The sequence below is a fragment of the Tetrao urogallus genome, assembly GCF_951394365.1.
Source record: "Tetrao urogallus genome assembly, chromosome: 1".
NCBI classification, from domain to species: domain Eukaryota; kingdom Metazoa; phylum Chordata; class Aves; order Galliformes; family Phasianidae; genus Tetrao; species Tetrao urogallus.
The window spans coordinates 116,802,289-116,874,377 of record NC_136813.1 but is presented as its reverse complement, the minus strand read 5'-3'; the positions used below and the strand labels follow the sequence as shown (position 1 = coordinate 116,874,377).

Genomic DNA, 72,089 nt, shown 5'->3' with positions numbered 1-72,089 from the left:
AGATTTTCTTCCTTGTTTGCATCACTCTCCTCACAGCCTGGGGAATCTGACCTTTCTTTGCCATCTCTTTGATCCACCCCCCGATCTGTCTTGTCTGGTGATTAGTGCAGCAAAAAATAAGAGAGGGAGAAAAAAAAAATATTATCCTGAATTACCGTTTTCCTTACTTTTGTGCTCCAGTCAGCAATGCCACAACTGTTGTCAAGATGACAGTTTCTGCATAAGCTGTTAGCTTTTATAGCTTTTTAAAAAACTCATCTGAAAGCTCTTCTGCACAAACTAATACAAACACCAGCGATTGCTGAACGTGCTCAGCATAATGTGATGGCTAGTCTATATGCTGGTTGAGAACTATAATTTTAGTTGCTAAGGTCTAACTCCAAGAAAATAGTGACCAAATGCTTCACTTTCAAAATTCTGACTACAATACCACTTACTTCAACCAAAATCATTGTACATGCAATGAAAAAATAATTTCATCCCAAACACTAGAGAGAGAGATCTATAGTACATGGAGATCTAGTTTAGTACCTGGAGAATATTTAACATCCTTTCCAGGATTCAATAGCATGTACTGTGATGATTCTAGATAGCCTCAATTTGTTGTTTAAACAGTAAAGATTTTCCATTGTAATCTACACTAATAAAAGTGGCAGTAACACTGACAGTCCAGCTATGCTGCAATAAAAATAAACCTATTTTACAGGCTTTCTACATAATTTTGCCCTTCTGTTCTTCTACTATATGATAAAAATTTACTATTCTACTTCCTAACAGCATGGACAAGATTCTGGTTTTAGGAAGCCCAAGTATTCTCTTCAGTGGCCTTCCTTTTATGATGGCAGTAGGTCTCTGTTGCTATGTTGTGCCTAAGAAATGTACTCGGATTTCTAATCCTTCAACAGGTAGCAGAATTGGTTGCATACTGTAACTATGTACAGGAGATGGACAGTTCATAAGGTAACAAGATGGGTTCTTCTCCTCAGAAATGAAAGCAACAGTGGGAGGAATGTGATTGTCTAACAGGTCACATGTATCCTATGATTCCATAATATAGTTCAAAATTTAACGAGCACTCCCATTATGTTCCTTCTTCCTCTCTTAAAGGTAGGAATGGATTGTTTTTCCATTTTTAACCACTCTTTTTCCCCTTTTGCCTTTTATTACACTTCTCCAAACCCTTTCAGTTCTCTGTCATGTTAAAACTTTAGACTACTCTTCACATTGTATGTTACTTCAAATAAGATGCATGTAATTTTATAGTCAAGGTACATTATTCAGATTGTCATAGCATATCAAGTCAAAGCTTTTTTGATTAAAGATTCAGAATTAGATGTCTTCCTCATGTATTTGTCTTCAAACACCATCCCTGTCAACAATGTAACTAAAAACGTAAAGCATTAACCTTGTCAAGATATTACTTTGCATATTCAAGCTCTAATTTGTATCAATAACTACTATCCAAGTCGACAGAATTTCCCTGAAGCTCCTAGACCTTCTTTTCTCAATCAATTTTAATAACTGTTAACTGCACATTTGTCAGTATTTACAGCAGTTCTTCTCTTTGCAGAATCAGCTCCTATATTAAACACGGATGCTAAATGGCTTTTAAAGCCCATTTTATGTCATGGTGAAATCTGACAAGCTGTCTTTTCCCACTGCTTTCTGTCACTGTTGGCTTTTGATCTTTGACTTTAAGTGGACTACTTCAATTCTTTAGCAGACCCATGCCAAAGGTCCATTGGAAATGAAGTAGACCACATAAATTCTTCACATCTAAAGATTTAAAAAATTTAAAACGTGTCAATTATAGAGAAAAGACAAGGCTTATTACATAAACAGTGAAAAAGAGTAACCTATGCACTTAACTTTGGCTGGTTCCAGCTAACTTGCATGGTTACATAGAGACACTGACTACAAACCTAAAGTTGTCTACACCACTTATACAGCCTTTTAAATACATACATATCTAAAAAGTAGTAATGGCTAACCTTAGAACACCAGTATGAAAAGGTACACATTTTTATTGACTGCTCAAGTTGATTCATAACTTGCATTCTGTTTTAACTACTAATTAAGCATTATAAGCCAGATTAAAAAGGAATATTTAGTTAAAGGAAGATTTTTTTTTTTCCCCTTTAAGATGTTCAAGTCTCAGACTTTTGCCTGTTTAATATCCCACTTCTACAGCATCCTGCATAGCAAGTTTCTCACTCTTTCCCTCCTGAAACCGTCATGGAAAGAAAAGGACAAACACAGATGTTAACTTGAACAGACACATTATGGTAACATTACAGTCAGATAAACCTTGTTACCTAATTAGGTCAGCAGTCAATTCAGGCTTATTAAACTCATTTTCATGCTGTTACTAGTCCGCACTTTTGTATTTGTTGAAGAATATTTAAAGGTTCAATAACATAAGGAATATAAACACATTAAATTCATACTGGTAAAGATGCATACTACAGTATTCCCAAATGCATAAAGGATCAAATATTTGTGGCACCCACAATGCTTTACGTAGACTTTACATTTTTTGCTGTGTTAGGATTAAACATGAGTAGGTAACAGGTGAATGAAACATGCTCTTGGTTATAGGTCAAACTATAAACCAGCTAAAATTGGGAAAAAAAGAGGAAACAAATGTAAGGAACAAAAGAAAAGTAGGGGAAAAAGGATACATGCTAGAAAACAGAACTTCTCTATCACGAAAGAAAAAAACCCAAAAGCTATCCAAGACACAACTTGTCTTTGGAGTACTCCTAGTTTCACAGTTATCTGTGAAAGTCCATATGAAGGAAGAAATTTGGTCATTTGTATATCTGAAGGGTAGGTTGTTATAGATAGTGTTTTGTTATAATAGGAGAAAAAATGAACATCAGAATTAGGAAGAAAATGATAGGAACACATAGATTGGAAAAATAACAATTTATGAGAATTAAATGAGTTTGATAGTTGCTTGTGAAAAAGGTTTAAAATAGGAGACTGATTAAAGAAAAGGAAACAAAGAACAAATAGCAGCTAACTCTGATAGTTCAGGAGACACCAAAAGAAACAACATATCCAAGATCAAGGGACAGACACGGACTCAGGCAAGACTTGAATACTAGCGTACTGCTTCATGCTGTGCTATAATTTGATGCACCATAAGCCCCTTTCCCTCTATTGCAGGTACAACAAGAGGAAGTCTTAATATATGAGTTACATAACTCATCTATTAAATAACTCATATATAATAATTCATATATAATATATATGAATATATAAAGCTTTACGTCTCTGAGGTGCTCTGTGGTCTGCAAGTCAATGTACACACTTCATGCAGAACAGAAGACACTTACAGAGCAACAGATGCAGTGGCAGCAGCAGGGCAGAGGGAGGTGAATATGGATCCCACTTACACCTGAGAGAAGCAAAGAGGAGAGTTGACAGCAAGTTGAATGTGAGGGCGTGTACGTGTGTAAAATGTGCCTTAATGGGATGACAAATCACAGCTTCTAGTATTTAGGCACTCACCTCCCCGGCAGGCCTGAATAAAGAACATTTTGGGCTTATTCTGGAGATTGGGGCAGTTTGCATTATCAAAGAGCCTGAAAGCCTCCTGCAACTGAGAGAAGAAAAAAAACAATCCAAATATTCTTTACAGCAGACCTCTGTTAGCCAATCCCTTTGCTTCCTCATATTTTGGTTATTACCTCACTACTCTTTCTCCTTTATCTCCAAACTCATTACATCACAAACATCCTCCCACCTCCCCACTCTGGGCTCCTGTTAGTTTGAGTTCACATGCTCTACCTGATATGTGCATGTGAAGAGAGAAAGGAGTAACAACTTCTCATCTAACAAATATTTATGTCATTCCTTATCTTACAGACTTCTCATAGCTATCACTATCATTTTCTTTAGACAAGCTCTTACTTTTGCTTTTTGTTTAAAAAGAGTAAATCCTCAGTCTCCCCATTCCCTTCTGTTTTTTTTCCCTCTTTCCATTTTCACTTTCCAAGATGTAACCTACAACACACCAGGACAGAGTAAATATACCTGTAGGAGTTTGCCATCAGTGCCATAAACCCCACCCTCTACACCGTGGGAAAGTAAAGCTACAATACAGGAATCCACATCCTGATGGTCTGGCAGCTTAGAAAATCTCTCCAATGCACTCTCCATTTCCTGTAAGAGAGAGAAATTATTTCACGCTTCCCAGAATTACATGGGGAAAATGGGTTAATGTCCAGGGAAAAATATTGAATGGCTTAGGTTTTCCTAAGCTATGGCTCTCCTATTACAGAATAAACCCTACATACATACTCAGGACAAAAGATTTCTGTTCCATAATATAGAAAAAAATATCCTTACTCTTTTACGTATCATTCAGTCTTAAGTATAACACTGTTTACAGGAATCACTTGGACGTAGCTGCACTGATACCTACTGTTCACAGAAAAAGAAGGACTGATGACAGATGTAGAGATAAGGAGCTGTCTTGGGCAGAGCAACCACAAAATGGTTGCTTGGTGAAGTCAGGAGGGGGGCCAGCAAACTGCTACCTTGGAATTCTAGAAGGTGGACTTTGAACTACTCAGGGCACTGCTAGGGAGAGTCCTTTGGGATTCAGTCTTGAAGGATAAAACGGCCCAGGAAGGCTTGACACCCCTCAAGAAAGAAGTCTTAGAGATGCAGGAGCAGGCTGTCTTCCATGCCCTAAGATGAGCTGGTGGGGAAGAAGACCAGTGTGGATGAACAGGGAACTTTTTTTTGAGGCTCCAGGAGAAAAAGAGTCTACCTCTTTTGGAAGAAGAGACAGACAGATTAGGGAAGAGTACAAAGAAGCTGTTACGATATATAGGGAGAAAATCAGAAATACAAAACCCCAGCTTGAATTCAACCTGGCCATAGTAAAAGAGAACAAAAAACTTTTTTTTTTAACAAATAGATTAACAGTAAGAGGAGAGCTAAGGACAATCTCCATCCTTTATTGAATGAGGAAGTGAACATGACCATAAGGAAAAGGTTGAGGTTCTCAATGCCTTCTTTACACGTCTTTAAAAGTCAGACTGATTAGATTTGGGGAACTTTACTCCCTGACCAGGAAGTCTGGGATGGGGAGCAGTATTAAACCCCTCAATTCAGGTGGAAACATTTAAAGACCTGCTACTCCACCTGGACTGTCACAAGTCCATGGGGCCAGATAGGATTCACCCAAAGGTGCTGAAGGAGCTGATGGTTGAGATTGCCATGCCGCTTTCCATCATCTATCAGCATTCCTGGTCAACCAGAAAGGTCCCAGAGATTGGAAGCTTGCCAATGTGACTCCCCTCTACAAGAAGGGTCATAAAGAGGATCCAGGAAACTACAGACCTTTCAACCTGACGTTGGTGCCAGGGAAGGTTACAGAGAGATCATCTTGAATGAGATCACATGGCACGTGCCATGTGAAATCAGGTCCAGCCAGCATGGGTTCACAAAAGGCAGGTCCTGCTTGATCAACCTGATCTCCTTCTACAATCTTGTGACCTGCCTTGTGGGCGAGGGAACGGCTTTTGACATCATCTACTTAGACTTCAGCAAAGCTTTTGATGCTGTTTCCCACAGTTTTGTCCTGGAGAAGCTGGCAACCCACGGCTTGGACAAGTACACTTTTTGCTGGGTGAAGAACTGACTGCATGGCCAGGCCAGGTGGTGAATGGAGTTAAATCTAGCTGGTGACTCGTTGGTCACAAGTGGTGCTCTTCAGAGGTTAGTACTGGAGTCTGTACTGCTAATGTCTTTATTGATGACCTAGATGAGGGGATTGAGTGCACCCTCAGTAAGGCTGCAGATGACACTAATTGAGAGGAAGTGTTGATCTGACTGGGGATATGAAGGCCCTACAGAGTGATCTGGACAGGCTGGATAGCTGGGCTGAGGCCATTGGGATGAACTTCAACAAGACAAAGTGCTAGATCCTGCACTTTGGCCATAATAACCCCAAGAGGCCCGGGGCAGAATGGCTGGGAGACTGTGTGGGAGAACTGGGCGTGAGGGTGTTGGTCAGTGCTCAGCTAATCACGAGCCAGCAGCGTAGCACGAGCCAGATAGCTAAGAAGGCCAATGGCATCCTAACTTTTATCAGAAATAGTGCTGCCAGCAGGAGCAGGGAAGTGATTGTTCCTGGGTACGAAGCTCTGTTGCAGTTGTACTGTGTTCAGTTTTGGGCCCCTTACTACAAGAAAGACACCGAGGCCCAAGTGCATGTCCAGAAAAGAGCAATGAAGCTGGTGAGGGGTCTGGAGCACAAGTCTTCTGATGAGTGGCTGAGGAAACTGGGACTGTTTACTCTGAAAGACACTTGGGGAAGACCCTACAGCTCTCTCCTGGAAAGGAGGTTGTGGTGAAGTAAGGATTGGGCAAATTCTCCCCTGAAACTAGCAATAGGACAAGAGGCAATGGACTCAAGTTGTGCCAGGGAAGTTCAGGTTGGATATTAGGAAAAATTTCTTCTTGAAAGAGCAGTTAGGCACTGGAATGGGCTGTCCAGGGAGCTGGTGGAGTCACCACACCTGGAGATGTTTAGATATTGTACTAAGGAACATGGTTTAGTGGAGAAACATTGGTGGTAGGCGGACAGATGATGATCTTGATGATCTTGGAGGTCTCTTCCAACCTTGTTGATTGTATGATTCTGTGACATCTTCCATATTGGTTAATGGTGGGGGATACAGCAAATATTGGTGTTGGTATATACGGATTTAACAAAGGAGACAGCAACTGCTGCTTTACAGAGGTTTTATGCTAACACTGGAGTCTGGCTGGGGTATTGAAGCACTTTAACAGATGCTTACACTGGCAAGCATCGCAGCTATGAACTCAGCCATATTGGTTCTAAAGTAGTAGTAGTATCTCCCTTACCTTTGCACTTTGGTCATGAAAGACAGTCACTTGATATCCAAGATGCTTGAAAAGCAGCTCTAGGGAAGCACAGTCCACATCTCCACCTGAACGATATTCCAAGTCCTTTTCACTGCTGAAATGGATATTGCTGAGAATAAGTGCTAAGCCTCGGGGCTCTGATATCAGTTTGTATGCCTGAGAAGAAGATTTAAAATTGGTATATTTAGACTATGCAAGGAAATAATAGAGTCTGTGTGTATAACACCAGTCCCCATACACCAACTTAATTACTAATGATATGTAGGATTTCTTGTTTGAGAAGGCACAAAAACAGTAGAGGTAAAATAAGTTTGTTTTTTTTTTTTTTTTTAATATAGCAAATATTTATATTGCAAAAGGTCTCAAAGGCAACTGTTTCTGTGCAAACTTCCACAACTAATGATCCTACAATATTAATAAGATGTTGTAATAGCTTGCCTTATTTCCTGTTTTATAAGGAAAGCAGATTAAGCATTTCAAATTGTGAGTTAGCTCTTGCTAATGCTTTTCGCCTTCCACAAATACCCCCACAGGGCCAAACAAGTTTTGGTCATACTCACCAAAGGCCCTAGGAAAACATTAAGCAAAATTTAGCTTGTTTCCTAATTGTGGTTGGGAACAAGAAGAGATGTAAAACAGCCTGTGAGTGAGTGCAACTGTAGCAGCAGGCAGCAATAAATCACTGATCTTCAAAGTAGTGCAGATGACAAGAAAAGTTAATAGGAAAAAAACTAATTTAAGAAGGGTGTCTTCAAAACCACCTTGCCCCTTCCACTCTACCAACAAGAAACTAATAATAAATTGGTAATAACATCCCTGTGAATTGGAAGTGAAATGTAATACTGAAGAAGCATATCAAATACGGTGTAACCAGACACAGATATAAAAAGAAATTAAGCCAGACTCATGCTGATGTTGGCAAATTAGGTCTCTCCAACAGTTGCAAAAAAAAAAAAAAAAAAAAAAAAAAAAAAAAAAAAAAAAAAAAGCCCATGAAAAATGTTTTATTGAACAGAGAGCCTGTTACAGAAGAGTTAAGTGTTAAGAATTAAGTTGTAGTGTAATCCTACTAATGTGTCTGCACTATCACATTTGTTTTCCTTAAGCTTACACCACCACAACCTATACTTTACAAATGGAACAAACAGAAAAATAATTATGACTGTCTATATAAAATTCCAAAGATAAATAAAAGGATTAGAAATTCAGGTTCTTCTGCTCTCTACTGCACAGAATCCTGATCTTATTTCTGCACCTAAGGAGACTTTTCCTGATACAGCAGAAAATTAAAAGAGCCACGACTGTGACTGTGAGCTGAAAAATAGTTCTAATATTGTACAGTTATTTGCAGTCACACATAAACACACCATAACACTAACATGTACCCATAATGAAGTGTTTTTACTCTGTTGTAAGTAGCACGTATCAGCTGATATATCTAAATATTTCACCTTTGAAGGAGATTTTCTCTATCAACAACTTACTAAGTGCTGGTGATCATGATAGAATTCTGGAGTGCAGTGCTTCACTGGAGGAATCGAAGGACCATCTCCACTGTCCAAAGAATGTTCCACTGGTTTTGAGAAAAAGAAAAATATAAATAATAATAAAAATTCTAGCTATAAACCCTCTGTATTAAGGTAGTAATTTGCAAATTCAGAAGTATGTGGTCTAAGGCATATTCATGTCTTATACAACTCATATGTCTGAACATTCTGCTTGATCAAGGACATCACATATACAGTGAAAAAACAAATATAAAAAATACACCTTTCCAATATACTTCTAATTGGCAACAGATTTTATATTCTGCCTTTTTGTAGATTAACCAAAGGACTAGCAAATTTAGTTTTACTGAGTACAGGAACAGAATTTATATTGAAAATTAGAGCAGTGCTTTTCTGTCTTTTTGCACAGTATCTCATCCATTCTCCAGTTAAGCTGATGAACTACTACTAGAAACATTCAAATAGAGTAGTGCTTATCCTTTCATAAAAGATTTCCATTCTCACTGGATACAATTGGAGATCTCATTTTATGCTCAACTGGTTCATTAGTGATGAAACTAGCTAGTTTTAACTTCTGTAAAGTGCAGTGCTCTTTTTGTGTTGTTTATCTGTCTCTGGACAACTCCTGTGTCCAGTCAGCAGCAGACAAGGGGAATGAGAATCAGTTAATTAACATTAAGAGATGCTCAACCCCTTTTCCTGAAGCAAGTGAGTTAATAGTTCAGTTAAAAAGTTCATGGTCTCTTTTGAAATACTTTTTTAGCATTTTGAGCATTTCTCCCAGCTGGAGAAACACACGCTCTCTAAAAAACCTATAACTTTCATACCTAAAACAACAGCCAACAAACCAACAATCAAAAAGGATTTCAAACCTATACATTTGATCTTTAATATCAGACAGAGCTCCTAGTAGTAAGCAGCACAACACCAAAGTTGTGGTTAAGGTAAATTTGTACTGTCCAGATGTTATCAGAGGTAACGTGAAATCTATCAAGGAGACTCATTCCAACAACCAGCTCCTAACCTAAATCACAAATGCCTGCTGAAGTAAAGTTGATTTGCTGAATTCAATGGAAGATACAGCTATCCATTTCTGCTGACATTACATAGATGATGCCTCGTATTTGAAATCATTTGTTAAAAAAAAAATTAAGTTGGAATACTGCCAATTATCAGTATCCTCCCACAGTTCTAGTTCACTTGCACTCTATTGTACACCTTAAACAAAGAAGAAATTCTTTGGATGTCTAAAATTTTACAGCTGGCCCATTCTATTTAAGCAATGAAAGCTCCTACATGAATAAATAAAGCTAACTAACTAGGTTTTCTCTTCCACTAGGCTACTTAAATGTCATTTTCCAGACTAATTCTGCCTCTTATATCTGATCATATCAGATATATCATGTCAGATAGATATCAGATAGATCATGTCAGTTCATTTTCATGTTTGTATTCTTAGAATGAGCTAAGTGGTGTCAAGCTTATTTCTGAAATTGAGATAACAGAGCATTAGGAAATTAGAGGCAACCAACCAGACAGTTGATAATCAAGTTCTCATGATGTATTGTGTGACTCACCAATCAAGCGTGGTCTCTTTGAATTACATGATTCACTCAGAGGAAGTGGAAGATCTGATCCATAACGCTGTTCAAGGTACAAGACATGCAATAAATCCATAAAAAACTGGCAAAAGATACCTATTTTTTTTCTCTATAGAACAAGGCTGTAGGTATCATGGACAATGACACAGATATTTGCATACAATACATGACATGCTGTAATACGTAGGTCACTCCAAAAGTAATGCCTCCTATTTGTTTCCATGGAAATGACAAAAGATACAAAGAGCACAAAAACACTTCTTGATAAACTCTCAACTACAAAACACTACTTTTCAACACAGCCACCACCACTAGCTATGCACTTTCACCAATGATGAAAAAGAGCTTGCATGCTGTGATTCCAAAATTCTGCACCAGTGGAGCTGACCCACTGTTTTACAGTGCTATGATTGTGTTGTTGCTGAAATGCACCACCCATCGTCTCACTGTGCTCACATTTACTGTTCTGGTCTCCATAAACATTCAGCAAGTGCTGATGAATGTCAATGGGTGCCATTTTTTCCACACTGAGGAATTCAATTCTTCAATGCTTCATACAGCATTTTGTCATACTGCCGCTCTGCTTCCATCTGTCGCACGCCAAAAAAAATGCAACGGAATATTGGTGGGAAGGCTCAGCCTCTACTGCCATACCATCATCAGCCCCTGCCAGTGTGGGACACCATAATAAAAGAGGAGGAATTATTTTTACAGCAACCCTCGTATATTCTTTATATATTATATGCAATTTGATGCAAAACATGACACTATGGCTTAAATCCAAATCAAAGAGTTCATGATATGATAACAGCAATTCCCATTAATGACAGTTTCCTTCCTTCATTTACTCATCCCTACCTTCACTCAAATCCCTTGCTGGGACACCCTAGGATGAGGTATCACATCCTCCTATTTTTAGTCAAGACTTGTTTCATTCAATAACTCCTCCTTCTGGTTGCTTTAAAAATTTCTTTTTTTTTTTTTTTAGTATAATAATTTCTACATTTTAATATGGTAATAACTCTGCTCAAAAATATCATTCTAGTCTTTCTTCCTTAGTATAAAATGTTTACTAAACTTCCCATCTTTTACAGTGCACTGAGAATACTGAATTTTCATTAAATTCTTCCTTCTATCTAATGTTAACAACTGCAGATACTAAGTAGCTTTCTACTCAGAGAACACTAAGTTAAAAGATTTTAGAAAAAATACATATTTATGCAGCTTTTACATTCTTGATGGTAAGTCGGTGTGTTAGATGTAGGAATGCCCACAGACATCACGGAATTCAACAAGAAGTGCAAAACACTGCATGTGGGGAGGAATAATCTCATTTGCTGGGAGCTGACTGTCTGGAAAGCAGCTTTGAAGAGAATGTCTTAGGGACCCTGGTAGATACCAAATCGAACGTGTGCCTGCAATGTGCCTTTTGTGGCAAAGAAAGCAAATGGTATCCCAGGCTGCATTATGAGCCTTGCCAGCAGATTAGATCAAATGAGGTGAATCTTCCCTTCTATTTAGATCCAGTGAGGGTACACCTGAAGTACGGTATCTAGTTAAGGGCTTCCCAGTAAAAGGGAGTGACAACCTGGAAAGAGCCTAAAAAAAGGCTTCAAATATGACTAAGATAGTTGAGTACCTCTCATACGAGAAAATGCTGAGAAAAGTGGGACTGCTTAGCCTGGAATACAGAAATCTTGGGGACCTTACCAATGAGCACAAACACTGAAGGGAGACGCTCCTTTCAGTGATGCCCAGTGTCACAGTTTTACAACTTTTGTCAGTGGTATTCCACACCATAACAGCATGTAGAGCACTGGGAGTTGAAGAGTTAATGCTCCAGCTCCTTTCTGGGTTCCTGGTTCTCAGAAAAGAACAACTACATTTCCCTAGAGGACTCTGCAATTCTGTTTTCCACTCCGAGGGAAAAACTGCTTGCAAGTCACGAGACTACTCTCCCTTTTACTGCCTGTCTCAGCAATGCATGCTCTCTAGCCATCTCACCTTCAGCATTAGAGTAGGGCCTTTGGTTTTGGACACCCTCTCTCTCATTTATTTTGGTTTATTAGCTTCAATCCCAATTAACTTGTATTTCCACTATTATAATTAGTAAATCAACTTCCCTCCTAAGATCGTTGCCTCCCATCTCCCTTTTTTGGCCAGTGGGCCTGCAGTCTTCCTGTTCTGGCCACAGATAGATCTAGAAATAACTCAGTAATACTCACGCATGAGAAGAGGTAATGCACACAAACTAGAACACAAGAGACTTTGTCTGAACACCTGGACACAATTGTGTGGGTAACTGAGTGCTGGCAAAGGTTGCCTACAGAGGCTGTAGAGTCCCCACCCTTAGAAATAATTAAAAAAAAGAGCCTGGACATGGTTCTGGGAAACCTGTTCAAAATGGCCCTGCTTGAGAAAGGGGTTGGACCAGATGACTTCCAGAGGTCCCCTGCCAACCTTAAGCATTCTCCACTTCTCTGTAAAACTTCTCTTCATCCCAAATTCATTTTGTTCTTTTACCCTAAAGCTACTGCAGGTTTCAACTTGCGACTAAATGCCATCCTTTCCTTTCTAATAATTTCTTTTTCTAAGCGTATGAAAAACATGTTCCCAAACCCAATCCCTAATGCAGTCCATGTTTTATTTTTAAAAAAATGTTATACCCTTGCAATTCCATGTCTCAAGCTGGATTCTGTCTTCAAGATTGTTTCCGCCAGGTGCTGCTGTTTGGTTTCTTGTAGAGCTTCACAGAAGGCTGAAAAGGCAGCAGGGCCTCTCTTGGGCAACAAATTAAGGAATTCCACATTTTGGCTGAAGCTTCCGGACTTGGCCTAGATATAAAGAAGAAACAAAATTCACACTTTAAGTATTACCCCAACGCAATTTATTTTCAGTTAAGCTTCAGAACAACTCAATCTTTTTCCTGCATGTAAATGTTCCATTACCATATTTAGCTGTGTTAGATCACATTTAAATGGCTTTTTCTAGTTGATTTCACTGCCACCCTTCTGTTCTTACCAGCTCAAGGGAGAGAGTATATTACAACACAGCAAGCCAACAATTCACACATTACCATAGACAGTAATACTCTTCTCTCTAATCTCCTACTTCTGGTTACTATCTGAATAGTACCCATTTACCCTCACCAGACACACAAAGACCAGAATCCATTTTCACTACTGCTCAATGTATTAAGTGTCTCATGTACTAATACACAAAGTCCTTGGAAAGTGTCATGGAAAACACTTATTTCCTGTAGTGAATTCCAAAAAGATGCCATGTATGTATAATGCGTTTCATTTATGCCAGAGAAGCCTAGCAATATATTAGAAAAGGAAACAACTAAAAACCAAATTTTTGTTTCTGTAAAACAGGCATAGGACATTTGCAAACAAACAGTCTAACTTGTAAAAGCCCTCCCTGTTAAGAAAACTGAAACATCACATACTAAAATATTAGGTACTGAAAATAGGTCTTACAAGACCCATGGAATTCATTTTACTTTTTTTGAATTGCCACTTCAATCCCAGATTTCTTCTATGAAACGGTTGGTGAGTTGCACAGAACAAAGTACTAACACTACTTTAGCAATCACAAGGGAAAAATAGCCTTAAGTTGCACATATATATAGTCTGCTACAGAAGATTTTCACACCATCATGTTTCCATTTATAAAATTAATCCTGTTTGTTCTTAAAAGTACTTTGGCTTTTGTCTCATGTTTGTCTCTCTGTTTGGAATGAGAATGCAAATCTTTTTGATCCAATGCTTACGAACCTATTCTGAAATTTCAAGCTATGTTCATTCATGATTGGCTAATAGCATTTAGTTTTCTATCAACAAAGTCCCTTGGCTTCAGATTCCTGTCATTTTTCTTATTTAATAAAATTGTTACTAAAATCTACATTTGCTGAAGTAAAAATGTCATTCTCATTTAGCCTCCTCTTGTAAATATCTTATTTCTTCTGACGATGCAAGCGCCCTTTCCAGATCTCACAGAAACTACACCTTTCTGAATATAATTTTAATAGAAATGCATACACTAATCCCTCCTGTGCCTTTCAGGTATGAAAATACTTGTCCCTCTACCCTAGTAACAGTTCTCCATCATTCTGCAGAAGATAACCAGTTGCATTCATGCACGTTTTGAAGCAAGCCCAATGAATTTTATTTTACCTATTAAGGTAAATTGACTGCTGATATTCTAAAGTCCCTATTGTTTTTTTCCTTTTAGCAGACCTGCAGCAGTTTAGGACAAGCTCAAGACGATTAATTTTCTTCATCTTATGTCTTCATGGTTTATGATCTTGAGGCATATATCATGAATAAGAACACAAGCATCCTAACTAAAGTGATATCTTCACTGCTGTGTAGTGATCAACCTAAAGCCTTTAAGTATCTCTAACTGCAGTGTTCAAACTGCAGCTGTGGGCTGCATGCAGGCTGGATCAGTTCATTCTGTGGCAGCCACCTGCCCTGTGCCATCATGGCAGTGGCTCTTCCCTGCCAAGCAGCCCAGCCCCAGGCGCACATCCATTGCTCAGCAACAGCCAAATATCAGTGTGCAACTGCCACTGACTGGGTTGAAACCAGGGCATGGGAACCAGGGCACACTGCAGTGCTAACTCAAATTATGGCAAGTAACTATGTGTAGTTTGGAACACAAATCAAACGGTACCATAAACAGAGAAAAATATAAAGCCCTGCTTTCAATTTTGATAAAGGAAAAGGTTCCAAGATTACAGAAAAAAATCATTATTTTTAAAATATACTTGCAACTCTCTTTTCAGTTGGCACAAATACATTACCTGTGAATTTACAAATGGAATATATAGTGTTGCAATCAGACATTCAACTCAAAAATTTGATCATATCTGTTAACAAGATTTTTATTAGCCCTATCTCACAAGACAAAAATATCTCTCACTTCACAATCATACCTTATTCATGCCATTGCTTTTTGGGGGTACACATTTGTGAACAAGTATTTTCAAGGGTGAAGAGTAAAATTTCAAGAAAAATCTCTGATAAACGTCTTGAGAACTCACTAGGAACTGCAACCACTGCCATCAAATCAGACACTCATGCATTAGTTTCACAAAAACAAGGTCAACTACCCTACTAATTTTATGTTTTGTTGCTTTGTTAATGTTTTACTAATAAATAAATAAGTTTTGTTAATTACATAAATTAACTATATCTTTTATATATGGTCCAAGGCAGTTCCTCTTCACTCAATACAGCCAAGGCAAAATATTGGCCACCCATGATCTCCATGATCTTCTAGTTTGCAGTTATAGTACAGTACAAAGTGTTCAACTTGTTTAAAAGCAAAACAAAGCCCTAGCTATCGTATCTGTAATTTTGAAGGTCTATATTGGAGCTCTGGAGGAACATCTGATGCTCTGTCAAGAAGGTATTAAAGAAGGATTCCAGATTTAATTTTAAAAACAGCAGTTTACACCTCATGTCACCTTTAGTATCTTTCAGAATGAACTAATTAAATTCCAGTCAGTTTTTTAATTTCTCTTCTTTGGTCATCAAAGAAAGCTGCTCCTGTTTATTAATTCTTCTCCATTGTTTAACTATGGACTCTCTGCTTACTCTTCACATTCCATGCGAACACTTCATCTGTCTCTCAAACATCTCTTCCTAAAACATACTACATTCCCATCTTTCTCTTTATTATTACAAATAAGTTTCAGGACTGGTCTAGCACCTCACACTCCTGTGGCTGGAGTATTAGAACGGAAGGATACATTCTTTAGGAAGTACAGGCAGGGAAGATGAGAGGGAGCGTTGCTCTCTATGTCAGAGTCCAGATGCAGTGCATGATGTTTGGCCTTGGGATGGATGAGAAGCCAAATGAAAGTTTATGGCTCAGGATTAAAAGGAAGGCAGGGATAGGTGATATCATAGTTGGGGGATGGTACAAACAACCTGACCAGGAAGAACAAGTGCCCTCTATGGATAGACAGGAGCAGTCTCAAATTCACAAGCCCTAGTCCTCACAGGGGACTTCCACCATCCTGATATCTTTTGAAAGGACAACATAGCAAGGCATTAGCAATCCTCCTGGGATACACTGATGATAACTTCCTTCTCCAAGTGATAGAGGAGCCAAGGAGGACAGGTGCACACTGGACCTTGTTCTCACCAACAAGGAGGAGGTGGGGAACATGAAGTTCAAGGGCAGCCTTGGCTGCAATCACCATGAAATGCTGAAGTTCAAGATCCTTAGGAAAGTGAGGAGGCTACACAGCAAACTTGAAACTCTGGACTTCAGGAGAGAAGATTTTGGTCTCTAAGGGACTTCCTTTGTAGAAAATCATAGGATACAGCCCTTCAGGGAAGAGAGGCTCAAGAAAGCTAGATAATATTTAAGGATTACCTTCTCCAAACTCAAGAGTGAGTTGTCTCTAAATTGGAGAGACATGGATTTAACTGATAGGTCACTTAGTAGTCAAGGAATTAGTTGGAAAGTCACATTCAAGTGCCCACAGGTAGACTGTATTCATCAGGGGATGATATTGGGACTGGCATTATTTAACATCCTTGTTGGTGACAAAAACAGTGGGATTGAGTGCACCCACAGAAAGCCTGTGGATGACACCAAGCTGAGTTGTACAGTTGGTTCTCTAGAGAGAAGGAGATGCCATTTAGAGAGATTTTGACAGACTTGAGTGGCGAACCCACAAAAACCTCATGAAGTTCAACAAGACCAAACGCAGGGTTCTGCATTGGGGCCAAGGCAATCCTGAACATGAATACAGGCTGAAAAATGTCTGGATTGAGAGCTGCCCTGCAAAGAAGGATTTAAGTGTACTGCTGGATGAAAAACCAAATACAAGCTTGCAATGTGTGTTCGCAACCCAGATAGTTAATCATACCCTGGGCTTTATTGAAAGAAATGTACCTAGCAGGCTGAGGGAGGTGATTCTCCTCCTCTACTCCACTCTCATGAGATCCCACCTGGAATACCGCGTTCAGCTCTGGGGAGCCCAACATAAGAAAGACATGGACCTGTTAGTGTGGGCCTGGGGGAGAGCCACAAAGATCAGAGGACTAGCGCACCTCTAGTATGAAGACAAGCTGAGAGTTGATTTGGTCAGCTTGAAGAAGGCCCTAGGGAAACTCTACAGAGGCCTTCCACTACCTAAAGGGGACCTACAGGAATAACGTGGGGAGGGACTCTTTATCAGGGGGAGTAGAGTTTGGACAAGAGGCAATGGTTTTAAAACAGAAATATGGAGATTTAGATTATAACTTAGGAAGAAATTTTTTGCTCTGAGGGTAGTGAGGCACTGGAACTGGCTGCCCAAAGAAACTGTGGCAGCCCCATTCCTGGATGTGTCCAAAGCCTGGCCAGATAGGGCTTCAAACAACCTGGTCTAGTGGTAGATGTCCCTACAGAGGGTTAGAACTAGACTGTCTTTAAGGTCACTTCCAACCTTTGATTCTAAATCCCATGCCTTCTTCATCTCCTCAGGCCCCTTGTTTTATTTCAATTCATTTAGATTACAAAAGTCTGTTTAAGTGATGTACCCTACTACAGAACCAATTTGTTTACTCTTTCATTTAATTTCAAATAACAATTGCACTAGTCGTGTGTGGGTTTTTATTGATTTTAAACATACTTCTTTATGCAGATCTTTTTCATTCTTTGAGTGGCTGGAAAGGGATACACAGAAACCAGACAATTTCTGTTTCAGACATTTTCAGACAACCCAGGAAAACCTATGCTCTATCATCAGACACAAGGGCATTTCTCTCCTGGTACTTCCACTAAGTTACAAAATTGTCAGTATTACATTTTCAAGAATCATAGAATGGCTTGGGTTGGAAGGGACTTTAAAGATTACCTAATTTGAATCCACTTGCCATGCGCAGGATTAGCACCCACTAAATTAGGCTACCCAGGGTCCCATCCAACCTGGTCTTGAAACCTCCAGGAATGAAGCACCCACAGCTTCTCTGGGCATCCTGTTCCAATACTTCACAACCCTCTGAGTGAAAAACGTCCTCTTAATATCTAATCCAAATCTCCTTTATTTTAGTTTAAAACCATTCCCCTTTGTTCTACCACTATCAGACAGTGTAAAAAGTCAGTCTCCCTCCTGTTTATAAGCTCCCTTTAAGTACTGGAAGACCACAGTGAGGTCTCCCTAGAGCTTTCTCTTCTCTGAGCTGAAGAAGTCCAGCTCCTTCAGCCTTTCTTCATAGAAAAGGTTCTCCACCTGTCTGATCATTTCTTTAGCTCTCCTCTGGACCCACTCCAACATCTTTGTTGTGTTGAAGTCTCCTAATCTGGATGTGGTAATCCAGATGGGGCCTCATGAGGGTAGAGCAGAAGGGGATAATCACCTCCTTCCCACTGCTGACAATCTCTCTTTTGGTGCAGTTCAGGGTACAGCTGGCCTTCTGGGCTGCAAATGCACGCTGTTGACTTTTATCAAACTTTTTGTCCCCTAGATCCCTTTAAGTCATTTGCTGCAGGGCTGCTCTCAATGAATTCTTCCCTAAGTCTGTGTACACATCTGAGATCTCCCTGACTCAAGTGCAACACCTTGCACTTGGCCTTGTTGAATCTCATTAAGTTCGTCTGGGCTTTTCAAGCTTGTCCAGACCACTCTGGATGGCATCCCTTCCTTCTGTTATGACAACTGCACCATCCAACATACTGTCATCAACAAACTTGCTGAGGGTATGCTCAATCTCACTGTCTATGTGACTGATAAAGATACTTAAGAGCACTAGAGAAGTCTACTTAAGAGTGTACTTAAGTCCTTTACTTACATTTGTGCCAGAGAGAAGAACACTATTGCGAATTCACAGAAGTAGATGTGCTTATTGACTTAAAAGATCTTTTATTTTAATGAATGTTACTTTTTATCTATTGTATTACTATTGCTATTATTCTGCAAGCATATTCTGCACTCCCCTCATTTCTACATTTCTAGTACAACACATATTCTACAGTACTATTGGTTTCGCTTGTGAATACATTCCTCATGTCCTTTTCACATTTCTGTTTTCACTGTAATTTCCAACTTCATATCCTGAAACAGTAGTTCAAGATACTTGGTTCTCTTGCTCAGGTTGCTACTTCTATTCACAGCTAAGCTCTCACATTTGCTTAGAAAGTGTACTATTTATCTGACTTTTATAATTTCCTCATTAGAAATTCTAATTCTGATTTCCTTCTTGTTGATTATCCATTAATAAGTATTGCTGCAGCTTCTTTTACTCAGATAAATCCGTAAGGGAAGACTCCCTCCTCTCAGTCTCAGTTTAAGATTTGTTTGATACAGTGGTATTTTCTAACAGATTACTGTATTTGGTATTAACCTACCTTTGGGAAAAATTTATTATTTTTTTCCCTTTCCTCTCCTTCTACCTCCAGGTCAGCAACTGAATATTTCTACTTACCGCTCATACTTCATTAGTACTTGCATCACTCTCCACTTTCACACTTATTATCTTTGCTCTCTTTCAGTAGGGATTGGAGATACTTAAGACAAGAACGCCTGCATCTGTCATGACTTGGCATGTTATCTTTTGACACACACTCAGTCAAAAATTGTCAAAAAGTTATTTTTTCATTCCTTTCAAAAACTTGTTACTGTCAGATTCATGCCATCTGCTCTTGAATCAACCAAAAAATTCTGATTCTATTTTTTAGAATCTGTTTTTCAGACAAGACCCTCAATCTTACATTACAAATAGTGTATCAAGTGCTTACATTAGCCTTAAGGTGAATGCCTTCAGTCATTTCTTATACAGTTTGCTTTCTCTATAAAGACCTATTGCTCCAGCCTGCACCATTTTCAGTGCATAACAGTATGTCTATGGCCAATCCAAAACTTTTTCCAATTACCTCTCTGCCTTACAGAGAGAGCTTGACAAACTCAAGAGCTGGACATGAAGTTTAAGAAGAGCAAGTGCTGGATTCAGTACTGGAACAAGACAATTGCAGATTTACATACAGACTGCAGGATGGAAGGCTGGAGCACAGTCCTCCAGAGAAGCATCTGGAAGTTCTGCCTGATGGCAAGTTGAATCTGTGCCAGCATTGTGCCCTGACAGCCAGAAGGCCAAACAAATCCTGGGGTGCATCAGGCCCAGCACTGTCAGCTGGACAAGGGAAGAGACTGTCCCACTCTGTTCTGCATGGCCTCACCTCCAGCACTGCGTGCCATAATATAAGAAGGACACAGTAGTATTAGAGAATCCAAAGGAGGATTGCCAAGATGGTGAAGGGTCTGGAGGGCAAGATGTATGAGGAATGGCTGAGTCCCTTGGTTTGTTTAGCCTTCAGAGAAGAGGAGGCCAAGGGGAGGCCTCATGGCAGCCTACAACTCCACACAAGGGAAGACGAGGGACAGGCACTGATCTTTGTTCTCTGGTGACAGCAGCAGGAACCAAGAGAACAGCATGGAGCTGCATCAGGGATAAGCAGTATAGAGTTTAGGAAAAGGTTCTTCACCAGAGGGTAGTAGGGCCCTGAAATAGGCTCCCCAGGGCTGTGGGGTATGGTCCCCAAGTTGCTGGAGTTCAATAATTGTTTGGACACTCAAACACAGGATTTGAATTTTGGGTGTTCCTCTGTGGACACAGAAGTTGAACTTCACGATCCTTGAGGGCCCCTTTCAACTATGATTCTAGTACGTGCTGCTCAGAATAAGTAAGAAAAGCTTGTGAGAAATATTTGTCATTAGATAGTCTTAGATCATACAACTTACAAAAACACATGAAATACAAATTCTATAAGCGAAAGATGCACAGTGCCAAAGCCAGCTAGTTTATAACACATTCATTTATACATTCCCACAGAATTCTCTGGGAAATTGTTTTGGGTTTTTTTTTTCTGCTTTCACAAATGGAAAAAAGAGAGACAAGTTATCACCCAGTGAGAAGAACTCACCTGGCTCACAAAAAGCAGCCTGTCATAGCTACAGGCCAGCATATAAGGCAGTGATTTACTAAATCAGACAAAACCCATATGGCCAAAAGCAGCTTCCAGTTCTCCTGCAAGCTGCAAAAAAGACCCATACTGTCGCATGTGTTGTCCAAACACATTGACACACGGGTAAGAAATACAAGAATTTAACTATACCGCCAGTGCCAAGAATGACACTGAGCTTAGGCAGAAATAAAGCTAACACTGCAGTCGAATTTAATTGGCATACCTGTATCATTTCCACCATCTCAATGGTGATGATGTCCTTCTCTATCAGGTGTTCCATCAACTCTTTCAAAACCAGCTCTCTCGCCAGCATCACCCGGTTCTTCTTTAGAGCTTCCTGGTGGTATCGCTGCATGCCGCACGCTCCCAGCATCCTGGTAAAAGAGTGGGGACCAAAACCCAACTCCGTGACAAGAGCCGACCTTAATCGGCCCAGCTTTCTGCTCGGGGGGAAAGAGACCGCCGGATAACAGGCGGACAAGACCCTCCACCGTTGATTCCCAAGGCCGCATGGGACACGACAACTGGCCCCCGGCTCCCGCTGGCACCAAGCACCGCGTTCTTCTGCTACCACCGCCGGACGGAAAGCCGCCGCTCCCTCACTCACCTCCCGAACCGTCTTCCCCGCGGCCCTGCGGCTTCCGCCTTTACGCGCATGCTCAGCGTGGAACTCCGGGACTGATAGGCGCGCAGAGCGACATGGCTCCCCGCCCTTTCCCGCCTTCGGCGTGGCGGCGGGGAGAGAGGGCGGTTCGACCTTTAGAGGTGGAAGGTGGGTTTTTCCGTTTCACACGCGGAAGCTTTATAGAAGCTGGAAAGCTTTAATCGCCATTATGGATTAAGAAAACAAAACCTTAGCGACTGTAACCAGTGGCATTTTTTTGGTCTGTCTTCTGGCTAGTTTTTGTGTGTGTTGGTCACCTGAAATTCTTTCTGACTCCTAGCAGTTTGAGGAAAGTCCTGGGCCACTCAGTTTAGGCCATGAAAGTCTCCATTCCCGTGTAGTACAGCTGTGGATGGAAAATTGAACGTGAGCCAGCAGCGTGCTCTTGCAGCTTGTAAAGCAAATGGTATCTTGGGCTCCATCAGAAGGGGGGGGGGGGCAGCGGGGAGTGGGAGGTGTCTGCCCCTCTCTGCCCTTTGTGAGGCCTCATCTGGAGTACTGTGTCCAGGTCTGGGGCCCCCAGTACGAGAAAGACAGGGAGCTGTTAGAGATGGTCCATAAACACAGTGACACCAGGCACACAGGTAAGAAATACAAGAATTTAACTATGCTGCCTGTGCCAAGAATGACACCGAGCTTAGGCAGAAATAAAGCCTAGAAATAGAGAGGTCGGTCACAAAGGTGAATAGAGGGCTGGAGCACCTCCCCTGCAAAGACAAGCTGAGGGAGCTGGGCTTGTTCAACCTGGAGAAGAGAACCTCCTTGCAGCCTTCAGTACCTCAAGGGAGCCTATGAACAGGAGGGGAGTCAACTCTTTACAAGGTAGATAACAGCAGGACAAGGGGAAGTGGTTTTAAGTTGAAGGAGGGAAGATGTAGGTGGGATGTCAGGAGGAAATTCTTTACTATGAGAGCAGTATGGTGCTGGAACAGGCTGCCCAGAGAGGTTGTGGATGCCCCGTCCCTGGAGGTGTTCATGGCCAGACTGGATGGGGCCCTGGGCAGCCTGGCCTAGTATTAAATGTGGAGGTTGGTCGCCCTGCATGTGGCAGGGGGGTTGGAGATTCGTGATCCTTGAGGTCCCTTCCAATCCAGGCCACTCTACAATTATGTGATGACCCATCAGTAAACATGCAAGAAATGGTAGGCTGTATAAAAAAGTCACCACATCTCTACCAGCGAACTTGCCTCTCATACTACTGTTACAATATAGGTATCGTAGCTGCTTCATCTCTGCTCGTAATGAAGTGACTTGTCTGAAGGTTTAGAATTGCAACTCCTCTTTTTCTAAGCCAGTGTTATTAAATAAGCGTAATGGTGACACCATATGATGGTCTACCAGGGAACTCTCTAAGATTCAAAGTGGAGTCTTAGAAAGCAGACATTCTTTAATAGTAGTGTTGGATCCATGGGGGGTAATTCTCCTATCATACATAGGTTGCAAAAAAGATCTTCAGCTTATATACATAACTGGTGTTACATATGCAGAAATATTTCAAGATGTGTACATATGCAGAAGTTTCTCAGTCGTGTTATGTATGCTGAAGTTTCCCAGAAGTGTGTTACATGTTCAGGGACTGATTCCAAGCAGGATCTCCTATTTCCTCATTACAGAGACTCAGCAGAGCTTCCTTATCTCCTTGGTTCAGAGACACAGCTCTGTTCCCTAAACAAATTGCAAGGCAGGGGTATCCACCAACAAACAGGAGCAAGCTTAATAATATTGTTACAATTAGTGTCAATGCCAATAAATATTTCTGATGTATTCCTGTTTATTTATAAACAACATACAACTTCTTTTTTTTTCCTTTCAACTATAAAGAATCAAGCAATAAGAAATAATTTATTTGCTTTTAGCTTATGAAATGAGTGAAAAATGTTGTAGTCATAGGAAACAATGCTGTGATGATGGTTATTCTCAATCATAAGGAGATTTGGATGACCATTTTTCTCTGTTTCTGAAAAACTGTGACATTCATCAGATCTCAGTGTCTCTTTGCATACTGCAAACCACTTCAGCGCTGCACATCCTAATAGTTTAACTGGCCCATTTCAAAACACTGTTTAGCACCGCTAATTGGGAGAGCTCAAACCTGGCTCAAAAGGAGAGCTGTCTTGATGAAGGCCATCTCTGCTTTGTGGCTCCTATTTGCAAGTGCTCTCTGCTGCAGTCACAGCCTTGACACAGAGGCTGGTCCTTTCCAGGTTCCAGAAAGAAACCTCCACGCACAGGGTTGTTACAATGAACTCTAGTTGTTGACCTTTTTACACTGATGTGTGCCATGATGACTATGAGGTATCTTGAGCAGTCTGTTTGAGCCTGCACTGTAGCATAAATAAACTCTCCTGTAGAACTGTAAAAATTGGTGCTCCAGACAGAGGGTATGTATACGTTCTATGAGAAAAAGATGCTATTTTCTTCCTCCAGTCAACAATCTGGAGACTACATAGAACATTCTGAACAGCATGTGTAATATTATAATCCCATTCCTGCTGTGAGCTTTTCAACCTCAAGCTGGTTAGCGGTGAAGTGGTAGGTAGTAGGTGGTGCTAGCTTTCAAATGAGCACAGCCACCCTCTTCTTAGTCACAGCACAACTAAAGCAGTGGTGGGAGTGCAGCAGAGGGGTGGCAACAAACAGCGCAGAAAGTAAATGTGTGTTGTACCAACACTTTTATAATCATGGAACTGCAGTCTCAATCTCTTAGTAAGAAATGTAAGGTGGTTGATGATCACAGTGCTCTGTGATGCTGGTGTTTGTAATGCTTCTGTTCCTCTCCTTTCTGATGCAGGTTGTCTTTCTTTACGATTCACTTTCTTCCCCACAAAAGGTGCATCTCCAGTTTGAGTTGCTGCTGTATATCACAATGTTCTTTTCTGTGTCTTTGTTTATCTTGTGCCAAGATGAGGCACTGTGGTATTGCAGTGAGTTATATTTTGTGCAAAAGGGCTCTAGTGAATTAGGTGCTAGTTCAGCTTTGCTTCAAAGAATGGAAAGACAATATATTAAGGTGAATGTTTGGTCCTGCATTCATAGAAAGTGGAATTAATCTAATATGGAGGGCTGGAAAACGTCTTCAAAGACCTCATCATAGATGGCACTCTCATAAGCAGGTGGTGGAGTGAGTGGTTCCAGCGGCTCATACCTATCTGCATTACCTTTCATTTCATTGGTGTCTGAAATAAAGCGCTGCTGGCTTCGGGGCAGAACCAGTTGCAAGTGTATCCTGGAGTTCCTGTCTGGCTCAGAGGTGCTCCTCGTGTCTGATGCCACTGAGACCCCAGGAATTACCACCGCAGTCTCTCCTTGGGCAGTTGATTCAATAACGACGTTATAAGGGGGAGGTTCGCTCAGTGGTGAGGGCACTGAGCCTGGATTGGATGCTATTGTCCATATTGCTGGCGCTGACATAGTCATCACCTCCTCGTATGTAGGTGCTTCATAGGCGGCATTTATCCTGTGCACAGAAGCAGAATGTCAGTTACTGTGGTCATTCATTTTAATTTTAATGCAGAGGCATGTAGTTGGATAACACAGAAATGGAACTGTGCTTCAATCAGTAGGTAGGACTGGGGCAGGATATCTCCTGTGGTATTAATGTATGTGATATTCTGTTACTGCACTTGCTCACTTGTCCAGCCAGCTTAATGTCTTGCCTCCTGGTCTATTTGGCTCATTTGACCATTTTCCCACTGTTACCAGAAAAATTTAAAAAAAAAACCCAACACTGTTCAGTTCAGTATATTAGGCTTATCTTGATATACACTTATTTAAAATGTATTACTAAGAATTGTTAATTAATAATTATTTATCTGAATAAAACAGAGCCATGTTTTGTGTTTGTTTTTTTTTTTTTTAATCTCTGTTGTAATACATTAGCTCAGTGTTCATAAATATTTAAGAACATAAGTTCTTAAATAAGTTAAGAGAAACATAAGTATTTTCACTTAATTGAAGCAAGGTCTGAAGAAAAATGTCTGCAGAGAAAAGTGCTACTTTAGAAACTTTTTATCTTTTAGGTCGTATTTTTAAATAAGTAGGTAGCAGTTTTCTTCTACTATGTTTTAAAGTTGGCAAAGCCAAAGTTTCTTTCTCATATGCTTTCTAAAAATAAATATGTAAGAACATTCCTGCACTCCTACAATACCCTGTGTCTGATAACTGTAAGCAACTTATGGAGCTGGATAATGATTGTCTGGATTATATGGCCAAGGAAGCAAATATACAGATAAACTCTTCAGCCACAGTAGGTGAATTGGAATATAAACTCTTCAGCCACAGTAGGTGAATTGGAATAAAATTAATCATACTGAGTAACCTGCAAAAGAAGCCAAAAAGATCTGGAAATATTTAGAGCCTCTCAAAGTCTGGGCCTACTAGTGTCAAATGTTTTTTTTAAGACTGGAAACACACCCAGTTACAGGTTCTTTTTTAAAAGTTTACCAAGGAACAGTTGCTCTAGAGATAAGGTTGAGAGAACTAAATCCACCTGAGATTCAGTATTACCTTGGCTTTTTTTTCTTTTTCCTTGTCTGACTCATTGTTTGGCAGGACTCAATTACTCAATGGAAGGTAAAACCAAGCCTGGTTTTTTAACCTTTGTAACTTTGGAAATGGTTTGTAGGTCATTGTGAAGGGGGATGAAAATAATATTGGACAAGATAAAAGAGATACATGGCACAGGTACTTGCAACCTGTGCCATATTAATACAGGAAAACCCTTTTGTCTTTTGGAATGGTTTTTGTGTCTATCTTCCTAGGGGAAGGCTGGCAAAACAATACATAAAATGGCCGTGCTTGAGGAGAGAGAGTTAAAGTAAGAAGAAATAGTGCTTACCCCTCTTGGCTTTGACTGTTTGGAGGTATCTCATTGGTGTCATGTCGATGCTTCAGGTAACACTCAATAAGCACACTCAGCAAATAGCCAATCAGGCACACTCCACCTACCCCTAGGAAGAAGTAGCCTACTGGATTAATGTTGGAGGAAATGGCTAGCATGGTCACCCCAATGAGAAGAGCAGCAGTGAAAAGAAGCAGCAGGGCTTGACGGATGTTCTTCCAGTGCACTTCTAACCACATGGTATAGTGGATGGTGGTAGCAGATATTTGAGAACAGATTAGGAGTTAAGGGGATAGACATCTGTGGAAGATTTTAAAAAGATAAGAATAAGCCATAAGTCTTTTTCAGCTTGAGACACGAGTGTGCAAATGTGTTATCAGTATCATGACCATAATACCATATATACGCAAGTTCAGTCCATCATGAGAACGTGCAGCTAGAGATATGCATAGTAAGACTGGGAGATCTATGCATAAATACACACAGTGTAAATGTACTAGAGTATTTTATGAGAATGCTTCTTGAACTAATAGGAATGCTTGGACTTGCAGTTGCAAGACATAAAAGGCATAAATATGCCATCAGCACTTACTGGCAGGCTTATCTAAAAAGTTACAGTTACCTATTCCAGAAGTCTAGGATGAAAACTTGAGGCTACACACTTCACGTAAAAGTTGATAGACAAGTTTTATTCTAGTACGTTAGTCAACATTCAGATACTACATCAGATCATGGTAAAAAATGTAGCCATATTAATGGAGCTCTGCCTCAGTAAATTGTTTTCTATGTAGCATTATAAACTTCTGTGTAGCATTTTAGAATAATATCACATTAGGTTCTAGGTGTAGCTGCAGTATGTCTGTTTTTGCAAAATGCAGACATTTTAGTATAAGCCTGTCTCTTCGATTCTTTTCTTTGATGTGCTTTGTTGCACCACTCTATTCCCAAACACCAGTGCCCTTCCTGTCCTTAGTTCCAAACCCTGTTTCTCTGAAAAATAAAGCAGTTGCTCTGTACAGTCAGTGTGGAGCGAATGCCAGGAACGTATGGTGTTCAAAAAATATTATGATTAATAAGTCATCTTGCATGTGTTTACACTAACATATATCCTACATATAAGCATATAGACAGATTACTTTTTTGCTACCTTTTCTACTGTCGACTTTGAGAACACACTTACCTGAGGGAGGATTTGGTAGGTTGTAGCAGTCATGTTTTAACTTCTCTCTTCATCACAAGGGAATATATGCAAGCTCTTCTGTCCCTGTTCCTTCCCCTTCTGTCCTTAGGACAGAACAGCAATAAAAACTCTCCCTTCCTCCTTCTGAGTTTTCCTTTAGGGAGATGAAGAAGATTTATATTGAAAGAAAAAGCTGGAAGCTGGTGGGTATTGGAAGGTACATATCATAGGAACATTGTACAAGTATAGGAAAATAGAACCTCGCTTTTCCAGATACTGGCTCAAAAACAATTTCTAGCCGATCACGTACCTTCTACTCTTTTCCAGCCCTTCCAGGTCTGTCCCACAAAAGCAGGAAATTCATTAGAAAAGAGGGCGGAGTGAACAGTGGGGGAGTGCTTACCTGTGTTTGGTCTGCTGTACTTTCATGAGAGAAACTCTGCCCTGAAATCTACATTCTCTACATGCAGCAGCAGGATCTTGGATCTCTGCCTCACAGAGCAGGAAGGACAGCAGGCCCAACCCACGTCACATGTCCCATATATGAACCTATTTACAAGTTCTGTAAAATGTAAACCTGTACGTTTTTATATCCTAATTGGGCGCTGCATGTGAGATATTGTTTTATGACCTCTTTGATTTTACAAATGGATGGAAAAAAAGAGTATAGGTTATTATGGTTATTACTTCTCAGAGGGCTAGATTAAAATCCTTTTTACTCCCAAGGTATACCTGGGAATGGGGAATACTCATCACAGCAGGTTCTGAATTGCTTCTTGAAGTCCATTATCATCTATACCTCAATTGTATGTCTGAAAAGCATTGGCAGTTTTCAAATACTAAATGTAAATTACCCGTATGGGCTGACTGGTTTATCTGTAATATGAGAATGCCCTACTACTGATTGCTTATTAATTAATATTCATTGTTGGTCCTCCCAGTTCAAAAGGCAAATTGAACAATTGGGTGTGAACTGTCAGGAAGATAATTTGAGCATTGGAGAGTTCATCAGCTTAAGAAAGGTTGAAGAACGGAGTTTTATAGCCTAGAAAATAGGAAGCTTGGGCGGGTTGGGAGTGTCTATTCAACGTTTACCAATACTTTGTAGGTAGTTGCAGAGAGGATGATGGTATTCGTCACAAGGATAAATGTTACAGGCAAGAGGCAATAGGGAAGGAGTGTCTGCTGGACGTGAGAAAGAAAGTTTTCAATGTGAGAACAATTAAATGTTGCTGTTACTTGCCCAGGGAAGTGGTTGAATCATCTTGGCTGGAAGACTCAAATAAGTTCAAGGCCTTGCTTTGCGATGGAGCTTGAGCCAGTGATCTTCCCTTCCAGCCTGGACTTGTTTATGTTTCTAAGTTTCTAATATTCTTTTCTCTTATAATCTGCATTTTGGCCACTGACAGATAAAGGATTTTCAGCTCTCTCTGTTACCCATTCTTAACTTTTGAGAAAATTTCAGTGGAAGATGCAAGGCTTAACAACCATGTGAAGAGGAAGAAGTGAGGCTTCTGGTGTATGCGTGTCATTTTGCAAGATTATCATCTAAATGGGAAAGACAGTTTGTTTCTTACAACTTTTTCTGTGTGCCTAATGGTGAGAACACCTTAACTGCTTATGAGGATTGGACAAAATTGTTTTCACAGTTTCTCTGTACAGAAAGCATGAATGGGTGGAATCTGATACCTGATTACAGTCAACAACCTCTTTCTAACCAGGCAGCTTATAGGGTGGTAGTTGTAAAATTGTTCCTTGGAGAAAAATGATTTAAATTCTACCAGGTTGAGGAGGAGATTAAAACACACTTCAAGAATGGCTAAACATTCTACTTGCTGAGCTATTAATAAAAAAGCCAGCAGAATTATTTTTAAAGGAAATATTTCCACTTTTTAAAGCAATGAGTTAAAGTGTGTTTTGATGAGGCAGCTGAATGAAACTAGGTTACTACGTATTATTTTTATTATTTTTATTATTTATTTTTATTATTTATTAGGTAACTTCTGTGGAAAATTGTAGCCCTTTCTCCTTTTGCCTGCCAGCTGTCAAAGCGTGTCCTCCTTGCAGGTGTTGTAGCACTCAGCTGACCCTTTGCTGAGCCATTTCTGCTGTCTAAGCTTTCCAAAAGGTGTTTATGTTTTTCCAGAGTATATTGTTTGCCAGTTTAGTGGGCTGAATCTGATAAGCAAAGGATCATCTATCTAACTTCTACATTCCCATTCAAGGGAAGAAGTGCAAATACGTAGCTGGAGTGATGAAAGGGAGGGATTGGAGAGCAGAAATCTCTTCTAGGTCTGCAGTGTGTGCCATTTGGTCAGCCCAGCCCAAAACACTGGAGTAGAAGGAAGCTCTTTATTTGACTGAGTTGACATCAAAGCCCTGCAGAAAGCTGTAGAATCTAAGGCTCACCTTGTCCTCAGCAAAGCTTATTAATTATGTCAGGGGTTGTTAGCTCAGATTGAAGCCTTTAGGTAACTTCCAGCTCCAGAGTGGACACTGAATATTGTTGAATCCTAATTTGAATTACTTATCCTTCTACAGTCTTCCTTCTACCGAGAACTCAGGCACTGCAACCTTCAGCATGATCTGCTGCTGGGAGGAAGCATGTAGAAACAGCTTTGGGGCAGGACCTTTTTGCTAAGTTAGGAGAAAGTTACAGAGGTAAAAAAATCTTCATTATTCAATAGACAGCTACTTGTGATTGGAAATGTTCCATTTGTGGATAGGTAAAAAATAAATAGTTTTTGCTGAAAATACTTGGAGTAATTTTGATTGGTGCACCGTTTTTTGAAGTATTTATAGGCATAGTTATGAAATACCATTGTGAAAAATGCTAAAAATGTTAAAATACCTGCTAAATGTGGGTATTTCTGTTACATTAACTGTTACTTTTATTATTTCAGTTTATTTTGAGAGGTAACTTCTGTATCTGTACCTATGGAATTTTATGGATTAGTAGGCTGAATCTCTAGGAATGATTTTATGCATTTATAAAAAAAATAACTGCATAATGCATCTGTGAGTTAATTAGTTCAACATTTCTATCAGTATGATACAGACTGCTTTGTGAATCTAACACTACAAAGCAACATGAACTTCTATGAACTAACTATAATTCCTGGCAACACAGTGCTTCTTTTTGATGCCCTTTCGCATTTCATATTAACTTCTGAAATTTCTGTGTTTATCTGCCATTTTGATTCTCTCATCAGTCTAATTCAGACTGCTATACCTTACAGTATTTCAGCGTCTGTAACAAAGAAAAATCAATCATGTAGCCCAACAAGAAGTTTGTGGTGATGCCAAGATTTAGAGAAGCCAGATTGGCTTGGAAGAGTCTTGAGAGCTATTGCTATACAGTGTTTATGAAACAAGGCATAGAAGTCAGATAGGGTAAACAAAGACATTTATTACTGCCACCATAAAAAATCTCCCTTTCATGTGCGTTAGAGATACTTGTTGAAGAAAGCTTTATATTCTCTATTGTTTAAGCATGCTCTGGGAGATCAGGCAGCATATTTCTTTAGTTAAGACCGCAGAATTTGTTCTTCAGTCATTCTACCAGTATCTCATTGTTGATCTTTGCTCATCATTCATTCTCTAAGAAGCACTTCACCTTTCACCTTTCCCCTGTTTCATCTCACTATCTATTCTACCTCCTGCTCAGACTGCTACTAATTAACTTAGTACCTGCAGTAACCTCTCTTATCAGGCAGGTATGCAGAGAAGCTTGTTTTATTCCCAAGGGTTTGTGACGTGGATACCATTAATCTCTCTGAATCACCAAGTCTGTATCTTTTTCCTGAAGCAATTTCTGAGATTCTGCGCAAGTACTGGGAACAAAGCGACACTGACCCACCTTTGCCTATCTTGTCTACTTTTTCCTTTGACCTTCAGGTTCTGCTTAGTCACCTTTGTGAAGCATGACTTCAGTTTTTCTGCTCCGTCTTCTCCATGTCAGGAGAATGTGTCTGTGGGACAGCCATGACCTATGATGGATATCTTTTTCGTCACGGTGATATCTTGAGTATTAGGAAACAAAACCCTGACAAAGTCACACTTGTGCTTGGATGTTCAAAAATGTGTGTTTTGACAATTACAGTTATACTTGAATGTTCCTGGCAGAATGAGCATTTGTTTCTTGGCAATTGGCAGATTCTTTCTGTCTTTCTACTTATTCCAGTTCTTATCAAACAAAGGGTGAAATTCATTCTAAGCATGGTTACTGTATGGTTTTGGTAGACATGGCCTTATTGTGCTGTGCAGGACTAGAAGATTTCTCTTTTCTGAAAGAGAGGAGGTGCATAAGAATTTTCAGGGCTGCCTACACGTTTAAAATTTCTAAGTGTTTGAAATTAAGGAAGAAGTCCCTCATTTTCTGCTGTGAGAAACGTGGAAAAGTAACAAACGTTTTTCAAGGTTGTGATATTTGATTTTATCTCCTAAGACTTCTGAAATTCATTTATGTCACATTTTTTAACTTTTTCCCTTAAAAAAGACCCCAACCAAATAAACTCCAAAGACTGTGAACCTCCTCTTTTTTTTTAAAAAAAAAATAAATTATTATTATTATTATTTTTAATTTTTATTCTTCAGCCTCTGTATGGCAGGAGCTTCAAACCTGAGATTTCATTAGCACTGATAAAAAATTTCTGCAGCTGCTTTTGTTTAATGACAGAGCCCAACCTTGTCTTCACTGTTTACTTTGTGCTGGAGGACTTTGTAGGATCTCTGCATGTGCAGTAGTTCTGTTGCTGAAAGATGTTACTACATGTAAGATGTGAGTTGTCAGTTTGCACTACTAAGTAGAATCTAAGAGTGACTTCACCTCTTGTGCTATCTGAGAGCTCCTAACTTGGATCACAAAGAAGAGGAAAGAACATGACTGCGACTAAAGGCGAGGAGGAAAGATGTCTTTAAAATCTGTCTTCTGGAATACTGAGAAAGAATGAAGTGGAACACCCAGTGTGAAAAGAAGTGAGAAAAAAGAAATAGTTTAAATGAAATTAGAAAATCAATTGAGAATAGTCAAAAGAACTCAAGAAGATCACGAAATCACAGAATTGTAGGTGTTGGAAGGGGCCCCTAGAGATCATCAAGTCCAAGCTGCCTGTGAAAGCAGGGTCCCTACAGCAGGCTGCACAGTTGGGTGTCCAGACAGGTCTTGAATATCTCCAGCGAAGGAGACTCCACAACCTCTCTGGGCAGCCTGTTCCAGTGCTCTGTCACCCTCACTATGAAGAAGTTTCTTTGCATATTGGTGCAGAACTTCCTATGCTCTGGTTAATGGCTCTTTCCCCTTGCCCTATCCCCACAGACTGAGAAGAGGTTGGCCATGTCCCTTTCTCTCTTGCACTTGAGATATTTATAAACATTAATAAGATCCTCTCTCGGTCTTCTTTTCTGAAGGCTGAACAAACCCAGGTCACCCAGTCTTTCCTCATAGGGGAGATGCTCCAGGCCCTTTATCATCTTTGTGGCCCTCTGCTGGACTCCAGGAGATCCCTGACTTTTTTGTACCAGGGAGCCCAGAATCAGACACAGTTCTCCACGTGAGGCTTGATCAGGCCAGAGTAGAGGGGGAGGATCACCTCCCTTGGCCTGCTGGCTGTGATCTTTTTAATGCACCCCAGGATCTCATTGGTCTTCTTGGCCACCAGGACACGCTGCCAGGCCCTTCTCATGTACTGACTTACTAGAATTTATTAAGTGATGCTGGAAATAAGAGAGAATAAAACTTCTGCAGGCTGAGCAGCTTTATTAGAGAACAGTGTTTGCCTTCCTTTTCTGCAAACATAAAGCCAAAGGAGATTATATGCAGTGAGAAAACTTAATGTAGTTGTATAGTTCTTGTGCCTTTGTCTGCTTCCCTGCTCCTAGTCTTATATTCTTGCTGCTTATGTTGCCAGTACATAAGGTTGCCTTTCCAACATGCTCTGAGTTGCTAAAAGGCAAAAAGCTAACCAAGTAAAACCAAAAAAGTGTTTTTTTTTAAATTTTCTAATTGGATGGACATGCAAGATGCGCTGATACAGCCAAAAGAGAGGACAGAGGGTAACAAATCAAGTGAGGAAGTTCACAGAGAAGTAAGTTGTTGAGAAAAGAAATAATAAAGAAAACAAATTCATAAAATATGTTTGCTTTTGCTTCATTAGATATTCTCTATTCAAAGGCAACACTGGTTGTTTCATCACTTGCTTTAGCACTAATTTTCACCATGTTTTTCTCCAGCCATGCTATAGAGGCAGCAGACCTCAGAGAGAGGAAGCTGGAAGCTTTGTTTTTTCTGCCTCTGGAAAAAATGGTTGTTACGTTTCAGATTCACATGTGCATTCACACGTCAGTGGAAGGGTGTTTTCTTTGTTACATCATTCAAGTGAGTAGACAGCTGAGCTGAAAAGAATTTGGCTTTTATTTTGGCATGGTTCAGCAAGATGTGAATTGTCAGTTTACTTAGTGGTAAGTGCAGGCTTTATCCAGCTCTGACATGAGTTTTCTTTCCTAATGGATGCTGCCGAGTTAGCAAGAGTACATCATAATTTCTGGTTTGTGCCATGACCACACTGTACAATACTGCAGTTTGTATGGCTGAATTGTTATCCTGTGAAAACGTTTTCATGTTTTCTTCTGGTAGGTCAAAGAAGAGATGTAGGATCTAACTGAAACTATGTTTCTAAGTGAAATAAAAGCAAAATGGATTTAATTGGAATTAAATTTCTAGTTCTGAAAACATCTTGGATGTGACTAAGCACATATGTTCCTTGCAGTCTCTTCGGATAACAAATATTCTTAGGATGGCTCTTATTTTATGCCTTGAGAATAATGTCAAGACTAAGTTGTCATATGGCCTCTCTCAATGAAAAAGGAAGAATAAAAATATGTGACTAAGCCACATAATTTCATAATGCATCAAGCGTTGATGACGTAAGAATCCAGCACCACGTAAATTCCCCCCTGCTGAGTACATTTAAAAGTGAACTTCTGTACCTCGAGGTGTATTCCATGTTGGATTTCCCTGATATTTTTAAGGCACAGTAATTTGCAGCTGCTTCCAGCCAGCTCATGCACTGCAGTGGGTTGTGCTGGTCACACAAATAAGCAGTTGCTCGTGCTTTTAAAGGGCCAGCTGCATCCTCCTCTTGTTCCAGAAACCTGCCAAAAGGAGGGGTTTCCTGTCTGGGATGGGGGTTCTGGTCTGGCAGTATCATGCCTTTAGGGATTCTGCAGCTTGAGGGGCCTGGTGGAGGTTATTCCCTTCTACCCTGGTACTTCTGACTTCTTTAACCAATCTGCCTATCTACCCTGTCAGAAAATAAAAAATTCCCTCAAAGCTTCAGAGTTTCAGGCTTTTAGGAGATGCTTGCCAGCTGGTTCAGATTACCTGTGAAAAACTGGTGAGCTGTGAAAGCTGAAAGCTGCGTTATGCATAATTCTGAAAGAAAAAAAAAGACCCTTAATTGTCAGATGGCCTTTCTGTCCAGGAGGGAAAGAAGGTTCTGGCTCATACTGCATCCCTCCAGGCCTGACCTCCCTTATTTCCCATCCAGTGTATCTTTGTAGCAGTTCTTCTGATGATTTGGAAACCTGTAGGTACATGCATAGCACAAGAAGTTCACATATACGCCCTGTCATTCTGTTTGGATTAGGCTGCTTATTCCCCAAATATGAATACCATTTCATAGAATCATAGAATGGCTTGGGTTGGAAAGGACCTTAAAGGTCATTTAGTTCTAATGCTCCTGCCATGGACAGGATTGCTACTCATGGATCAGGCTGTCCAGGGCTCCATGTAACTGGGCCTTGAACGCCTCTGGGGATGGGGCATCCATAGCTTCTCTGGGCAGCCTGTTCCACTGTTCCACCACTCACTGAGAGAAAAATTTCCTCCTAACATCTAATCAAAATCTCCCCTCTTTGAGTTTAAACCATTCTCCTCTGTCCTATTACTATCTTCTCGTGTAAAAAGTCAGTCTCTCTCCTGTTTATAAGCTCACTTCAGGTAGAGGAATGCCACAATGAGGTCTCCCTGGAGCCTTCTCCAAACTAAACAAGCCCAGCTGCCCCAACTGTTTTTCATGGGAGAGGTTCTACGGCCCTCAGATCATCTCTGTAGCCTTCCCCTCTACCTGCTCCATGTTTCTGGTGTTGTAGACCGCATACCTGGATGCAGTAGTCTACCCGGGGCCTCACAAGGACAAAGCAGAAGCAGACAATCACCTCCCTCTCTCTGCTGGCTATGCCTCTTTTGATGCATCCCGGGATACAATTAGTCTTCTGGGCTGCAAGTCCATACCATTGGCTCATGTCCAGCTAAATTTCATTGCTGCAAATGTTTAACTTGTTGACCCGAGTAAGACAAGGGCCATATTTTTATTTCTGTGCTCTTCAGTCTATCCTCACTCTACAGATTTGCCTCTGCTGTAAAAAAAACTGTCAGTCCTGTTTTAACATGATCCTGGCAATCCAGAAATTCTCATTTCTGCCTTAATTCCACATACAATTTGCTGATACTGTCTTTTTATATCCACATGTTACTGCTTTTGAGGAACTTGTCCAATAGTCTAAAGAAAATTATTATTTATTAAGATAATTAAACTGATTTATGAAGTTAGTTGTATAATAAAGCACAGGAGCTAACTCCTTTCTTTTAGACATGATTATTCAAAATATAATGCACTACTCTTGGCAAAATATGGACTTATGAATCATATATTTTGTTTTCAAACTCCTTATCCTGTAGTTGAGCAGCTGAGATATATCTTCAGGACAAGAATTCCTGGATGCCAATAACTCTCTCTGATTTTCAGAGATCTCTCATATGTGCCAAGAAAAATTACCTGCTGACTTATTAATAGATTTGATAACTTCTGATAGAAACTGATGATGAAGAACTTCAACTTGATTATAACTTGATACACCCAATAACTGCTGTTATTCTTGAGAGAACCACAAAAATGAGCTTTCTATGTGAAAAAAAAACTCACTGATTTTTACAGGGCATCACTGTGGGTCTGGTGTTAGAAGTGCAGGGTGCAGTATTTGGGTTCACAGAGCTGCCCGTGCTCCACCTAGGCAGATGCCAGTTTGGCCCCTTCCTCTAGGACCAATCCTCTCAGCTTCAGAGAGCAGCTGTACTTAGGTCTGCCTGTTCCGTCTTCAGTGATCTCTCATTTCAACTATGACAGCAGCGACCTGCTCAGCCTCCATTCATCTGCAGGTGGGGGCGGTGTAAGAGAAAGCAAGGGAGGGAGGGAGGCAGGGAGGAAGAGAGAGGGAGGATGCTGCAACCTATGTGAATAATTTATAGTGCAAGGAAAGGAGAGTTTATGTGGGAGCAGCTGGGTTCCCTGTCTCCATCCGCTTGCCAGCTGGGGATGAGAGAACCTTGCTCAGGTAGGGGATGAACAGCTTAGCTGCTTTTATTCTCTCCTTGCATATGATACCAATTAAATATATTTTGCATCTAGAAGGAATGGGTGTAAAAACAGCTGGAGGGGGGTAGTTTTAGATCTCTGCTGCTTGCTGTGCATTGTGTAACGGATGGATCTTGAAGCAGTTTAAGCCCCAGGAGGGAGAGCGTCTGCTTTTTAAAGATTTAGGCATTGTGCTATACCGCATTGTGCAGCGGGAGAGAGGCGAAGGGGAGGGAGGAGATAGGGAGAGCAGTTGTGCATGTAGGAAATTATATAAACTGAAGAGATGGAGGGGCATGAAAGAGGGTCTGTCAAGACTCAAAGAGATTCTGCTCTCATTCTGTCAACCTTTGGCGTAGAATAATGAATTCAAGCGGGTTGTGGGAGGTGCTGTGTTTCTATCCAGTATGCTATTTAGAAGCTGTGCACATACATCTGTGGAAACATCTGGTGTGAGAACATATGTGTTTCTGTCTATGAACTTGAGATGACGGAATGTAATATTGCAGTAATAAATACAGGGGAAAAAAAAAAAAAAAAAAGAGTTTCTGCTCTGTAGAGTTTACTACTGAAGAATATGCTGGTACTGCGTAGCTTCCGTGGAGCTCCTAATGTTCCTAGAATGACTCACATAATTGATAAAACTGCAGAGATCAGGTTCAGTGTTCTAATCCAGACTTTTCATATGTGAGCTGCATAAAATGCTAGTGCAGTTATAAAAAAAGTCTGTTAATAAAAATGAGGAAAATATGTAGCAAAAACTGTTGATGCTGGTTATTGAAATACATATATTAACATACCTACAAGGATACCTAAAAGAATAGAAGCTTGTGTGCTAGTCTCTTAAAAAAAACAACAAACAAAAAACCACAACAAAATTATAGGATGCAGAATGACTCATGCAAATTAGATAAATATATGTATTATTAGACTATAAATAAGCAGAATTCATGTAAGAATGCAACTATCAGTATGAGCTGAGTCTACTTAATACAACTAAAGCTTATATTAGGTGATACTGTTGTATCAGCTGCATGAACAGCAACAATTGTTAGCTTGATTGTAAGTTGAGGAACAGAAAGGGGTAAGAGGGCTTGTGATTCACTTACATGTGAAAGTGATTTATTCATGTGGCTAGTATTAAAGGATGCTACTTAGAACAGCAATTAAAGCATATAATAACTGTTTGCTGATTTGCTTCTGGATTTTGAGGGCTCTGTGCACAACTGCAGTTGTACAGGAGGTTAGGTAAACCTGTGAGGTTGTCAAATGAAAGCTGAGCCTAGAGTGTGAACAAAGTTAGTTTTAAGCTTCTGAAGGATATCAGAAAGACCTGGGCCTCTCTGTGTACTTTGCTTTCACCATATCCAGTCTTGCTGTTGCTGCTGCTAATGACTATGCTATTAGGGAGGGCAGTAGTTAGTACTGGCAGCCTACACATGGAACTTATCTTTTCATCCTCAGTTTTTATTAGGAACGGCAATCTAACCATGCCACAAGTAAATGCAAATTCTTGTATATTTATGGGGTTTCTGACCCACAGATTTGAGCTCCGCTAGAGAGTGAATTGCTTACATGTGACAGCATCCAGTTATTTCATACGAAGAATAATGTCAAATCTCTGTATTATTTGATATACATCAGCTCCTAAGACCAAAGGTAGTGAGGTTAATATCCTGTTAGTATTCCCTTGAAGCAAATAGGAAGTTGTGGAGAATTTCCTTGTTGCTCACTTTTTCCACTGCATACAAAAAGGAACCTTGTGAATAGAACTTACCCTGCAGAAGAGTTGAATAAGGGATTCTTCAGGTGTCCCTGTTTAATACTGCGTGTTTTACAGTCATTAGCAACCTGGAGTCAGCCGCTTGGATTCAGCTGTCCTACAAGGGAGATATGGATCCCCTAGAGAGGTGGAATCTAGGTAGAATGATTATACTGATTTTCCACAGCAAAGGAAAGGCAGGAGCCATCACTCCATCCCCTGTTTTCTTCTCTTTCTTCTTGCCTCCTCCTCCTTTTCTATCTCTCTATGCCATGTCCATCTTCCCAGGAGCTTCCTGCCCCACGGCTGGGGCCTCGTCCCAGCTGTGAGGTGCTCTTTGCTGTCTCTCCTTTGAAGCCTGGCTTGGGAAATCGAGGGAGGGAGGGAGCCTGTGCCCTTTTCCGTGCTGAGGTGGGAGGAGAGGAAGCTCCTGAGGAGGACAGAGGGGAGCTGCCTTAACCATTCCGGCATGTTTTCCCGAAAGCACGCTTCTCCCGTTGGAGCCGACAGAGGGTACGTACGGACACTGAGCAGCTCTCCCTGGGCAGTTTGCATTGCAGCCAGCAGCCTGGGGATGGGGTGGGGGAACAGCTGAGAGGGTCTCGGGTGTAAGGCTGGCATGGGACCCTGCCCCGCGATGGCTGTTTTGCGGTGGGAGCAGGTAGAGGAGCTCTTGTAGGCTGACTGAAAAGGAAGGGAGCTGATGAGGTGAGAAGTGTGTGCCGTGATATGAGCTGGGAAGTCCAGCTTCGAAGCGAGCCCCTCTGTGAGCCGGGTGTGCGACTGCTGTGGTGCCCTCGTGCCTGGTGTCCTTTTGTGGCTCCGGGAAGGTGAGAGGGGTTGGCCGAGGTGCTTCTGTTCATGAAAGGAAGCAGGGTGAGACTTTACCACATAGATGAAAGGCTTTATTAAACCCACTGAAGCCAGTTTTTGTTTCTTTCAGAACAAATAATAGCATAGAATTTGTTGTTGATCTGGCTTAGTTATAATAGGTAGAAACTATTTTTATGGATCTGTATGGAGATCCTGGGACTGAAATAGCAGAGGATGCTGCAAGACAGGAGCAAAGGGCATTAGCAGAGTTGTGTGTGTGGAGGTACTAGCTTAGAAGTCTGCAGAGGTTCTTCTTGCACCATTTCAGAATTGAGTCTTTAGCAGTGGAATAGAATTGTAGAGTCATTTGAGTTAGAAGGAACCTTTAAAAGTCATCTAGTGTAACTCCCCTGCAATGAACAGGGATGTCTACAGATAGATCAGGTTACTCAGAGCCCCGTCCAACCTGACCTTGAATGTCTCCAGGGATGGGACATCCATCCACCAGTTCTCTGGGTATTTGGTTCCAGTGCTTTACTACCCCTGTTGTAAAAAACTTTTTTCCTTATGTTCAGTCTAAATATCCCCTTTTTTAGTTTAAGCCCCATCCCTCTCAGCCTGTCCTTGTAGGGGAGGTGTTCCATCATTTTTGTGGCCTTCCTCTGGACATGCCCCAATAGGCCCGTGTTTGTCCTATACTGAGGACTCCACATCTAGACACAGCACACCAGGTGAGGTCTCACCAGCATAATATAGAGTGGCCAGATCACTTCCCTTGATCTGCTGACCACGCTTTTTTTGATGCAGCCCATGATATGGTTGGCTTTTGGGATACAAGTGCACATTACTGGCTTGTATCCAGTTTGCCATCCATTAGTACCCCCAAAATGTTTTTCAGTAGAGCTGTGCTCTACCCTTTCATCCTCAGGTTGTATTGATACTTGGGGTTACTGTGACCCAAGTGGAAGGCCTACTCTTAGTTCAGATAATTCCTTGAAGTTAACGCATTGGTTATTGTCACTAATAAAATCCTGTTCTAGCCTTCAGTCTGTTCCATAGCCTCTGCTTCCCCTTACTGCCTTTTCATAAAATTAAAGTTTCAGCAAAAATGCATTTCACTGTACATATTGTGTACTTATTTGCTCTCCCAACCTGCAGAATTATTCTTATTTTTCAGAAACGGTGTTCTGCTCTCTGACAGTGATATTTCTGCTTTGTAATTACACACGTGGGCTTTGTTCTAGAGACTACAGTGCAAGTGATTTATTGTCAGTGTCCAACATTTACTTGAACATTCAAGCGATAGTAACAATAGCCCTGAAGTTTGGAGATATTCTTTGAAAGGTAGCATCAATTCTAAATCATTCTTCTGGATTTTTAAAGTTCCTCCGTACGTTCCTGAGATATTTGGAGAATTGATAGTATCTCTAAGTGCATGGTAAGGCCTGTGATCATGGCATCCGCTGCATTTTGACATTAGAACTGTGCAAGGATTGAATGGTAAGGAGCAGTTCCTCTGAGTAATGCTTTAGTCAGCCCAAAATATGGAGCTGAATTTATGGCAGGAGAACAGGAGCAGGACTAATCTCACTGACCTCATGCAAAATCTGCCAAATTTCTATGTTATGGGTATGTAACTTACTCCTTACTGAATGATTCAGGAATCAAAACAGTGGCATGCAAAAGAAAAACACTATAGCATCCAGCAAGGCTCCATGGCATCCATTTGCATGTAAGATCTACTGTTAGATTTCTCTGGTTATGACTAGTTTCTGAAAATTAGAAATTTTCAGATTTAGCTGTTAGTTTTTAGGTATTACAGAACAGAGCCTTCAGTTTTCCAAAACAAGTAATGAACATGTTACATATACTGCCTTGGACGTGTATTTTGTTAGTCCTAGGTATGCTATAACTATATGAATAGAAGTGATAAATAAAGCACATGGATATATAGTATTAATATTTAATAATACTATGAATGAAATTCAATTAATAGTGAAATTAATATTAATTTTAAATACATTTGTCATTTAACTATTACAGTATTTATTTGGGTATGTTGAGGCTAACTTCTCGGTCTTTCCTCCCATATTAGTTTAATCTTTAGATGTATAACATAGCTCTCTCATTTCAGTGTTAGGAAAAAAGTATGGATGGAAGGTTTGCATTACTCTGTAATCAAGATCAAGATCGAGACTATATACAAGTTACATGACACAAGTGGACTACCAAAATATATTGTGAATTGTCAGAGAATTGAGGAGCATAGAGATACTTGAAGCCTCTAATGAGAGCATAACTTTGTAATCACATAAAGTAGTTCTTACGTACAGTAGGAAATACAGATACTTGTTTCAAGGCAAGAGTCTTTGCCACTTCCAGATACTGATCTCTAAATGGTAGTAAGGATCATGCATCTAAGACCTGGGGGATAACAATTCATGATCATGACGCATGATTACATAACAAACATTTCTGTGACTGAGTTACAAAGTGCTTTGGTCTTGTATTGCATGTGAAACCTAGGGTTTGTTTCCAGCCACATCTGTGCTAATTTCACTTTGCCTTTTTTTGCTGATTTATTCAGGAACTTTGCAGGTTATAAATAAACTGACAGGGAATGATAGCTTCTCCTGGACAAGAAATGGTCTGGAAAGAAGCTAAAAAGAGCAGAAGGCAAGGAAAGCATCACTGGCAAGTGCTTGTTTCTTGTGTTTGACAAGAGTTAGAAGTTTTTATTTTTCCTTTTGTCTCTCACAGGAGTTCTGAGGAGGGAGTGTGTTGTGTCAGTAATGTTATAGACTCTCCTATCCAAGGCATTCCATCTACTCTTGCTTTTGCTGCTCCCAACAAGGTAAAGGCAGTTTACATTCCTTTGTCTCAGGGTTGGAATGTGCATTGTACTACTGAGCAGAAGAAATGACAGAAGGCAAGCTTGTGTGCATGCTTGTGTTACACCTATAATTGTCCACTTCTGTATAAAAATCCTAAGCTTGTTTGTTTAATCACTTTTTACTGTATATTGTATCAGGCCTGTAGTTTAACCCATTCACAAATATGAATTCCTGACTCCCATCCTATCAGGTTGCAGGTCAAACTTTTGCAATGTAAGCTGAAAACTATTTAGAGTTGTATTGTCCTTGCTATCAGTAAATGCAGAAAGATTCCTTCTTGTCTTCAGTAAGAAAATAAATAGTTTGTATGTAAACATGGAAAGAGATGCTGGATTAGTATCTGTTTTACCACAGAAGATAATATCAACTTTTGCAAGTGTTAAAAGTATTTTCCCTGTTGTCCTTTTTTTTTTTTTTTTTCCCCACAGACTGTGGACTTGTTTGAGATGATTGAAAAAATGCAGGTAATGAGAAATCATTCTGTCAGACTTTGGACACTTTTTTTTTTTTTTTTAGCCAAACCATCTGCTGCTCTTTATCTTGTCATTTCAATGCTAACAACCTTCAATTTAGACTTGAAGAATATCTGGTTTTCTAGGTCCAAGCTTCTGTATGAAGTCTTGAAACTATTTTCCTGTGTTCATTTCTAGAACTTGCATGATGGAAGAGCTATACACATTATATACACTGTATACAGAGTGTTCTTTTCAGAATTATGATTTTGAGAGAAAATCAAAGTTGCATAAAGGGATTTCTGGCACAGTCTTCAAAATCTTCAAGAAACTTTTTGCTGGGTAGCAGATGCTAATGACAGGTGATTAGTAGGACATTTACATGTGTTAACATAACTGCATTAAGCAAAGTCAGCTTTAACTTGCACAAGCAAGGAAGACTCTGGCTTAATTCTTTTATTAAAAAGCGTGCATTCAGATGTATACACTGCAATGTGAAATGAAATATAAAAGGGAAAAACATCTTTCCTCTGCCAAATGAAGTGATAGTATAATACTAATAGTTTATATATCTAGCAACTGAATTTTTAAAGCTTTTTTTTTTTTTTTTTTCAGATTATATGTTCTCAGAGCATCCTTACAGTCTGCCAATACTCTATCTGATTGTTAACATTTCTTTATAATACTATGGTTAACTGTGATCTAATGTAACACGTAGGATGATACATAATTCCTGTCTTTTATTTTGTACTAAAATAAGGTTTTGCACTATACAACCTGAGCTACATTGGATCTTTGCTTTGCTCTAGAGGAGTGATTGTTAAGGGGAGCTCCTTTAACTATGGGCAGTCTAGCATGGAATGTGCTGGCATGTTCTTTCTCTTCTCTGCAGAAACTCTAATACACTGACTTATAGCATCTCAAGATGTTTTCCCTCAGGCTGAGATACTGGTCATCCACTTGGACCTCCTTTGAAACTGGAAACCTTTTGCAGTTATCAGATCTGTCAAGAATGCCAAAGAAGAAGAACCTTGCAACACTGCAGTTTCCCAGACTCCATTTCCACATGCAGAAATCCCCCAGTGCACAGAGAGCTTGTCCCCATACTTTCTGCAGTTTATTCCAGAAAACTGGGGCTGCCTTGCACTTCTGTGTCTCTCATGTGTCAACCTTATTTTGACAGAACATAGTCTTTTCTTGCCCCAAAATTCTGTTCCAGAGACACCTACTTCAGAACCAAACTTTCTCCTGAGTCTCAGCCCAGTACACTGACAAGTAAAACTCCAGGTCACATTAACTGAACACCCGTTTGCACTTTGTGTACTCTATGTACACTTTCATGACCTGCCCAAATACAAAGTGGCTATTACTACCTCCATACAAAGGTATAGTTTACTTCAGCCCTATTCCATTTTGATTTCACAACTCATCAGGTCATTTTTCTTTCTTTTTTTCTTTCTTTCTTTTTTTAAACCTAAGTGGGTTTTTTGTTTGTTTGTTTGTTTTTGTTTGTTTGTTTTAATGTATAATGGATATCTTTTTCTTTCAGAAATAGCAAAGGAAAAGAAAAAAAAAGCATCCTGATCCTTATTAATACTCAATGTTAGTATTGCTATTACTCAGTATTAACACTGTTGCTCTGCTGCTGGCAGGTCTTTTCACCTTATAGGACTGGAACACTGTCCTCAAACTTTTGCCCTTAAGTATCTTACATTTTTACTGTATGTAAAGTAGAAAAGTTATTTCAGATTTATATATTTCTATCAGATACATTTACAAGATTGTTTCACTGTAAAATGCTCACATAGACGTGGCTGTTATGAATGAGATTCTTCTTATTGTCAGAATGAAGTCAGGAGCTGCTTATCCTGTCCGTTAACCGTTACATTAAGCAGTCATTGAAGGTGTATAAAAATACAGTCACATCATCACATTCCTGTATGAGAGTTGGAGGATACTGATGTCAGTAATTAATTATTAATTCTTACTTACATTGTGTCAGAGAAAGCTCCAATCCTGATCTTTGGCTTCCTATCTGTCTGTGCAAATTATGCGTCTTGTCCCTCTGTACTTATGCCTACTTGGACTAATATCAGCATAGGTTCCCATGTCTTTTTGTCTTCTTTTGTTCTCAATCCCTGCTTAGTCAGCACTGAGGGTTCTCATGACTAATGTTTCTGTTACTGTGTTTCTGCTGCAGAAGTGTGTTGGAAGTGAGCAAACCCTTGCCATAGTGAGCAGGCAGAGAATGAAATAGCCTTCGATAAGAAAGGCATCTACTGACAGAGGAAGAAACTAGGCATCCAGTTGCATATGCCCAGTTAATGTTGCATAACAAGTAAAGGAGATAAGCAGGACTGTGCCATAAAGCTCTTTGCACTAATCAGATGTAAGCATGGAAAGTGATTCTCATTTTCTCTTTTGCCTCCAAGAGACAGATTTATTCCATTATGTGAATGGAAGGAAGGCATATAAACTTTCCAAAGTCTTGCCTAATACTCAAAAAATTTCTTACTTTTCTTAAACTTTCTCTGAACTTTTTTGCTCTGCCTGATGGTATGGTATCTTCAAGGGAGAGGGAACTCTAAAACTGTGAGAAAAAGTCTGAAATACTATTCTATGAATACTATTTTCTATCAATAAATATTTGTTTATTTATTGTTTGAATAAGAAGTAGAGTAGCTTAAAGAGACTGGAAAAATATATAACAGAATTCCTTTGGGATAATTATTTTGATTTCTGCCAGCTTTCTGCTTTTAAGGAACTGTAAGGCTTTTGAGTTTTAATGCCAAATTAGGAATAGCCTGGCCAAGTTCCATCTTCACTCCTCCTGCTTATTCCAAACTTCCCAATTTGCTTAAAACAGAAGATTATAAAGAACAAAAATATACAAGTTGAGAATATGGAGAAGAATGCAGAGGGTAAATGAAACAAACATGCTGAAACACAGGATTCACTGTCCATGACTTTCTGTTACCAGGGGAGTCGTCTGGATGAACAAAGATGTTCCCTTCCAGCTCCTCTCAAGGTCAGGCTCGGTCATTGTTGCCTCCTAAGTTATTGATAATGACAGATGATTACTGACCAGGCTGGCACTGCATTTTCAGTGTGGAGTGAATAGGGAGCTTAAAAACACTCATTTTAATTAGCTGTGAGAGGTGTTACTGTGTACGTGAAAGACAGTATTTTTCTTTTTCTGATTTAAGTTATTCCAATAAGTGTTTAATATTATTAAAAATCCTAGTTTTGACAAAATAATTGATTCAGTTTTTTTCATTTTAAGACCCTTAATAATATTTATGAAAACACAGTGCATTTATTTCAATTGTCTGCTTGAAGACTCTGATGCTACAAGAAAGCTGATGTGCTTCCCTCAATTTTGGGCCAATAAAAACAGATTTTTATCCTTAAATTCTCAACTTTTCCTCTCAATTTTTTTCTGTTCTAGCTCAAGCATGTTAACTTTAAAATTAGCTTTTATGGATTTTTGTTCTCAGAGTTTTATATTACAATGCTGAGACCTGGGAAAGGAAGTCCAACTTAAAATTCTAAAATAAAACTCTAAAGGTGGACTAGGGCAGAGCAGAAGCTAAAGGCATAGTTGGTGCTGTCATGAGAGGAAAAGAATTTAAAAGATCTCTCACACTTTTGCTAATTTTTGCTAACATTCTCTTCTGATTTCAGACAGAAGAAGAGTATATTCCTTACCCCAGCATCCATGAGGTGAGTCTGTACTACTCTTCTCTGATTTTTCTCTTGAACTTTCAGCCTACTGGCCTTTTTAGCTATTGACCTTTCAGCTTTCATGTTTTCCTCATGTCCTTCCAAACAGGTATTACAGAAAGGGTGGCCATATCCTCTCATTATCTTACCCCAGTTTGGGGGCTACTGGATTGAAGGGACAAGCCACAACCTCTCCAGTCCAACTCTCTCTGATGTACCCTTTCCCTGGAGTGTTAAGGTGAAACTGGAGAGTGACCCCACAGCCAAGCTATACCGCAAGCATTTCCTAGGGAAGGTAAGGGTAGTCTTCAGATCCCTCTTTGACCTGCCAGACATAAGACTGAACTGTATCTCAGGCTTTCCCTGGTGGATTTAGAAATAACTGCCACTCAACATCCCTTGAACTAAGTAAATGAAATTCATACAACTGCATGGCCAGCAGTGTGTTAAGTTGATCCTGCCCCCTGTGACCTGTGCATCTTCCTGTGTGTTAACAGAAGTGAAAGATCTGTACCAAAGAATGCTTACATTTGGTTAAGAAGCTCCTCTGAGGCTCACGGACAGTAGAGATGATGAGAAAAAAAATGTGAAATAGTATTGGAGATGTATGTGGCATGAGTTCTAGAGGTGACTTCTGCGCTGAGCACAATTCCATTGACAATGAGCGAGGTGGTCCATTTTTCTCAGATAATAAATATTTTTCTCAGATAAGCAAATGAGGATGATGACCAGACATTGGCACTGGCAGTTTTAGGGAACTAATTGGTTCCCAGAGTGGATTTCAGGATGATTTTAACTACCAAGACAAGGGAACAAAACCATGGTCTTTTCTGAGAGACAGTTTATAAGGGAATAAGAAAGCCAGCTGTGTACACTCACACTGTATCTTATTCAGTGATCTGTCTGTGTGTCTGCTTAGTAAGTTTAAAATGGAGAAGACGAGCTTTGCACACTGCTGGGGACTTGTTCTGCAGTAGTCTGACTTGCCTGAATGATCTTGTATAGTATGCAACTAGAAGCTGTTGTAAATATCATTTATTAGTAAAGCACCCTTTCTGAAGACTTTCTGTCCAGATCTGCTGTAATGGACATGTCCCATGACGTTCTGGAATCCTTCAGTTTGCCAATTGTAATTATTTTTCTGTCATGATAAATTTAAGGTTCTCCTTGAAGGTTTCTGATTTCAGCTGTAATGAAAGATGAAGTGGTTTTCAGTACAGTTGTAGAATTCACTGCTGACCTGATATCATAGGATCATAGAAAACTGAGGTTGAAAGGGGCCTCTGGAGGTCATCTTGTCCATCCCTCTGTTCAAGCAGTGCTGTATCATCATTGTTTCTTCTAAGTAGGAATGGGGCAGAGTGTATCCTCAGCAGGTATGCAGATGACACAAAATGAGAGTGATGAATTCACCAGTGGGCTATGTTGCCATCCAGAGGGATCTCAACAGATTGGAGAGGTGAGCTGACAAGAATCTCATGAAGGCCAAGAGATATGCAGAGTCCTGCACCTGGAAAGGTACAACCCCTGGCATCAGGACATACTATAAGTTACCTAGATGGAAAGCAGCTCTGCAGAAAAGGACCAGTGGGTCCTGGTGGCCATCAAGTGTAAATGCTTGCTGTTAAGAAGTTTAACGGTATCCAGGGCTAAATTAAACAAAGTATTGCCAGCAGGTGAAGAGAAGTTTCCCTTCCTCTCCAGTCATCACTGATGAGGCCATATATGAAGTACTGTGTCTAGTGCTGGATCTCCCAGTATAAGAGAGGAATGGACATACTGGAAGGAGTCCTATGTAGGGCCACAAAAATGGTTAAGGAACTGGAGCCTATCTCCTGTGAGGAAGATCTCAGAAAGCTAAGACTGTTCAGCCTGGAGAAGGTGTGGGGGAATCTTAACAATCAATCTTATTTTTAGAGTATAATGGAGTATAAGGGAGGGTGCAAAGAGGACTGAACCTGTTTTTTTTTTCAGTTGTGCCCAGTGCCAGGACAAGAGGCAGTGGGCTCTAACTTCAACATAAGAAATTCTGTCTAAACATCACTTTTTTTTTATATTGGGGGACAGAGCACTGACCCAAGTTGTTCAGAGATGTTGTGGAATCTTCTCCTTGGAGAATTTCAAAAGCCACTTGAACATGGTCCTGAAGAACCTGCTCTGGGTGAATCAGCTTGAGTAGGAGTTGGACCAGGTAGACTCAGAAGTCCTTGCCAACCTCAGCTATACTGTGAAGTGAACATGAAGGAGTTCCCTTTCCGTCAAACTCCATATGTTCACAAAGTGCCCAACCATCAGTGATTAAGTACTAAATAAAGACTCCTCTCTCCATTCTTCTCAAGTACCCAGATTTTGTTCTTTGATTTAATTGACATGAGTATGTGTCTATATCCCATTAGGCTTGTAAGCTGGTGAGGAAGTATGTATGTCTCAGAGAAGAAGGTGAAAAAGACTCTTGTCACAGAATACTCTATCCATGGGTAGAAAACTTCACCCATATCATAGGCTTGCTGGGTTTATTTAAGTTATGTATAAAAACATGACCTGGTCTTGAACACCTCCAGAAATGGGGAGTCCACAAGTTCTCTGAGCAACCTGCTCCAGCGCCTCACCACTCTCTGAGTAAAAAATTTCATCTGAATCTTTCATTTAAATATCCCCTCTTTTAGTTTAAAGGCATTCCCCCTTGTTCTGTCATTATCAGACCATGTAAAAAGTCAGTCTCCGGCCTGTGTATAAGCTCCCATCAGGAACTGGAATGTGAGATCTTCCTGGGGCCTTCTTTTCCTCAGGATTAACAAGCAAAGTTTTCTCAACCTTTCTTTATAGGAGAGGTGCTGCAATCCTCGGATCATCTTTGTGGCCTTCCTCTGGACCTGCTCCAATATATATATTGGACCAATATATATGTAGAATCTCCTGTTATTTTTCACATCTCTCAATAAGTTCAGTTGATCTGCACCTTGGCTTTCCTGATTCCATCTCTGCATGTCTGGACAGCTTCCCTATATTCTTCCCAGGCCACTCATCCCCATTTCTACTGCCTGTACATTTTCTTCTTTTCCCTTAATTTGCCCAGCAGGTCCTTACTCAGCCATGTCAGTTTCCCATATCTTCTGCTGTCCTTTGAGAAGTACCACCCGTGTATCTGTTCTTATGTCCCTAAGGACAGTTTTCCAGAGGATCTCATCCAATAATTCCTTAAACAGACGGAATTTTTATCTTCTGAAGCTCAAGATTCTGACCCTGCTTCTGACCAGACCCATGTTCCTTGAGATCACTAACTCAACCACAGCATGGTTGCTGTAGTCCAGATTGCCTCCTGTCTGAACCTCTTTAATTATCTCCTCTGTATTGGTGAGAACCAGGTCCAATAACACTTTATCTCTTGTTGGTCTGTCCAGGTATTGGACAGACTATGAAGCTATCCTCAGCAGACTCCAGGAGTCTTCTGTATTGTTTGCAGCCTGCTGTGTTGCTTTTCCAGCAGACAGCTGGGTGATTGAAATCCCCCATCAGGCTGAGAGGTTGTGAGCATTAAATCCATTGTAAATGGTGCAAGAAAGCCCCACCAGCAGGCTCCTCTTGATCAGGCGGCATGTAATAGACCCTGACCACCAGATGTCCCTTATTGGTCTGGTCCCTAATTTTAACCTGTGTGCTCTCAAACTGAATGTGGCTGTTTCTCTTCATGATCTATCAACTTCTTAACATATAAGGCAACTCCTTTGCCCCTCCTGCCCTTTCTATCTCTTCCAAAAAGCTTGTAGGCTTTGATCATCCTATTCCAGTTGTGTGATTCACCCCATCTTGTTTCCGTGATAGCAGGCAGGTCATAGTTTTGTAATTGCATCATAGTATTCTGGCTTTATCAGAATTGGTAGCCTCTTATTGATGTCCCACATTCGGACCTCCAGCAGACAGCAGAGCTATCTCAAGAGATTATCTGGACAGCAGTTGGGATCCTCAGTGCATCTCAGTGAGAAGTCCCTATGACAAACATAAAACAAGAATCTGTATGCATGTTTATGTTATGGGTATACATATGCTAAGTCTGAAACTGACTTTTTTTTTTTTTTAATTTAAATTTTGAATTAAAAAAAAACAAAACCACCAAACAAACAAACAAACAAACAAAAACCCAATATACTACAGATGGTGTGGAACAACCACACAAAAAAGTGCTATGACAGTCCAGCCATTACGGAGCTCTAATTCTATGCTTCTTGGTCTGCTCTTTATATGATGAGAAGTTTGGTAAGGTTCATTTTGCAGATAGGAAAAAGGGTATAAAACCTTGTGCACAGTACTGTGGGAATTACTAAATGCCTACCTTGTTTTCAAAGACTATAATGAAGAGGCATATGTTGAAAATGCCCATCAGGATCTTAGAGTGCAGTTTCACAAGCACTACAAACTGGCAGTACTGGTGAAAAATCATTCTTGCCTTGTGTTCATATCTGGTCAGGTATTTCTCCATTATACTGTACTTTTCTTTGTACTGATTTAAAGTATTGTTACTGCTGTACTATGAACTATGTTGAACTTACTCAAAATTAACTTCTTAACTACTAGTGAAGAGAAGTTGTTAGCATGAAATTCTAGCTGAGCAGAGAGAAAAGATGTGGAAACTATTTGGTACATTGAAGCAGTCAAAGTACATTTTTGTAACTAGGTGTAACTATAACAATCTCTTTTGTATTTAAGGCTTCTGTAATTTTGTTTCATTACTGCAAGTCTGTCTTTTTAGTAAGCATGTTCTCTGACTACCTAAGACTGCAAGCCTTTACCTATTCAGGACCTTTTCCTTCTGGCGTGCAAATGCATACATTTAGCAGCCTACTACTGTTTTCTTAACATGAAAAGATGACATCAGCCCAAGATATAGATATCTTTTTCTTTCCAGATTTCTCCAAGTAGAGATGGAGGGAAGGCCTAAACAGAGACAACCTGATAAGGTATTATTTTTGTACCTGTCCAGCTGTAGTGGTTCTGTGTTCTGCAGTTGACAATAGCAGTATCTTCTGGGTTCTTGTTGTCATTTGACTGGCAAACAGCAAACACCTTGTAGTCTTCCAGCAAGAGGGCTCACAGGAATAATGATCTTGTTTACCCTGTGATATAAGTTTGTTATCTTTTGTTGTTGACATGTTTGGAGGCTCAGGTATTTTTGTCTTTTTGTCACATCACATTATCATTGTGCCACCAAAGCTGCTTTTCCTCCTTCTTCGGGGATGAAATCATCCCAGTATTTTACTGGATGACCAGAAGTTGCAAAGTTTTTTGAAGTAAGCTTTTTAAAATTCTCATTTCTCTTAGGGAAAAATTAATAGGCCCATTTTGAATCCCGTAAAGGTTTTTTAGTGTTCTCTGGATTCATATACTCCTGCAGTTAGAAGAACTGATGAAGCAGACCAGGTCTTGGGGAAGTCTTCTTTTCCTTTCCTCTTGTTTGTTCACCTGTCGTGCAACTCTTGTTAATGAGTACACAAAATAATTCTATTTTATCCAAAAGAATCCCAAATGGCTAAGAGCATGGCAGATATCTTAATAACTCAGTAACTTCTCAGGCAAACTGCCAACTTTCTTTGTGTCTTCTATTTTCCCTTGGACTTATGGAAGACAGTAATTGCTTTTGCAGAGTCCAGACTTCTTTTCAGACTGCCTTAAATGTTATAGAAACTGCTTCAGTGACTGCTCAGATTTGTACCTACCTGTACAAATATACATAGGTCATCTCAGCTTTGGGTTATTTTGTCACCATTGAGTCACAGCCTTCAGTATTATCCATAAAGCATTTTGATAGTTCATCTCTAACTTTGGAACAGCTAAAAATAAGTGTTGTGTGTTGAAGGATTGAAGGACTCTGATTCTGCCGTCTGCTGCCTAGGTGTTTTTACAGAGAAAGAAAATTATGGAAGAAAAAAAGTCACAAGGAGGAAGTTAGAGTTTTTGTTCATACTTTTGACCTAGGCATACACTCAAAATCAGGGTAGGAATCCACAATGGCTTTGGTAACAATTCAATTATTTTGAGACCTTCTTTAATGCTAGTGCTTGTTACTGTGGAAAAGATTGTACCCCATTGTGCAGCTCTGTCAGGTTATGGTCAGCTGAATAGCTAATAGCCCGGTTCCCATAGCAACTGAGATCCTAATATGTCAGGCCTGCTGAGGTCTGGCCCTGAATTCTCATCAAAAAGAATTTGGTTTTCTAGTCTTTGCAGCTCATTCTCATTTCTGGCTGCAGCTAACTTCAGACTTCTGTTCATTTTCTCTTTTTTATGTCTTCTGGTCCTGAATTTTGTCAGTATTGTGCCATCTTTTCCTTAACAGCTTGTCTTGTTCTATGATTTATGGACTTCCCTGATATTAGTCTTCATCTTAGTCATTTGAGCACACTCTTGTTTTGTTCCTTGAATCTTTGTTGTGTGTGTGTGTGTGTGTGTGTCAAGGAGGAACTGAGGGCAATGATATCTCTGATACTTTAAAAAAGTTCAATAGTTTCATTTTTACATCCAGAATCAGGGGAGTAACTGTAGTCTTAATTAGTCCTTTCTTTTTCAAAGATGGAACCAATTTATGCCTGTTTACTTCAAGATGCATACATTCATGTAGGTGTCAGAGTATATAGCTAGTATATCACTATCTCTTATTTCACAGCTAGTCAGTACTATTACTAATATAAAATTTGTTTTAATTTTTTCCACAGCAAAAGAAGATCTCACAGCTGTATTTGGAGAGGTTGCAATCCAACAGATACAGAACAGACTTTCTGTATTTTCTAGGCAGAAGGCTAAAAAAGGAGCTATCAGACTAGCCAGCTGTACAGCAACTGATTTTGATCAAATGACAGTTTGCTCCCATTGAGTTCTTATTAATTAGTTGTGTCCAGAGTAGTCTTTTCATAGAACACCTTCCAGATCATGGAAATTCTGACTGTACAATTGACGCTTAACTGACTGTCTCAGCGCGTAAAATTTCTGTGTCGTGTGCAGGTTTGTATTTACAGAATACTTCCTGTGATGCAATTCCTGAATCTTTCAATCCTGATTACTGACTGCACAATACCTAGCTGTCTTCTCAGATTGCCAGTGACTCCTTTACTTGAATTTGAGATTTCTCCTGATTTCCATGGCCCCGAGGCATAAGGAAGCACTGATAATTCTGCCCATTGTAGTGTAGCTGAGATGATTTTTGTTTGGGATTTCTTTATTTGGTTTTATTATGTTTTATTTATTCTTACTTTGCTTTACTGAGGAGGACTCTCACCTTACCTTCTAGCCTAGAAATACCACTTTAATCTCACCATATCCTTCTGGGTTGGAGACTTAACATTGGAATGTAGTACTACTACCACTTTCAACAGAAGTTCTCACTAGCAGGGAAAGATTATGATACTGTTCTGATTAAATCCAAAGATAATTGGATCTCCTGCATGACATTCTCATTGATCTCTCTGTCCTGCTTACACCTCAAACACAATAACTTATGACCATTTGTTGAAGTGTTAATTCAGTCTCTTTATTTGATCAGAGTTTTTCAGAGTCATAGAATCATAGAATCCTTTGTTGGAAAGGATCTTCAAAGGCCAGTTAGTCCAACTCCTCTGCAATGAACAGGGACATGCACAGCTTAATCAGGGCAGGGACTAGTCCATGTGTAGTGGCCAACTTCAGAACTGTCTATGAATGGTTTTCATTCATAGATGGTTATTAACCTCTGCTAGGAAGATGAGAAAGATCTAAGTATTTCTGGATGATTCCACCTATACAGAGTTCTATTTGTGCTAGAGATTTCCATTCATTTCACTTGTCTGTAGATTTTAACCTCTGTTGATACAACCAGGCCTATGACCATATACCTGGAAGAAATATATGGCTGCAGTCACTTCTATATAGACCCTGTAAAAATGTTTGCATTACAGTTCAATGCTAGAGGGACGAAGTTTAATTACATTCTGTTTGAGGTACACTCCACTGAAGTTGAAGCAATGCTAGTGTTAGTTAGTTTTAGAACATCCTGTACCTGCAAAGTAGTTTCCTGGAATTCTGGCTGCATCCTCGCTGAGCTGTACATGCTCATAGAGAACAACGATAGGGTATGTTGTATCTGATGTGTTGACCCTGCCATTACTGCTTGTAAGGAAAATTTCCATAACTACATCCAGTTATGCTTAGTGTTATGCTGAGTATAAGTGGGTACAGGGAAAAATCTATCAAATATAGGAATTTGTTTACAATAAACTGGAGTCATTCAAAACCTGTTGTTCGATGTTCTCATTCTACTTCTTCTCAGAAGTACTCTACTGGTAGTGGATGAACTTCTATACTCATGCACTGATTACCAAGGAGGCTGCAAGGCAAGTGTTAGCATGTCTTCAAGCATGCCACTGCTACTTAAAGAAAAAACAAGCCAGTCCTGAGTTTACAGGTTGTAAAAACTTTGGTATACTTTCTGGAAAGCATGTTGGGAATAATGCATTTTGAATTCCTGTTTTCAGGAGCACCAGAACTTTTATTCCAGTGATGTGTCCTTGGGCTACTTGATACTTTCTGTGAAGTATGAACAGTCTGAGAAACAGGAAAATCTACGCTTGTTGCTGAGGTAACAGTGTCTTCTGTAGTAGTATGTGTTACTGTGATGTGTCTCTCATCTTACCTTGAACTTTCTCTGCATAGATGTGGGTGTGAATCTCATGTCTCTCTCTTAGAGAAGCTTGTAAAGAAACCTTTGAGCCTTCATTTCTTGCCTTCCTCTGACTTTCTTCTAGTAATTTCCTTCAGAAAGCTGAAGCATTTGCAGGCACATCCTTACAGTTCTTCTGAGAAAAATATTTGTTCCGCCTTCAAAAATAAACTTCTGTTAATTCTGTTTACTTAAAGATGTGAGCATTCTTGAAGGAGGGAATGTGCCTTTCCTAGTTGAGAGCAGACTAGCTCAGGCCTATCTTTGGGCTTTGTACTTGAGACTAAATCCCACTTGAAGGTGAGCTAGGACATCTCTTTAACTTCCCAGGACAGCTTCTGATGTGCCAGTGTGCCTCCTTTATGGCTTTAACAAAGCCCAGAGAGCTGCTGAATAAACTAGAGGAAGAATAGAGATGGATCTTGTGTAGATGAGAAGCATGCAGCAGAAAAGCTATTTCCTACTCTGTTGACTGAGGCCACTTCTGGTAGGCAGTATGCTACTTGAAGAAACTGACATACCATTGCTGCTTGTCATCTCTCATTCAGTACCAAGGGAAAACGTGGGTAGGAATCAACTACAAGACTGCCACTGTGACCATTGTATGTGGAGAACACTTCAGAGCAAGAATCTTCTAGGGGAAAAATTGAGAGCATACTAATGAGCTGAACCAGGGAATGTTTATCTGAACCTAGAAACCTTCCTACACTGAAAAGACTGGTGAAGGGTATTTATTTCTCAGTTAAGATATCCTACTATATGCAGCACCTTTGCCTAGTAACTTGTTTATATTGGTGGAAGAGGTCTCTGACAGCCAAATCTTACTTCTTCCCTAGAAAGACACCTCTTTTTTAATATATATATGGAAAAAGGAAGCTTTTGTATGTTAAAGAGCATCTGATTCCAACCCCCTGCTGTTGACAAGGTCACCTCTCACAAGATCAGATTGCCCAGGACCCCATCCAACCTGGCCTTGAACACTTCCAGAGATCAGGCATCCACAATTTCTCTGGCAAGCCTATGCCAGTGTCACAAGAATTTCCTCCTTATGTATGATCTAAATCTTGATTCTTTCAGTCTGAAGCCATTACTTGTAACGCTACAGGCCTTGGTGAAGAGTCTTCAAATATTCTTCATATAATGCCCCCTTTAAGTACTGAAAGGTCACAATGTGATTTTTCTGGAGCCTTTGCTTCTCCAGGCTGAACAACTCCAAGCCTCTCATCCTGTCTTCATAGGACAGGTGCTCCAGCCTTCTGACTGTTTTCATGGCACACCTTTGGACTTGCTCTGACAGGCCCATGTCTTTCTTGAGCTTGCCTGTTTTGTCTTTCTCTGCTTCTCAGAACAAGTGATGAGTAATAAGTACCCCTTTGTTTTCAGTGATTTTATGCATTAAGGTTAAAATTATTCCTCTGGAATTAACTGTTTTAAGAACAATCTGAAGGGATGGCTACTGTTTGTTTAAAGAGCTGGTATTGCACCTGCCTCTTTCAACATTCACTTTAATGTGTGTTTTTTTTTTTTATTTCAGGACACGAACTGGTACCAAACATGATCTGATCCCCATTTCCTGTCTGAATGAATTTCCCAATGCTGTCCAGATGGCAAAGGTGAGATTCTTGCTTGCCTTCTCACTCTTACATCATGAGTCTGTCTCTTTTTTATTCTATCCTAGTTACTTTCACGTTACTGTCCTGCCACTTCTCTCTTTTCTACTTTTTCACACCACTACTTTCATACACTTCTCCTTTCACTCTTCCATTTAGCTCCTCTTCTTTCTTTTCTAATGTTACCTCAGCTTTTTCTCTTGAAAGGAGTCTTGTCAGATAATTATGAGTGTCCATGTTTGGTTGCTTGCAGCAATCTAGAGCACATGATAATCACACTTTTATTTCCCTCTCTGTCTCTCTACAGCTACTGTGTGAAGATGTGAATGTTGAACGCTTCTTTCCTGTCCTCTATCCCAAGGTATAAATTTCTGATTCTATGTACCTTTTCATCAAGAGCTGGCTAATTAAGTGCAATTTATAATTTGTATTTTCATTTTCACAGGCTTCACAGCTTATCGTAGCATTTGATGAACATGTTATAAGCAATAACTTCAAATTTGGGGTAATCTACCAGAAACCTGGACAGGTAAGGTAGTTCAGATCCTACCATCCTCAAGACAAAACAGAAAGAGTCAGTTCTCTTAGCTTAAATGTAATAACAAGGTCAGCAGTGTGGAAAGTATGGTATACTGGAAAATAGAGACTTCTTAAACACAAAGGACACAATCTTGCCTTATAATGACTTTGTTTCCTTTGTGCAGGTCCTCAAAGCTGATTGAACTGTGTTTTTGCCTAATCTTTGTACTGTTTTTGCTTTTCTCTTTTCCTTTTGAAGACAACTGAAGAAGAAGTCTTCAGTAACACAGAAGAGAGTCTGGGTTTCCTGGAGTTCTTAGATTTCCTTGGTGACAAGATTCAGCTGCAGGATTTCCGTGGGTGTGTAACAAGCATGTTTTAAAAGTCAGGATGGGTTAGGGAACGCAGAAGGTTCAGTGATTTGATCTCTGATGGGAGAAATATCTCTTAGCCTGTAACTTGGGCAGACTGAAGGCTTTAAACAAGGATTGATGGGAGAGGGAGATTCCATCAGGGATACTGGGGTCAAGCTAGAGGAATGTAAGTTATCATCAGAGGATGACAAGGCTGATAGCAGCATCTGCCACTCCAAAGGGCACCTCAGGTTCAGGAGCACACTGGAAATGCTTGTATACCAATGCAAGCAGTTTGAGGAAATGGGAGCTTTGGTCCATTCCTGGCGTAATGCTATCTTTGGTATTAGTGAGATGTGGTGGGTTGAGTCCTAAATATGGAGTGCTGGGATGGAGGGTGGAGAAGCCCAACATGCTTTTGTCAACCATCCTGGCTGGTAATCTGTTGGAGTTTAGGCCTCAGCTAAAAATTTTGATTTAGGGATCTTGGAGTATTTCAACACGTCACCCAGGATCATTAAAGAAAATATTTATTTTGACTGTATAAATGCAAACTTGTTTTGTTTATTAAAACAGTCACAGGGAGAAAAGAAGGTTGCGGAGTGACCTAATTGCAGACTTTCAGTGTATCAAGGGAACCTGTAAACAATATATTATATTATTATAATCTGTTTTGCCTAACTCTCTTGTTTATTTTGTAATTGTAACATCTTAATATTCATTGATTATACATGGATCAACTCTTTGAAAGGGTAGCTAACAGCAGGACAAGGGGAAATGGTTTTAAGTTGAAGGAGGGAAGATTTAGGTTGGGGAAGTTCTTTACTATGAGGTGCTGGAGCAGGCTGCCCAGAGAGGTTATGGGTACCCTGTTCCTGGAGGTGTTCAAGGCCAGGTTGGATGAGACCCTGGGCAGCCAGGTCTAGTATTAAGTGGGGAGGCTGATGGCCCTGCTTGTGTCAGGGGGGATTGGAAATTCGTGACTCTTGAGATCTCTTCTAACCTGGGCCATTCTGTGATTCTGTGGCTCTGCCACAGCTACTTTCTGCAGTTCTAAAATATGGATTCTGTTTCCTCAGAAGAATGCTAAACCAAGTAGATCGTTTGAGGATCTTTGGTTTAGCTTCTCCAGTTTAGCAAGAAAGGTTGTTCATTGGTAGAAACATTTTGCAGCTTTGAATATTGCATTCGTTTTTGGAAGATGAGTTACTACACTGCTGCTGATTTCTTTAAAGTTACCTTTGATATTATTGATGCATAAGCTAGTGTTACTGATATCTTCTTTGTTCTCTCCACTTTTTCATCTGTGTCCTGCCCAACATATTGTGTGGTGTGGATTTATTCAGGTTCCGGGGAGGTTTGGATGTCATTAGAGGTCAAACGGGCACCGAATCAGTTTATACAAATTTCCGGGGCAAAGAGATCATGTTTCATGTGTCTACAAAACTGCCCTTCGCAGAAGGAGATTCCCAACAGGTATTTGTGAGGAGAACTAAGGAATGCAAGTGTGGGTAAGAGGGGAGGGGTATTTATTGAGGAGTTAATTGAGGAGAACTGCATGATATTGGGAAGTATGACAGGAGAAATGGTGAAAGTAGTGATGGGGATTTTACTACAGAAGATGGGCTGGAGATGCTAAACAGACTGGTGTTTTAGGCCCTATTATACTGTTCTACTCTTTTTCACCTCCACGTTTTTTTTTACTTTTTACTCTTCAGCTTCAGCGGAAGCGTCACATTGGGAATGACATTGTAGCCATCATCTTCCAGGATGAAAGCACACCTTTTGTGCCTGATATGATTGCTTCTAATTTCCTACATGCATACGTGGTAGTTCAGCTCACTCACAGCAGTTGTGGGGAGACCCTCTACAAGGTAAATGGAGCCAGCAGATTCTTCTGTGGTGATGTACTGACTTCAACCCTTGAAGCGAAAACCTGTTCGTGGGCTTTTGGGAGAGGTACAAGATTGGCTACGTGTCCTCCAAACAGCTTTGCTTGCTTTCTCAGTAAATGCTAACAACATTCTCAGTGAAAAGCTCTCCTTCCCCTTTACCTACACTTTGATCTCTGACTAGGTGTCTCATTCCTGCTATACTGTTCTCTATTCTGTAGGTTTGCAGCGGTCCGACTAAGAACTAAGACTGAGAATAATCAAGATTCTGGAACGCAAATATTTTACTGAACAGAGTCCAGGAATGCTTATTATCTCTACCTAGCAAATAGAATGTAAAAAAAACCCAAAACTATGTACTTGTGTGTTTTCCAGTGTAGCTGATAGATTTATAAAGCTTAGCACTTGGGATTTAATGCAAGACAAATTCAGATAAGTTTTGTATTAGATAAAATTTCAGATAAAATATCAGAGAGCACAAAGAGCAAGTGATCACATTTTGGGTAATCTTTTTCTTTCATTGAAAGAAAGAGGTTTTCTTGCATTATCAAGAAAAGCTCATTTACCTAACTTTGTGTGATGCTTAGTAATAGATCATAGCACAGAGCTTGCTTATCCTTGGATGCCTTGCTTATAGGCTTGGATGGGTACACTCTTGGCTGGGTAAGGAGCTGGCTGGAGGGCCGGGCGCAGAGAGTGGTGGTGAATGGAGTCAAATCCAGCTGGCGACCGGTCGTGAGTGGTGTTCCGCAGGGGTCGGTGCTGGGGCCTGTCCTCTTCAATATCTTTATAGATGACCTCGATGAGGGCATCGAGTGCACCCTCAGTAAATTCGCAGATGACACCAAATTGGCTGGAAGCGTGGATCTGCCTGGGGGTAGCGACGCCCTACAGAGGGATCTGGACAGGCTGGAGAGCTGGGCTGGAGCCAATGGGATGAGTTTCAACAAGGCCAAATGCCGGGTCCTGCACTTCGGCCACAACAACCCCAGGCGACACTACAGGCTTGGGGCGGTGTGGCTGGAGGACTGCGTAGAGGAAATGGACCTGGGGGTATTGATTGATGCTCGGCTGAACATGAGCCGACAGTGTGCCCAGGTGGCCAAGAAGGCCAATGGCATCCTGGCTTGCATCAGAAACAGTGTTGCAAGCAGGAGCAGAGAGGTGATTGTTCCCCTATATTCAGCACTCGTCAGGCCGCACCTCGAGTACTGTGTCCAGTTTTGGGCCCCTCACTGCAAGAAAGATATTGAGGCCCTGGAATGTGTTCAAAGAAGGGCAACGAAGCTGGTGAGGGGTCTGGAACACAGGCCATATGAGGAGAGGCTGAAGGAGCTGGGAATGTTCAGCCTGGAGAAGAGGAGGCTCAGGGGAGACCTTATTGCTCTCTATAACTTCCTGAAGGGAGGTTGTAGTGAGCTGGGGGTCGGCCTCTTCTCTCGTGTCATTAGTGATAGGACCAGGGGGAATGGTTTCAAGCTACGCCAGGGGAAATTCAGGCTGGACATGAGGAAGTATTACTTTTCAGAAAGGGTGGTCAGGCACTGGAATGGACTGCCCAGGGAGGTGGTGGAATCACCGACCCTGGGGGTGTTCAAGGAAAGACTGGATGTTGCGTTGAGGGACATGGTTTAGTAGGAGCTATTGGGAATAGGTGAACGGTTGGACTGGGTGATCTTTTAGGTCTTTTCCAACCTTAGTGATTCTATGATTCTATGATTCTATGATCCTGAAACTGTATGTCAAGTAGAGCTCACTGGCCTATTCTGTGGACTTCTAACCAGCTGCATCTACTTTTGTGGATCCTGGAGCCAATGCTCATCTGAAAGTGAAGTGCTACGTCTTAAGGTCCTCTATTTGACAGGAGCCCTGCAAGAACAAAGATTCTATATCCACAGCTTCTTGCCAGAACAATTTATTGCATGTCTGTATATGGATATCTCTATGACTTTAAATTCAACTTTCAATCATGATGAGAAATCAAGGCACATTATTTTGCGTTCTGTGATGGATTTTCCTTTATAGAAACATTTTAATCGATGTGCTGTGTCTCATTTTATGTAAAAATTCTAATTTGGTGATAATGAGTTCTTAAGCCTTTTAAGTCTACAAGAGTGGCAAGAATGTCAAAATTATAACAGGATCTCCATCTCATCTTCCACAAAAAGAGTGGTAGTGTTGGAATAACAACAATATTTTGTTTTATATGTTGTGGACATCTGAGTCTGTCATGAGAAAATAGCTGCCTGATGATCAGAGGCTTGAGGTTCTAATTCTCTTACTGTTCATCTCACAGGGCACATAAATTCACTGCATTTTTTCTTTTAAGAAAAAAGCTGGGGAAGCTTGTCATTGGTCTTTCTCTTCCCAGTATTGTTCTTGCCTACATGCAACAGCATTATTTTTGGCACAATAGTAAGGTTGCCTGTATCAGTTCATTTAAAAAAAATAAATAAATCACCCCAGCCATGACTCTGGGGCCACTGCAGTTTTATGTAAGGGCTTTTCCAAAGGAATTTTAAATAATTCTTCCTTGAAAGGCTCTAGTGTCTAATGCTTAAATTTGAATTTTGATGATATTTATTTGAATCAGTTTATACAAACAGAAGATTAAGAATGCAGAGCAGGATTTTGGTCTGTTGGGAGGGAGAGGGAGGCCTTGTAACTAGGGCAGCTGGCCAATAGTGTGAGAAATCTGAGCTAAATTTAGGGCCTCTTTCCTTAGTCTCATTAAATTCACACAACTCTGTGAGGTGCTCTGTGACATTTACAATGGGGTGTTATTTTGAGGCAGTTGCTGTAAAGATGCACTGCTGTTGTTCCTTGTTGTATGAAATGGAAAAGAATAATACTGTTCCTTGTTCCATCTCACACATGAAGAAAAAAGTAACTGAAATATCTGGTGAGATAGCTACATATACATGGTAAGTATTGTGAAGAACAAAGTGGCAGTATTTGAAAAAATGTACTTGCATTACGATTTTTTGGCATTGGGATGTGAGGTAGGAGCATGCTTTAAAAAAAAAATCATAGATGCACTTATCTCTTGCTGGGAAACTGCTTTTATGTGCTTATTATGTATCTAAGAGAAGTAGTGTCACTGTACTGGGATACTCCCTTATATTCCCCTTAGTGTGCAGTATATATCTACTGAGAAGTCTGGTTAAAAAAAAAAAAAAGTTAGTATTAACATTTGGTTTGTCTGGTGGAGGTAAATCTTGCAGGCTGAATAGAAGCATCTTTTTTCTGCTCTAAATACACTGGTTATTGTTAATATATATTTATTATTAAGAACACTTTAAAATGTAAGATTTAGCAAGGTGTTTTACTTTTGCTTTATGATTTTCTGGGAGGTAAAAGAGCATTGGAGGATAAAATTGCCAAGCTGTATTTTAAAGGTCGTGGCAGTGTTGGTGAAGTTTCCACTGATTGGAAAAGGAGAAACAAAAATCCCATTTTCAAGAAGGGAAAAAAAGAAGATCCAGGGAACTACCGGCCAGTCATTCTCACCTCTGCACCTGGCAGGATCATGGAGCAGATCCTCCTGAAGACCCTACTAAGGCAGTTGAAAAATAAAGATGAATTGATTGGTGGCAACCAACATGACTTTACCGAGGGCAAATTATGCCTGACGTACTTGGAGGCCTTTTGTAATGGAGTTACAGCATCAGTGAACAAAGGAAGAGCAACTGATGTCATCTACCTGACTTGTGCAAAGCGTTTGACACTGTTCCACATGACATTCTGGTTGCCAAATTTGGGAAGAAATGATTTGATGGATGGATGACTCGCTAGATAAGGAATTGGCTGGATAGTTGCACTCAAAGACCTGCGATTAATGGCTTGGTGTTTAAGTGGAGACTGGTGATGAGTATTCCTTTTTTTTCCAGGAATCGATGCTGGGACTGGTGCTGTTTAACATCTTTGAAAGCAACATGGACAGTGGGATTGAGTGTAGCTCCCACAGTGCAGAAAACAGTAAGCTGATCAATGCAGTTGACACACTAGATGGAAGGGGTGCTATCCAGAGGGGCCTGGACAGGCTGCAGAGGTGGGCCTATGCCAATTTTGTGAAGTTCAACAAGGCCAAAATGCAAGATACTGCACCTGAGTTGAAGCAATCCCAAGCCCAAATATAGGCTGGGCGGAGAATGGCTTGAGAGAAACCCTGAGGAGAAGCATTTGGGGAAGTAGGCTGATAAAAGACTCAAAATTAGCTGGCGATGTACACTTGCAGCCCTGAGGGATAACCATATACTGGGTTGCATCAAGAGAAGTATGACCATCCGACTGAGCAAGGTGATTCTCTCCCTCTACTCGGCTCCTGTGAGACCCCACCTTGAACACTGCATCCAGTTCTGTTGCCCCAACACAGGAAGAACATTGAGCTGTTGGAGAGGGTCCAGAGGAGGGCCACGAAGATGAGGGATGGAGAGCTGAAGCACCTCCACTATGAGGACAAGCTGGAAGAGTTGGGGCTTTTCAGCCTGGAAAAGGGAAGGCTTTGGGGAGACCCAGTAGCGGCCTTCCAGTACCTGAAGGGAGCTTGCAAAGAAAACTGGGGAGGGACTTTTTATAAGGGCAGGTAGCTTCAAGATGAGAGGAAATGGCTTTAAATTGGAAGAGGGTAGATTTAAACTAGCTATTAGGAAGAAATTATTTACTCTGAGGGTGGTGAAATGCTGAAACATGTTGCCCAGTGTGGTTGTGAATGCCTCCTCCTTGGAAGCATACAAGGCCAGGCTGGATGGGGCTCTGAGCAACTTGGTTTAGAGGAAGGAGTCCCTGCCTATAGCAGGGGGGCTGGAACTAGATGATCTTAGGGGTCCAACTTGAGTAATTCTATAATTCTATGGTCCGTTCACTGAGGTCAGGAATTGACAGGTACCTTTGGAAAATGTAAATGATTCAGAAGGAAGGATACAATAGTATCTCTGATGTATACATTGTGATGTACATGTGTGCAAACACAGAAGTTTGAAATCTCTAATAGTCTCAATTGCATTATGGTTTCTAATACTGATTTCATTCCCTTGTACTGTTTCAGGTTTCAGTCACAGCACGAGATGATGTGCCCTTCTTTGGACCTTCTCTACCAAATCCAGCCATATTTAGAAAGGTTTGTTTCTCTGATGTAGTATTAGATGGCAGGGAAAAATATTACACATCCTTTTATTTACAGTCACTGTTGTATTGTCAGTCTGGCTAGATGGCTTTGGAAGTCTAAGGAGTAGTAAGGTAGAGCTTTTATCACCTAATGTTCCTAATGCTGTCTTCATCTCCAGTCGGGTTTTCGTCTTGTTTTGTAGAGTACAGAGTTTCGTGAATTCCTTCTGGTCAAGCTCATCAATGCTGAATACAGCTGCTATCGAGCTGAAAAATTTGCTAAATTAAAGGTGGGATGATTTTTTTTCCATTTTTTTTTTTTCCATTTGTTTCCATTAAAAAATATAATACTGTGTTCCTGCAAGATTAAGAAAATACAAGATAATTTTTTACTGTCTTCTATTTCTAATTTTCTGATGTTTAAACGTGATTATTCTTAGCCACGTGAATCCTTTCTTTGTATTTTACAACTGGCATGGTAGGGTATGAACAGATACGTTCTAATTCATTGTTTAATCCTCAAGTAAGAGTCTGTATATGATGCACAGATACTGCTGTAGGAAATTCTGTATTAGTTGAGACTCGGTATTGCATTTCAGGGTACATGTTAAGAGTTTTGTTCAAAGTCCCAAAATTCTGTTCCAAGATCTGCTGCTTGCGTGATCTAAGAAAAAACTGCCCTCAACCCATGCCTCATTTTCATCACCGGTAAAACCTAGTGTCTGTTATGACTTGATTTAAAAGGAGTTTAAAGGGGCTATCTACAACTATAAATTCCATATTTACATAGCTGAAATTAGTTAATGTTTAAATTAATTTTCATGATATTTTTTGTTTTTAAAATGAGGACAAGAGATACAGCAGTAACAGCACCCTTCTACACTCTCCCCATTATAGCTATGTTTTCATTCCCGATGTTGATGTAGGAGAGAACACGAAGTGCCCTCTTGGAGAGTCTTTTTGAGGAGCTGCAGTTTCGCAGCCGCTGTATGATGGGATTGCCCATAGAAGAAGATGACAAGACAGAGAATGGCAGTGGGGGCTTCTTTGAGAATTTCAAGGTGGGTCAAGGTTGATTGAAGAAGTTCCTTATCAGTTGTCCATTTTTTTCTTTTTTATTTAAGGATCACTATGTCCCATCAGGAATATCGACCCTAGCAATAAGCTGTGCAGCAGATTAAATGGAAAGGAAGACTTTTCTTGTAGCAGTGTTTCTTTAGAGCATCTTCCACTGTGCTTTATTGTATCATTCAAAAATACACATTTTTCCAGTTCGTGTACAACTTTCTGTAGAGCTAAAACTGGGTCTTTGATAGAATTCTATACTGGCCCTAGGACATCATACTCTTTCTTTATGCGTCATGCTGGTGTCTAGTGTCAGATGGGGTTTCGTTCCTTGACTTGTTGGGAAGAGTGTAGGTGCTTACAGGAGGAACTGCAATAACTAGTAGAAAGCAGCTTTAATTTCTCACAGTAGACTCCTTCCAGTTCATTTTCATTATGGCTGAAAGAGTAGCAGGAGCCACCGCAAGAGTTTCCAACACAACTTAGCATGTATTGTTTAAAGAATACTGATGCTTTACTTTCCCTCTAAATCCAGAGTTAATATCTTGTTGTTCAGCTTAGATTTCTTTCATTTTTGAAAGTCAGGATCAGGTGACAACTTACTTGTAAAAGTACAAGGATCAAGACAGTAAGTGAAAGCAAAGCTTTTGAACGAACAGGAGAAATTAATTTTGAGCTGCTTATATAGGAAAAATCTTGCATCACTTTCCTTTCTCTCACTTTCCCATTTCTGTGTCACCAATTTCTTTGTCTTAACAAGAGACTTACTAAGAAAGCTTTTCTTTAGATGAACTCCCCTTGTTTTGTCTGGTGGGCTGATTGGTGTTATTAAGGATGGTGAAACTAAGCCAGTCACGTGTAACTACTAAGTATATGTGTAGCTTTGGTCAGATCTTGGATGGTTTGTTGAGTTTTATTAATATGTACAGTCAATCTACCCTCCTCTTGCCACTAACCAGAAGTTTCATAACCACCTACATCTTAAAGTAATTATTCCAAAAATGTCCTTTTCTGACTTACAGCGGGTACTATGATTTACAGATCATTGTATGCAAACAACCTTTGCAAAGGGTTGGAAAAGACTGAGAAATATCAGAAAATGGCTTTTTCAAATGCTGCATATTTTCAAATAGCTGTTCTCGCCTTCATGCATGATCTTATAGTCTTCAGTTTTGTGTTTTGTAGCTTATACTGGGCAAGACTGCATTAGATGATGCTGTCTTACTCAGGAAGCTGGGATACTGTGAGGGAATCTCTACTGCAATATAAAAAACGAAATAAAAGCAGAGAGTATATTTGAGGAAGAGTTCTTTACTAGCAGTTAATTCCATAAATCAGCCAGAACAGCAACGAAAGGGTTATATGTAAGATGCTGCCTTTGAGGAGTTAGGATTTCTGTCTTTCTGGTGTTGGTCTGTCCCAGCTTTCTAGCCTTGCTGTGGTGACTTTCATAGTGCCCTACTGTGTGCATGTCTGTATGTGTATCTGTGCTTGTCTGTTTCCCTGCCTCCCTTTTGTTTAGCGGGTGATCAGAGGCCGCAGCCAGAGCCTGGATACCATGGGGATATCTATGAGAAAGCAGCAGCCAGCCACCATGCCCAGCCGCCCGACGACAGCTGGCCTTGCTCTGAGCCAGAGTGTTGCCGAGGGCCCTAAGGCCATTGCTGCGGTAAGGTATTAGGGTGGACTGTAAAAAGAAATCTGGCATACCTTTGTGACCCACCTGTACATACTGTTTCTCTTTCACTAGTAGTTTGTCCTGCTGCCCTTCTGTTAATCTCTTTCTGTTGTATCTTTCCATTTCACAAGTGGTGAAAACATGTGTTGCAGTCTTTTTTGTCTGTGCCTATCTCTAGCGCCAGTTCATCTGTAAACTAGAGCTAAGATTGATGGAGACTGGAAGAAGAAAACGGAACATGACTCTGCATCAAACAGTTATCTCTGTTGTCCTGTATTAGATCCTGTGGGTTGTCATAACTTTAAAAAAAAATGCTTGCACTGTGCTTTCACCAAAATGGTACTGTACTACTGTATGACTAGATCTGAAAACATTAGGACATTAATTTTTCCATTATTTTTTCAATTTCACCAGTCACTTATTTTTTTCTCTAAAACAAACAGATGGGCAATGTTTACTCAAAATACTCCGTTGCTGTAGATAGAATTTTCAGATTTGGAACAAACAGAAGAGTTAATAGTGTTTGGGATGAGAGAAAGAGTGAATATTTCTATACACTATCAAAGTCTGTCTTATTTGATAGGGATGCATTATAAATCTGTGACAAATGTGTTTCCAGAAAAGTATCCAGGTTTCTAATATTGGAAATGTTGTCATGTTAGCCAAAGCATGTGCAGCTTATTGTGGTCTCTGCATTAGTCATGTCAGCAGAAGCAAACTGAAGAAAAAACAACTTTGAGTTAGCTAAGAAATTTTCAGGGTGGGAATTTCAAGGTTACCATTTACTCAATTATACACATTCTTTGTTACCACTGCAAAGTCACAGAATGGTGTTAACTTGGGCTTGCTTCTTCCTTCTCCCCTTTAACTTCTAGTTTTCACTGCCTTTTAATGATTTTTGCCTCCTTTCCTGATTTTTCTTTCTCTGTATTGTAGCTGTATATCTTGCTCTGTATCTTGTATCTCTCTGTCCCTCCCTTACCACTTGTTTGAATGTTTGCTTCAGAAACTTTCATGGACAGAAAGTATTGTTCCTTGCATTGTTGGAGCAGGATTGTGCTACTACATAGCGTAGCAAAGTGAAAGAGAGAATCTGGATTAGTGTTGCAAGCTCCCTTTCTGGTTCACCACAGTTTTCCTGTCTCATTTCCCTTCTTCCTTCCTGTAACGCTTTCCTTTTTTCTAGTCTTTTGCCTTGCCTGGTAGGAGCCCATCACGTACTCGAACCAGCCGTTTCCATGGGCGACGGAGTAGTGCCATTGGCATTGAGAACATACAGGAGGAGAAGAGGTATAAGCTGTGGGAAGATAAGCAGAGAGAAAACAGGAGAGGGTGAGAAAAGGAATATAGAAGGGCATGGATATGCACAGAAAGGGAATAATCAGGAATGAGAACTGAATTGGAAGTGGTTGGAATGGGAACTAAGTCCTGATTATCATGTGATATAGAGATGGATAAATAACAGAAAGCAAGAATAAAAAAAGGACATTTGGAAACAGGGAGAATTAGTATTTAAGTAAGAAGGTACAAGGCTTTGATCTGGGGGAAAAATCTGTTCTTGTTTGGTTTTGTTCTCGTGTTGAGAAGCTAAAATAGACAAAATATATTACAGAGATCACTTTAAAAAGAAATGACTCCAATTTCCATGGGAACTACAAGAGATACAAAGATACAATAACACTATTTGGTAGAGCAAATTCTTAGGGTTCAAGAGCAGTTTGGTGTATTTGATAAAATCATGACCATTCTACCATTTGTTTTTTTTTTACTGGTCAACAGAGATGATATTTCATCTGATTCATTTGATGATATATCATCAAATCATAAAGATTGTCTCAGTTGTAGTTACAAAGCACTTTTAAAGAGTGCACAGGTTCTCAAAAGCTATACGAGTGCCCTGCACCTGATACTCAGTTTTCCCAATTGCAAGAAATTCTGGAAACAGCTTAAAGATTGTAAGTGGCAAAAGCCATCTGTAATATGGAAACCACTGATTTTACAACAGGAAGAATTATTACATTTTTCTTTCTTTCAATTTATTATCTTGGAACTTAATGAGATACCTATGACATTATTTTAATAGAAATAGTATAGAACTTTCTTTGAGGAAAATAAAAATCTTTTGAGACATCTTCTCTGTGACAATCTAAGCCAACGGAGTAGTCACAGCTCCTCAGCACTTTAGAACATTCTTCAACTGTGTGTCTCAATCTTTTACTTTATGTACCATATCATTCCCTATCCCCTTCAAAGATTTGTAGAAGTTTCCTACAACAAGGAATAAACTTAAATTCCTTGTTCTTTTCTTTGCTAGATGGCAATTGGAAAACCTTTGGGCTTACTTAGCTTTTCTTTTGCTTATTTTTAAACTTAGATGTAAGGAATGCTAAGCTTTATTTTGTAAGTTTATTTTTGGATTTTTCTGGAAGACTTTTTAGGTGGCTCCTGACGTGCAGTTTCACTTGCAATTGGTCTGATCTAATAGTTCATGGCTACTGAAAAGCAGGCATCATGCATTCCCTCTTCCACTATCTCTTTTAGCTACCAAGTCCTATCTAATTCCTTGTGATAACTTGAATACTTATTGAGCCCTTCATGGAATTGATTTAGCCCATTAATCAACTGGGATAAGTGTCTGCCAGGTTCTACTTTGAACTAACTCATGGAAAAGTCTGAGTGCCAGAACTGCTAGAAGCTATACTCAGCAAGAGGCTGGAATGCAGGCTCTTTCTCTGGCCCTGGGACATAGCCTGCAACAAAATAAAGAAAGGTCACTGTTGTGTTATGTCTGTCCCATTGATTTGTTAAACTTACTTGCAAGCTCTTTCTCTGGCAGCAGTGAACTCAACAAGTCATGTGTGACTTCATCCTGAAGTTGTAGCTTAATGAAATGCAGTCTTGGATGACTGAGCTAAGCCAGTCCATCCTGCTTGTTCATGTGTCATAGAAGTTTCAGGGTTGTTCAATTTTCAAGATTGTTTTATTGGAATCATTTTCAGTGTCACAAGCAGTTGTTAGCACAAAAGAAGACATGATGAACAGTGAGGTGAAGAGTACATGTAAGATAGCTGACCAAGAGAGTACATGAGGAACTGTAAACTCCATTGCTGAAAACACCAAAAAATGTAACAAAAACGTGAGGTGGGAAATGAGTTTTCCATTCCTGTTTAAGTAACATTCCTCAATTTTAAGTTACTCACATAGACAGCTTTCTTCAGAAGTGTCTTGATAGGTACCAGAAAAAAGAAAATACTGGAACTATCCTGAAATAGAGACATTAGCTAACTTCAGTTAATCAGAAAATCCCTTATGCAATTAGTATAAAAGCTCTCTAATGAGACCTAAATCTTCTCAAGACTCATGAAATGTCTGTGTGTGTTGAGGGGAGGTGGGGGTGAGGAGGGAGTGGGCAGTGAAAGAAAAAGCTGAAGAATTTAAAGTAAAATACTGAAATTAATTTAGTCTTTTACATAAATTACATAAACTTAAAATGAGCAAAAATGTGACCATTTCTAATACACTGCCCTTAACAGCTTGTAAGGCATATGCCCTTTTCAGTACAAATACATTTGCTTTCCCTCCTGTGTATGTGAGAGATCCAGCTTTGTAATGTGGCCTGGAAGGAACACCTAAAATAGTGTGAATGGTGAACTCTGAAAATGGTGAACTCTGGCCCTGGGATATAGCTGATTTCTCTTTTTTCCAAGCAGAGACATTGCAGAGAGGGTACAGAAGATGGTAGACTGTCCAGAAACTTTGCTTGACCTGAAATCTGATGGTTCATCCAGTCCCAGCTCCCCAGAGTTCCCCAGCAGGAAGAGCAAGTGAGTTGAAAATGATTTTAATATTTGAAAGATGCTCGTTGTGTTTGGTGTTGGCTTAAGAAAGAATAGTGCATGTCTTGCTCTCTTGAATGCTATAGCAAGATTGTTCACGTAAGGCATTGCAGCATCTTAAAAATTTAAGGTCTAGCCCTGACACAGAAATTTGGAGCATGTACACAAGGAACTCAGCTTTCTTAAAAATAAAGACTGGTCTGCTTAAAGGTGATTTTGGCTGTATCTTGAGCATCATGTTAACTTCTATCTAATAGAATATACAAAGCATTAGCTGTCCAGTTACAAATACCCATATATATGTTTCCTTTGTAGTTTGCTCTGATTATGGAGCTTTATGGAGAAGCAGGGTTCATACTGCTGCTCCTAACTGACTTGAACTAGCCTGTCTTCAGTCCCCACAAGGTGTGATAGCAGGTGTTATGGTCTCTTGTATTTCATCTATGTTTTGTTGCGAAAGCACTCCATTCTGCACCCAGTGTTCTGCAAAATATTGCATGGAATAGCCTACAACATAGTTCTTCACATTTCTGAAGTGTACTACAGAAACACTGTGCCCAGTGGCCATGAGGGCCAGTGCCATCCTAGCCTGCATTAGAAATAGTGTGGCCAGCAGGAGC

General features: G+C 40.1%; 3 protein-coding genes across 3 annotated transcripts in view; 1 reads left to right on the top strand and 2 right to left on the bottom strand.

The window, feature by feature from the left end:
* CASP2 (caspase 2) overlaps positions 1 to 21,359 on the bottom strand; it is a gene marked incomplete at both ends in the record, with an annotated part of 22,885 nt that extends 1,526 nt beyond the window's left edge. The window contains 8 exons of the mRNA XM_079541399.1: positions 1 to 94; positions 3,517 to 3,607; positions 4,042 to 4,170; positions 6,889 to 7,065; positions 8,394 to 8,482; positions 9,995 to 10,070; positions 12,685 to 12,852; positions 21,210 to 21,359. The exon at positions 1 to 94 is cut by the window's left edge and continues 56 nt beyond it. Of these exons, the coding sequence (XP_079397525.1) occupies positions 1 to 94; positions 3,517 to 3,607; positions 4,042 to 4,170; positions 6,889 to 7,065; positions 8,394 to 8,482; positions 9,995 to 10,070; positions 12,685 to 12,852; positions 21,210 to 21,359 (974 nt within the window). The remainder of the gene's footprint in view (positions 95 to 3,516; positions 3,608 to 4,041; positions 4,171 to 6,888; positions 7,066 to 8,393; positions 8,483 to 9,994; positions 10,071 to 12,684; positions 12,853 to 21,209) is intronic.
* A 3,336-nt stretch (positions 21,360 to 24,695) lies between these two features.
* Positions 24,696 to 26,729, bottom strand: TMEM139 (transmembrane protein 139; the record flags this gene model as incomplete). The annotated part of the gene is made up of 2 exons (XM_079541433.1): positions 24,696 to 25,107; positions 26,488 to 26,729. 2 exons carry the CDS (start codon positions 26,727 to 26,729, stop codon positions 24,696 to 24,698), a joined length of 654 nt encoding a protein of 217 aa, XP_079397559.1.
* A 12,845-nt stretch (positions 26,730 to 39,574) lies between these two features.
* Positions 39,575 to 71,461, top strand: LOC306958608 (rap1 GTPase-activating protein 1-like; the record flags this gene model as incomplete). Its single annotated transcript, XM_079550158.1, has 19 exons — positions 39,575 to 39,675; positions 42,419 to 42,512; positions 42,981 to 43,016; positions 45,985 to 46,032; positions 46,689 to 46,727; positions 46,837 to 47,022; positions 55,226 to 55,329; positions 56,945 to 57,023; positions 57,328 to 57,381; positions 57,466 to 57,549; positions 57,799 to 57,899; positions 59,239 to 59,368; positions 59,611 to 59,766; positions 64,832 to 64,903; positions 65,094 to 65,180; positions 65,817 to 65,951; positions 67,478 to 67,624; positions 68,820 to 68,923; positions 71,344 to 71,461. The coding sequence occupies 19 exons, from the start codon at positions 39,575 to 39,577 to the stop codon at positions 71,459 to 71,461; spliced, it is 1,875 nt and encodes a 624-aa protein (XP_079406284.1).
* Between the last annotated feature and the right edge of the window lie 628 nt (positions 71,462 to 72,089).